The following is a 68926-nucleotide window of genomic DNA, read 5'->3' as shown; positions in this document are numbered from 1 at the left end:
AGGTCCTGGTCTCCATGACCCAGCTGCACAGACATTCCCTACCATTATTCATGCTGTGGATCAGGCCATGTTGTGGGCCATACTGTATTTTTTTGGTGGCAGTGGTGTGTGTGTGTGTGTGTGAGAGAGAGAGAGAGAGAGAGAGAGAGAGAGAGAGAGAGAGAGTGTGTGTGTGTGTGTGTGTGTGTGTGTGTGTGAGAGAGAGAGAGAGAGAGAATGAATTCCTATGCCCCACAAATAACCCAGAGATGTGTTTTAAATGAAAGGACACATTCTACTCATGTAAAAACACGCTGATTCCCGGATCGTCCATGGGCTGGATTGAGAAGCCAAATGGGCCATATCTGGCCCCAGGCCTTAGGTGGCCTATCCCTGCTCTATAGCAACATTCCACCATTATTATTATTATTATTATTATTATTATTATTATTATTATTATTATTATTTTATTACGTGTACTCCACCCATCTGATTGTGTTGCCCCAGACACTCTGGGCAGCTTCCAACAGAATATATACGTGTGTGTCTGTGTGTGTGTGTATTATGATTCTTCATACATTAAAAGCCTCCCAATACAGGGCTGCCTTCAGATATTTATAGTCAATCACATAATTGCTTATATCTTTGAAATCTGATGAAAGGGTGTTCCACAGGGTGTGCACCACTACTGAGAAGGCCCTCTGCTTGACTTCATTTTTTGCAATGAAGGAACTGCAAAAATGCTCTCAGAACTGGACCTCACTGTGAAGGCTATATGACAGAGGTGGAGATGCTCCTTCAGGTGTAAAAGGCATATTATATTAATCATCTTATAATATACCGGTATAATATATTGTAAACAGGGTTCCTGTAACATAAAACACTAAAGTGCATCATTATTTTGTACATTTAAATTTCAATCATAGGACCCTGCTGTGTCAACAATTAGCTAAATATGTCAGTAGGTAATAAGGGTTGATGGGTAAATGGAGGAGCAAAAGAAAATTGATGGGGAGACATGTAGATAAACAATGATCTATAATTGGTTTTGTTGTATAACACAGTGTTTTTCAACCTTTTTTTGGGCAAAGGCACACTTCATGAAAAAAATCACGAGGCACACCACCATTAGAAAATGTTAAAAAAATTAACTCTGTGCCTATATTGACTATATATAAAGTGATTTTTCAATTTTTCCCATGGCACACCAGGCAACATATCGCGGCACACTAGTGTGCCGCGGAACAGTGGTTGAAAAACACTGGTATAACAACCTTACCCCTACTAGCTAAATTAATTGGAGACAGTTTATTTAATTCTTTGTCCTAATTAGTTGGTCTCTGCTGTTCAACTCTGGCCTGAACACAATGATGTAGTATTTAGGGGAAAATATGCAACCCAGTAACCCAGCACTGGAGGCCAAGATGGAGAAGATCTCCACAGCAACCATCTGTTTACCTCTTGAGCTCAGGTATGTTGGAACAAAGGACAACCAAACACTGCAAAATGCAAGTATGCTGAAGGTAATGAATTTGGCCTCATTAAAACTATCAGGTAACTTCCGGGCTAAAAAAGCCACAATGAAACTGATGATGGCTAAGAAGCCCATATAGCCCAGGACACAATAAAACATGGCAACTGACCCTTCATTACATTGTACAATGATTTCTCCAGCTACCGAGTGCATGTCTAAATCAGGGAATGGGGGAGAGGTTCCCAGCCACCCAATACAAATACTTGCTTGAATCAGGGAACATGAAAGGACGATGACTTGACCCAATCCTTTGCCCACCCACTTCATCAACCTGGAGCCTGGCTTTGTGGCTAAGAAAACAAGAACCACGGTGATGGTTTTGGCCAACACACAAGAAACAGCCACTGAGAAGATGATGCCAAAAGTGGGTTGACGGAGAAGGCAGGTCACTTTTCCAGGTTGTCCAAGGAACAGCAAAGAAGAGAGGAAGCAGAGCAGGAGGGAGACGAGGAGAGTGTAGGTGAGGCCTCGGTTGTTGGCTTTGACAATGGGAGTATCTTTGTGCTTAATAAAAGTTCCTAGTACCAAAGCTGTGATTAGGGAAAAGGCTAGGGCAACTGAGGCTAAACTGATCCCTAAAGGTTCCTCATAAGAAAGGAAGTTTCTAGATTTGAGGATACAGCCATCTCTGTAATTGTTTGGATATTGATCTTCTGGGCATTTGAAGCAGTCAACCATATCTGAAAAATACAAAAAGGTTCAATTTCAGCGTGAATCCATGTTTAATTTGGAGAAGTATTATGTTGCCTGAAACACATTTGTTTCTGTAGGTGGTCATATAAAAATGAATTTAATAGTCTCTTTATCCAACTGACTGGCTGAGGGTGAAGTGTTTGAGATGTGTGTGACAGTTATAGAGAAATGAGTTCTCAAGGGCGAGTTAAAGTGTAGCTTGTTTGAGAGCTAAGGAGTTGTTAGGCAGGATACGATTAGGAGGTATGAACACATGGCAAGACATGAAAAATATGCAAGCATGATTACTGAAACAAATATTTCAAACATATAGTTATTAACAGATATTTGTTTAATCAAACCACTTCTCATAGTTGGCGAAGCTACCCAGGCTGTGAGAAAGTCAGCTAGAAATATTTTGTCTAGTTGGCAGCATAGGAAAAACTATGGAAAGATGGCTTAAAATTTACAACATGTTATATGCTGAAAGAAAATTACCTGAAGAAGATGTACTGTTGGCACTTAACATTCAGTAACTAAGTAAGCAAAAATGTATAGGACTAACTCAAATGTATGTTGGAAATGTAAGGAAAAAGAAGACACCTTTTATCATATGTGGTGGGATGGTGAAAAGATAAAGGAATTCTGGGAAATGATATATAATGATCTTTTAAAAATGTTTAAAATAACATTTGTTAAAAGACCAGAAGCCTTCCTCCTAGGAATTATAGGTGCAGATATACCGAAAGATTTGAGAAGACTTTTCATGTATGCAACTACAGCTGCAAGACTGCTGCTTGCCCAGCGTTGGAAAATCAGAAATCAGGAGGATCAAACCTTCAATAGGGAATGGGACAAATATAAATTGTATTTAAAAAAAAAACCAACAAAAAAGCATTGTCATCATTTGAGTTCTTTAGCAGGCTTTCAGTAACTCTTTCAACGTTTCAGAGACTTTGGATATCTTGGAGGACCATAATGTGGAAGAACCATAATATACCGTTGATTTAGACATATAAAGGAACCACGGAGGGGAGGAGAGGAGTGCTAAGATTCGGAAAAATCTTGTTTGATGTTAAAACTTAAATGTGGCAAAAGTGAAATTTATTTTGTAAAATCAATAAAAAAATAAAAAGGAAAACAAGCAATATTAGTGTTTATATGGTGGAAGGCAAATAACTAGTTAGAAGTCTGAGGCACTGGCTTCCCAGACCGGGGAATCCTATAAGGCAAATGGGAACCAAAGCAAGCAGAGAGAACATTTACCAAGCAAAAGAGATTTTAAATACACTACCCTCTTATTCCTAAGTGGTGGGTTTGGGGAGGGATATATATGACATAAGGGGATCCCACAGTGTTTGGTCAATGATAGAAAATACCCATTTTCCTGTTCCAGCCATGTGATATTCTATAGGCTTGGTGTGCTGTCGTGAGTTACATTTCATAACAGTATGACCACTTGGCCAGTGGTTACATACATGTTGCGGGCAATTTATCACTGGTTAGAGGGCATAAAATCCAAATTACACTTGGGGGATGGGAAAAGTAGATTTCTACATCACCTACCATTCTGTTTTGAAATCTTCCCTTCTGGGCATGGCACACAATCATAACAGCAAAATTTCCCTCCTTCCTTCTTTTTCTTCTGTTGACCAGGGTGGCAATGTTCATTACACACAGAGACAGGCTGCATCTATCCAGAAAAAGGGGGTTGGATAATTATAAATACACATTCTGTCTGTAAAGCCATCCATACATCCATTGATGGTTTACACCAGTGTGAGAGCCAGTGTGGTGTAGTGGTTAAGAGTGGTAGACTCATAATCTGGTGAACCGTGTTCGGGTCTCCGCTCCTCCACATGCAGCTGCTGGGTGACCTTGGGCTAGTCACACTTCTTTGAAGTCTCTCAGCCCCACTCACCTCACAGAGTGTTTGTTGTGGGGGAGGAAGGGAAAGGAGAATGTTAGCCACTTTGAGACTCCTTCGGGTAGTGATAAAGCAGGATATCAAATCCAAACTCTTCTTCTCTTCTTCTACACTCACCTGAATGATTCATCTAGAGCAGTAGTTTTCAACTTTTTTAGATTCAGGACCCACCTTTGTCGCACACGTGTAATCTGGCTCCCATTTTTTAATATCTACCATACTTTTGTAGCATCATAGTGCTGCTGTTGTGACTCACCTTTGTTTAGAGAATGACTAATCAGCTGACCTGCCAATAGAAGACTAATGATCTAGAGCAAGGACAGCCAACTCCTAAGAGACTCACAGAATAATAAAAAAAACTGGGGGGAGGGGTCAGGTCATCTTCTTTTCTGGAGATCAACCGCGAACTACCAAAACTTCCCAGAGATCTACCAGTAAAGAGATCTAGAGAAGAGAGCAGCTCCCAATAATACCCTAAATAATCCCCACCTGTTTGAAACCTCTGTGCCACACAATTATATCTTCATTAAGGATGAATCCATTTCCTTTAAGAGCATTGAGATCCTCCATTCTTCCAACTTTCACTCTCTGGAAGGATGTGTTTGGGAATATGATCATGTTCATTATTTCAAATCCACCACCCATTTCCTTCTTCCCGTTAAAGGACATCGTTTCTGCAGCCGAGTTGTTGAATGAAATGCTCTTAAGAATCAAATGGAGCTAATTGAAAGAGCAAAAGAAATAAAGGGTTTTGAAACAAATGAGAAAGGGGTGGATACATTGTTTTGAACTTAAAAGTGTGCTCTTGGGTAGTGGAAAATATGGCATTGGAAATTTTAGAAGCCAAGTCAGGCAAAGAGCAGTTATATCCATTTTCTGTTCTTATCTTATCCTTAAGAATATAGTTTCTGGTTGTCTTTCCCACAGTCTGTGGTTGGGTCAACTTGATCAGTCCAAATTAAATTTTTCCTTAGCCATTGTGGAAGAAAAAGTTCACCTGTCCTGTATTACAGAAACCTAAGTGGAGGGAGCTCATCTCTCCTACATCAGCCCTCATTAAAGTTCAGTGAACAGGGATCAATGTGGTCTATAGAAGTTCCATTCCCCCCTTCCAGGCTAACTGTCCATTGGAGTGCCAGCCTTGAGTGCTATGAGCACACAGGAAAGATTTTGAAATTTATGGTGAGCCCTCTATCCTGCTGATATCTCTGATTCAGGTGAAGGAGCTGCTCTTTAAATGTTATTTACATGTGTGGGTGTGGCCCGAGAAAATGTATTTATGCAGTGACAGAATCTAATTATAGGACAAATCAAACTTTGCAAATGAATAGCCTCACAATTTCATCCCACCAGTTATAAATAAATTGTTGTTGTTGTTTATTAGATTTTTTTCCCCCTGCGGAGAGCATTCCGCAAATGAGGAGCCACTGCAGAAAAGGCCTGTTCTCACGTTGCCACCCTCCAAACTTCACATAGAGGAGGCACATGAAGAAGGACCTCAGAGGATGAATGCAGAGTCCAAGTTGGTTTATATGGGAACAGGGAGTCCTTGAGGTACTGCTATCATTGATTATTGATTCATCTTGTAGCATTTTTGCTATGTAATAAGCATGTTTAAAAGAAGAGCCATTACCTGCCAAGGCTGGATATCTTGAAGGTCAAATCTTCTGCTACCCACCATTGCTCTGTGCTTGGATCTAGTTGAGTAAATTGCATGCAGAGCATGAGCAACGGCATAGACAGCATTATAGATACTGTAACTGTGGCCAGTCATGTCCATTTCAAACAATTGCCTAGGAAGGCTATCTATCCTCTCATCTCCACTACACGTCCCATTGTCTTGCACTGTCATGTTGTCATCTGGAAATGAACAGTCAAATGCTTGCGCCCAGAAATCCTTGAGGAAACCATCTTCCTTGTTCCAGCCAGGTTTTATGCTCTGAATAAATTCCTCAAATTCTGGAAGCTCTTTTGTGTGAATGGTGAAAGAAATGGCGCCTTGGAAGAGCTGAAAACCCCAGTTTCTTTGAATGCCTGTTGCTAAGAAATCAATCTGAGTAGTCATAATCCACACTTTTACAAATGATGGCATGTCTACATTTCCTGGGTTTTGCAGAATTATACATGCTCTCAGCCATGCTAAAGTCAAGGATTCTCCATTTATGATGCATACATTGGTTCCATAATCTTTGAAAAATATATGAATACTTGAGAATATATTTATAATTCCATCAAGGTCATCCCAGTGGGCTTGCGCTGGAAGCCTTAGTGTGAATGCTGAACAGATTCCATGCTGGGAAAACAATGCTTCCAGGGTCTGTAAGAATTGTTCTCCACTATCATCATCTGCAGCAAATAGGCCTACCCATGTCCATCCAAAATGTCGAAGCAAGTGGACAATCCCGCTGTACTGATGGGATTCATTTGGGACCATGAGGTAAAATGATTGAAACTGTGTCATCTGCTTGTCCTCCAGAGCAAATGAGCCATAAGTGAGCTATAAAGTAATATCCACATTTAATAGAGAAAACTTAGTTGCCATCCATGTGCATGACTAGAAAACAAATATTTGGTGAAAGACTTTGTAGCTTTGGAAAGATTTAAAGTCAAAAACTCTTCTGGATAGTTTTTCTCAATTTATTGGCATGCAGTACAATTTTGGGGGGATTTTCCTTCTTGGACGTATCCATTCAGGAACGTTGCATTCCACTATGTTTATTCATAGAATCATATAGATTTGGAAGGTACCCCAGGGATCATCTAGTTTAACCTCCTGCAATGCAGGAATCTCAATTAAAGCATCCATGAGCAGGACTGCTATTTGTTACAAATCAGTATTTAGAAATATAAACCTATTTCTGGAAAAACAAACAACAGAAGAAGAAGAATTTTATTAATTATACCCCACCAGCAATCTGGCTGAGTTGCTCCAGCCAATAAGTTATGAATTATGAATAGACTTATTGTTTATGCTCTTTGATTATGCAATTCTTTTAATGAAAGATTTGAAAATGGTAATCCATTTATTAACAAGGTAAAGGTAAAGGTACCCCTAACCATTAGGTTCAGTCGCGGACGACTCTGGGGTTGCAGTGCTCATCTCAGTCTATAGGCTGAGGGAGCAGGCGTTTGTCCACAGACAGCTTCTGGGTCATGTGGCCAGCATGACGAAGAAGAAGAAGAAGAAGAAGAAGAAGAAGAAGAAGAAGAAGAAGAAGAAGAGGAGGAGGAGGAGGAGGAGTAGTTTGGATTTGATATCCCGCTTTTCACTACCCGAAGGAGTCTCAAAGCGGCTAACATTCTCCTTTCCCTTCCTCCCCCACAACAAACACTCTGTGAGGTGAGTGGGGCTGAGAGACTTAAAAGAAGTGTGACTAGCCCATGGTCCACCCAGCAGCTGCATGTGGAGGAGTGGAGACACGGACCCAGTTCCCCAGATTACGAGTATACCACTCTTAACCACTACACCACACTGGCTGTTTCTGGCGAACCAGAGCAGTGCACGGAAATGCTGTTTACCTTCCTGCCAGAGCGGTATCTATTTATCTACTTGCACTTCATGCTTTCGAACTGCTGGGTTGGCAGGAGCAGGGACCGAGCAACAGGAGCTCACCCCGTCATGGGGATTCAAACTGCCGACCTTCTGATCAGCAAGCCCTAGGCTCTGTGGTTTAGACCACAGCGCCACTCGCATCCCTATTTATTAACAAATGTTTGCATAATTATATGCTACAATGCGGAGTGTGACAAAGTCACACGCTACAAGACTGAAATATTAATGTCTGTAGGCAAATACAGTTTAATTAAGCAACAACAGATTAAAACCCAGTAATTTATTTATTGAAAAATTGCCTTAATTTGATATGAATTGGTGTAGTCATTATTAACATCATTTCAACACCAGGTAAAGTTAGACTCGGTATCTAGCAAGCAACTAGCAATTTGAAATGTTACTGTGACTATTTGTTGTGTCCGACTCTTCGTGACGCCATGCACCAGAGCACGCCAGGCACGCCTATCTTTCACTGCCTCTCACGGTTTGGCCAATTGTGACTATTACTAATACTCTCGCAGTTTGGCCAACTGTGACTATTATTAATGCACAATAAAGACCCAGCTTTATACATTATTAGGGAGTGTATTAGGGCCTGTCCATACCTCAGCTCAGTGTGGATTGTGAACTCCATGTGCCTTCTTTAATTTCCTGCCACCTATGCAGTATTTTCTTCCAACTGCTGCTGACTCACACATTCTCCCCCTAAATTTGACATTCCCAATGCAATTAATGTAACTCTCCTGTTCAGATATTCAAAACACGGGTAATCTCATATGCCTCCTAATTACGTACATACAGGCACACACACTAAAGAGCAACAACTTACTTTCATAATTACAAGAGAATAGTGTAGTTGGTGGATGTCTCCACACTCTCATCTGCATATCCTACCTGAGGAATCTTGTAGAGACCAAGACTTTCTGTCATGAGAAAAGAGGTATCGAAACCAAGTCCCCCAATGACAGCCATGAGGTTTTTCTGGGTGTCACATTTGTAGTTGGCGACAAATCTGGGTGATTTGAAGAGCAGGTCCAGAGTGGCACGATAGGTCATCCTTGGATTGGAGTAGCTGTCAAGGATGTGGAATCCAAGTGTGACATTCTTCAGGATGTTGGGGTTCTTGTTGATCTCATTGATGGTGTATGCCAAGGCCAGGGCATGCTGGTAGAACTTGATCACCCAACTGCCAATAAAGTGAAATGACTATTTCAGAGGACAGCTCTTCAAAGGAATGAATTTCTTTATCATTTGTTTAACACAACAGTTTATACAACATTTAATGCCATAGTTTCTAAGCTCTGTACAAGCCTTGCTCTGTGCACAGTAAGCACGGGATGCCTTTGGCCGGCATCGCTGTTGCCCATAGATTACAGCAAAGTACTGGGCAAGGTTTTGCCCAATATCTTGTCTGTGTGATGGGCTCGTGGGGAAAAGCTGTCCCATGAACCCTTGCAAAAGAGAGGGGAAGGCAGAGAAAAGCTGCCTCATCTTAAAGAAAATAAAAAATCCTTCCAGTAGCGCCTTAGAGACCAACTAAGTTTGTTATTGGTATGAGCTTTCATCTGCATGCACACTTCTTCAGTTACATGCATGCGCACACACGAAAGCTCGTACCAAGAACAAACTTAGTTGGTCTCTAAGGCGCTACCGGAAGGAATTTTTTTTTATTTTTTACTTTGTTTTGACTATGGCAGACCAACATGGCTACTTACCTATAAGTCATCTTAAAGAGATTTCTCAATGGTGGTTTTCCAATTTTGGAACACTGTTCATATGGAACACTCCAATTATGGAGTACTTCTCAGAAAGATTTATATGGTGTTATATTTTCAGTGCAATACAAAGTCCTTTTTAATTATTTACTCAAGCCCTTTAGAAGGAATTTGCTCGTTTTTAAATTCTTGTCAAAGTTTTTTCTCCATCTCTCATAACACTATAGCTAATAGAAATGCACCAAAGCTGAAAATGGGAACATTCAGGACAGACAAAAGGAAGTCCTTCCTTATATACTGTAATGCATAGTTAAACAATGGAATTAACTCCCACCAGAAGCAGCAATAGCTACCATCTTAGATGGCTTTAAAAAGGGTTAGAACTCATGAAGCATAAAGCTATACTAGACATGATGGCTGAATTCTGCCTCCACTCTTGGAGGCAATATGCTTTTGAATACCAGCTGCTGGAAACCACAAGAGGGGAGAGTGATTTTGCGCTCAGTTCCTGCTTCCAGGCTTCCCAAAGGCATTTTGTTGGCTACAGTGAGAACAAGAAGCTGATCCAGCAGGCTATTCTTAAATTCACAATGAACACAATTATCTCGGACTCATTAATCTCAGTGGGTGTACTCTGACCAACTCCATGTTATACCCACTGAAGTAAATTGATTTAATGCACTTAAGGCCGTTTCTGTCAATGAGTCAGCTCAAGCACAATCAACACTGAATATCACCCCAAATCCATATCCCTCCTAAAAGGAAATACAACTATGCAAAGAAGTAACAGTTACTGTTATGGAAGAATGAAATCTGAAACGATTGTTTTAGTAACATGCACAAGACTGAAAAAGCAATTGAAAGCACACCAAAGCTATGTCCTCACTCATTCAGACCCCTTAATTGGTTCAGAAGACCAGCCCTAAACATTGAAAGGATGCATCAATAGGTGTGTACACCACCTTCCAACTATTTCACTGTGCGTTTCAATAGTGTCATGAACAAGGGAGGGGGGGCTAACATGTGGAGCCCCAGAAAATCCCTGATTTATTATTTCATTGTGTGTGGTGGTGGTGGTGGGGTTTCACCTGAACCCCATATTAGTTGTCCGTCTAAGCTCAGATGAAGCAGAGGAACAAAATCCATACTCTGAAATTTCAAACAGCTTCTGAGATGGGTGTCCAGGAATAATAGTTCATCAGAAGTGTAAATGATCTGGGAAGTCATTCCACCGATGAGGAGGCCACCTGGCTGGTACCACTCATGTGGAATAGGGAAGGGATCAATGCAGGGCACTTCACTGTTTCTGTTTTGCCATGCGCTTTGGGGTAGTAGGAGCAGGAAACACCATTAGCCACAACATCCTAGCAGCAAAGTTTCTCCTTAACTGCTGGCTCTCCTGTGTCATGTCTAAAGCAACTTCCTGCCTTTTAGCAAGGTAATCAGAGTCTGCATATTCACTTCCTAAAAGGAAACTCTGTGATCTTACTTTCAACATCCAGAGAGCTACAAAGGCATGCCTTGAATACTAGCTGGGATGGCCAACACTCTGATCTGAAGTCTTAACGACACAGGCTCTCGTTGATAAAGTGACAGAACAATGCCAGCCTCTTTCCCTACTCCCATCTTCCAATAGTGGAAGGAATTATTTATGACAACTTGTTGCTGATTTCCGTGCCTTCTGGAAAGCCCTGGTGATTTGGCCAGATGAATAATTGGATAATTGCAGGGTGTGATAATAATGTCTGCAAGACTGAAGGTCTCTGTAGAACTCTTTGCAACAAGCATGTTGCTTCCCCCCCCCCCCCGAATTGTATGTATCACATGCCTGCTCTGCCACTTAGTGGGTCAATGATTGGTTTCCAGGCTAAGAAGAATCCAAAGGAAAGTGATATCCTGAGATGGGGCAGGGGGACCTGTGCACCACCAGTTTTTGCTGGACTACAACTCCCATCATCTTCACTGACCATTAGCTATGCTTGCTGAGGCTGATGGGAGATGGGAGTCCAATAACTTCAGGAAGTTGACCGCACCTGCAGAAGCCATGATCTCGTTGTGGAAACAAGTTAATGTTGACAAGAAGGTGAGGCCTACATAAGTGTTGAGCTAGCAAGGGAAGTCATATTTTCCCCAAACAGAGTACCTGTATACCTATTTCCACACATGAATTGTTGGGTGACTTGACCTCAGAGAAGAGTAACCATGGTTGCAAAACAAACAGCAAATGATTCTCTTGTTTTAATTATCTACATATCGATACATTTGTGCATTTGTATGCAGTGGTGTTCACCAGTCTCCCCATGCACTTCTTCATTGGTTCAACACTTTATGATAGAAACAAAGAGTCAAGTAGTGTCAGACAGGAGCTGCCGTTGCCTTCTGAGCCACCTTCTCCAAATATTGACTGGAGAGAGAAAGAAAGGTGGCTCTTCTTTGACACAGTAGCTCTTTCCAGAACTACCTCCAGCTCCTTTGATGACCCATGGAAGTGGAGGATGCATGCTACCGCTGCATGCATGAGGCTTCATAGGGTGAAAGGTGGGACTGAGTCACTCCCCAATGCCCATCTCCTCTAATGCCTCCTGAGCTATCTTCCCTGGGCCTCTGTCATTATGGTCAAACAAAATGAGCCAGGGTCTACCACTGCAGAAGATAATAATGTTTTGTTTTGTTGGTTTTATTATTTTAGGGGATATAGACCTATTATGGAAATCTGGAAGGACAGATCCTGAAGTTGAGGCTCCAGTACTTTGGCCACCTCATGAGAAGAGAGACTCCCTAGAAAAGACTCTGATGTTGGGAAAGATGGAGGGCACAAGGAGAAGAGGACGACAGAGGATGAGATGGTTGGACAGTGTTCTCGAAGCTACTAACATGAGCTTGGCCAAACAACGAGAGGCAGTGGAGGATAGGCGTGCCTGGCGTGCTCTGGTCCATGGGGTCACGAAGAGTCGGACATGACTGAACGACTGAACAACAACAGCCCAGAGTAACTGGGGCAACACAGTCAGATGGGCGGCTTATAAATAAATAGTAGTAGTAGTAGTAGTAGTAGTAGTAGTATCATTTAAATTCAAATAACATATCACAGGACTCAGACATGTTGCCAGTTAGGTAAGAATGGCTATTGGCAATGTGGACTGCTGGGAATTGAAAAGCAACAGAAAAAACCTGATGTAGAGACAGGGAGAAATATCTCTAAATATTGTGGTTGTCTTTGCTGATAAAACATTTACCTATATATTAAATAAATTGGGGGGGGGGGATAGATTCTTCAATTCTTTCTCCGTATTAGTTGTTCTCTGTTGTTCATTTGAGGCTTGAGTACAATGATGTAGCATTTAGGAGAAAAGATGCAACCCAGTAACCCAGCACTGGAGGCCAAGATGGAGAAGATCTCCACAGCAACCATATCTTTTCCTTTTGAGCTCAGGTAGGTTGGAATAAAGGACACCCACACACTGCAAAATGCCAACATGCTGAAAGTGATGAATTTGGCTTCATTAAAACTATCTGGTAACTTGCGGGCTATGAATGCCACAATGAAGCTGACAATGGCCAAGAAGCCCATATAGCCCAGGACACAATAAAACATGGCAACTGACCCTTCATTACATTGCACAATGATTTCTCCAGGTACTGACTGTATGTCTAAATCAGGGAATGGAGGAGAGGTTTCCAACCACACAAGGCAAATACTTGCTTGAATAAGCAAGCATGAAAGGACAACCCATTGGGCCAATTGTTTGCCCAAGCACTTCATCAATCTAGATCCAGGCTTTGTGGCTACAAAAGCAAGAACTACAGTGACGGTTTTGGCCAAAACACAAGAAATTGCCATGGAGAAGTTAATGCCAAATGTTGGTTGACGGAGAAGGCAGGTCACTTTTCCAGGTTGTCCGATAAACAGCAAAGAAGAGAGGAAGCAGAACAGGAGGGAGGTGAGGAGAGTGTAGGTGAGGTCTCGGTTGTTGGCTTTGACAATGGGGGTATCTTTGTGCTTAATAAAAGTTGCTAGCACCCATGTGGTGGTTAGGGAAAAAGCTATGGCAACTGAGACTAAACAGATCCCCAAGGGTTCTTCATAAGATAGGAAGTTTCTAGATTTGGGGATGCAGCCATCTCTGTTATTGTTTGGATACTGATCTTCTTGGCATTTGAAGCAGTCACCCATATCTGAAAATTAGAAAGAGGTTCAATTACAGTTTAAATTAATGTGTAATTTAAGGGAAAGTGTTTATCTTTTCTTGAAAACATAAGTTTCTGCAACTATTCTTATGAAAATGAATTTTAATAGTCTCTCAATCAAGTTTATTGTCATGATTTTTGGGTTCTGTGTAGATTACTATTGTTTTTGAATTAGATCATGCACAATAATAATCTTTCATGACTTCCTAATGACAACATCTGAAGGCTTAGTCTATGAGAAGAGGAGAAATTTAAATGTGAATTAAAGGAGAATGTAATGATACCTTCTGTTGGTACGGATTTACAAGATGCCTCAAGCAACTGGTGCTTCATATGCAGGAGATGAAAGGGCATTTTACAGCTCTGGAGCAATGGCAGAAAATGCCCATTCTCCGGTCACCACTCTGTGGTATTCTATAGGTTGGGTGTCCTGCTATGAGTAAACTTTCATGACAGTATTATTGTTTGGACAAGTGGTTGCATGCACACTGGGACAAATTATCACTTGTAGTAAGGATAAGGGTAAGGGTAATTTTATTTATACCCTGACCATCTGACTGGGTTTCCCCAGGCATTCTGGATGACTTACAGCATATATTAAAACATAATAAAACTTCCCAATACAGGGATGCCTTTAGATGTCTTCTAAAAGTTGTATAGTTCTGTATCTCCTTGACATCTGAAAGGAGAGTGTTCCACAGGGAGGGCACCACTACTGAGAAGAAGTGATAGGGCTGAGTGATAGGGTGGAGATACTGCTTCAGGTATACTGGGCCGAGTCCCAATGGTCATTGGATATGAAATATGCATTAAGGCTGCAGGTTGGGGAAATGGTTTCTACATCACCTACCATTCTGTTCTGAAATCTTCCCTTTGGGGCATGGAACACAATCATAGCAACAAAATTTCCCACCTTCCTTCTTTTTCTTCTGATGGCCGGGGTGGCAGTGCTCATTACACAAAGAAACAGGCCGCACCTATCCATAAACAGGAAGGGGATTTGGGGCAGAAGAGATATGTAGAAGCTCTCACTCACTCTGTCATTTACCTATCCTTTGATTCACACCAGAGTTGCTAAGAAAGATGGATGCTGAAATGTTTTCCCTTTTTTTTTTGCTTTTAAAAATTAATCTATGTTTTTGTCAGTCACTGTAATAGAGAGAGATAAATATGAAGATCCCTACAGAAACTGTACATATTATTCAGCTGCTAATGCATGGCTCAAGAAAGTGATATCTCAAGCAATTAACAGGAAGCTGTCTGCGGACAAACAATGGCTCCCTCAGCCAGTAAAACAAGATGAGTGCCGCAACCCCAGAGTCGTCCACGACTGGACCTAACGGTCAGGGGTCCCTTTAACTTTTTATACAAGCAGAAAGTATCAAAATATGTTCCTTGGGGAAATCTTACATGGATTCTTCCAGAGAACTACTATATTTAAGTAAAGTATTCTTGAAAGGGTACAAAAAACTTTGCTTTCAAAGTATGAGTGGAAATATTTAGCATTTGAACTAATATTATAGATCTGGATAAGCCACTACAACCTTAGATTAGGCATTCACCTGTATGATCCATGTAGAGAAGATTTTTCAGATTAGAGATGCACCTTTAATGGATAATAATAATAATAATAATAATAATAATAATAATATAACAATACCTTTATTGTCATTGTACAACCTGTGTACAATGAAATTACGAGCCTCCCCCCCCCAAACACTCAATCTATATCGAACAACACAGTACCTCGCAAGTCAATTGCGCTATGTTATTTTCCGTTCAACAGCCTAACAGCCCAGATAGAAGCTATTTTTTAGCCTGTTGGTATGGCTGATTATATTTCTATATCTCCTGCCCGAGGGTAAAAGTTTAAAGAGGTGATGGCTGGGGTGTGAGTCATCCCTGAGAATATTTCTTGATCTCCTAAGGCAACAATCTCTTTTGATGTCATGTAGCGGACAACCCATGATATCATGTTCTGTATTCACCACCCTCTGTAGAGACTTTCTGTCCGTGGATCTTGGTACCCATTTCTTAATATTCTTAATATTTACCATATTTTTGTATGGTGGTAGTGCTGCTGTTGTGATCCACCTTAGAATAAACAGTGACTCAATGGTGGACCTGACCCACCAGTAAAAGTCCAAAGATCTAGATAAGAGAGCAGCTCCCAAGAACATGCAGATACCCCCACCTGGTTAAAGCCTCTGTGCCACACAATTGTATCTTCATTAAGAAAGAATCCATTTTCTCCAACAGCATTGGAATCCTCCACTTTTCCAACTTTAACTCTCTGGAAGGATGTGTTTGGGAATGTGATCATATTCATTATGTCAAATCCACCTCTCACTCCTTTGTTCCCATTAAAGGAAACAGTTTCTCCAGCTGAATTGTTGAATGACATACTTTGAAGAAATAGATGGAGCTAATTGAAAGAGGGAAATACAGAAGTAGAGATGTGGGTCGTTATCATATTGCTGACAATGTACTCCAAAACTCTGGATGTTCCCACCCAGTGGTTTCATGTATATGTTAAACAGCATGGTGGATGAAACTGATCCCTGAAGAACCCTACATTGAATGATCCATGGGGCTAAACAGAACTCCCCCAAGTATCACCCTCTGGAATCAACCATCCAAGTAGGACCAGAAGCATTGCAAAGCAGTGTCGCCTTCCCCTAACTCAAACAACCACTCCAGAAGGATACCATGGTCAATGATACCAAACCACTGAGAGATCAAGGAAAATTAGCAGGCACACATTTGCCCTGCCTCTTTCCCGAAAGAGGTAATCATACAGGGTGGACAGTTTGTGTGCCAAAACTGGATTCAAATCTTGATTGAAATGGATCTAGAAATTCAGTTTCCTCCAAGTCAACACACTCAGCTTTCAAACATTAGAAAGGATAAGATACTTAGTTAAGTTACTTATTTCTGCAGGCCATCAAATTGCCATATAAACATTGTTTATATATAAATAAGAGATAGAGAGTGTGCTTTGAATTTTGGAAGTGATTGGTTTGGAGTTTTTAATGGTGATTTTGAATGCTGGCGAAGTTGCATTTGGAGTAGAAGAGTGTTGGAAAGGTTGGAAAGGTTGTGGCAGAGTTAGTGAGACATAGTGGGGTCAGCATTATTAATGGTAAATGACTTAGGATAAATGTTGAGGGAAGTTTTTGTTTAGGTATATTCAGAAGAGTAGAGGAGGTAGGAATGTTTCCATGAACAAAAGTAGCATCAAAAAGTACAAAATGGAAGCCATATAATTCTGTGCACTGAATAATTACTTTGGCTTTCAATAAAATTGTTTCCTCATACACATATACCTCTCGCTCTAGAGGAATTAATCATTCAGAGACTTTGCATTTGTGGGGTCAGAGAAGGCAGTTTAAAAATCCTCTTCCACTAGTGCCCTGCCTCCCACTGACAGGCATTAGTGTGTTGTGGAGGGGGGAGTGTTGTGACCATATGAAAGGAAGAACCTATGCAGTGAGAGAAGAATGATCCCCCCCCAAAAAAAGGATGAAATAAGATTCCACAATTTCATCACCATTCATAAAGAATTAGTCTCAACCTTTACAACATTGTATCTGTACAATGCTATACACAAGTTTAGATGTGGACATACTACCTGCCAAGGCTGGATATCTTGAAGGTCAAATCTTCTGCTACCCACCATTGCTCTGTGCTCAGATCTTGTTGAGTAAATGGCATGCAAAGCATATGCAACAGCATAGACGGCATTATAGATATTATAACTGTTGCCAGTCATGTCCATTTCAAACAGATGCCTAGGAAGACTACTTAGCCTTTCCTCTCTGCTACATGCCCCATCAGCCTTCACTGCCACTTTCAGATCTTGAAATGAACAGTCAAATGCTTGCTCCCAGAAGTCATTGAGGAAACCATCTCTTTTGTTCCAGCCAGGTTTTATGTTCTGAAGAAATCCCCCAAACTCTGGAAGCTCTTTTGTGTGTATGGTGAAGGAAATGGCACCTTGGAAGAGCTGAAAACCCAAGGCTCTCTGAAAGCTCGTTGTTATGAAATCAGTCTGGGTTGTCATTATCCACACTTTTCTAAATGTTGACGTCTCTGTATTTCCAGGATCTTGTACAGCAATAAAAGCTCTCAGCCATGCCATTGTCAAATACTGCCCATTGATGATGCATACATTCGTTCCATAACCTAAGAAAGATGCATGGATACTTGAGAATATAGCAACAACTTCATCCAAGTCATTCCAGTTGTTGTGTGCTGGGAGTCTTAGTGTGAATGCTGAACAGATTTCATGCTGGGAAAACAATGCTTCCAGGGTGTGTAAGAATTGTTCTCCACTATCATCATCTGCAGCAAATAGACCAACCCATGTCCATCCGAAATGTTGAAGCAAGTGGACAATCCCACTGTACTGATGGGATTCATTTGGGACCATGTGGTAAAATGATTGAAACTGTGTTGTCTGTCTGTCCTCTAGGGCAAATGAACCGTAAGTGAGCTACAAGGTAATACACATATTTCATAGAGGTAAGTTTAGAGTCCACCATTAAATTAAATTAGAGTCCATTAAATGAAATCTGATAAAAGACTTTAAAACTTTAGAACAATTTAAAGTTAATAACTCTTTTGGATGAATTTTTCCAAAGTTATTCACACGCGGTGGAACTTTAGTATTTTGTTACTTTCTCATATTCCGTTCAAAAACTTAACAATATTCCAGAATGATAATTAAAATTAAGGGTTGCATTGAAATAAGTTTACTTATTATAGAGCCATTAAAATCAACAGACCTATCCGTGTCAGAATGACCATTTATTTCCATGGCTCTACATTGAGAAAATGGGTCGCGGGTGCCACTGTGGGTTAAACCTCAGAGCCTAGGGCTTGCCGATCAGAAGGTCGGCGGTTTGAATCCCCGCGACGGGGTGAGCTCCCGTTGCTTGGCCCCAGCTCCTACTAACCTAGCAGTTCAAAAGCACGTCAAAGTGCAAGTAGATAAATAGGTACCGCTCTGGCAGGAAGGTAAACGGTGTTTCCGTGCGCTGCTCTCATTCGCCAGAAGCAGCTTAGTCATGCTGGCCACATGACCCGGAAGCTATACGTCGGCTCCTTCTGCCAGTAACGCGAGATGAGCACCGCAACCCCAGAGTCATCCGCGAATGGACCTAACGGTCAGGGGTCCCTTTACCTTTTACATTGAGAAAGCCAATATTTGACATAACCCAAAATGCAGAAATTAAACCTTCTCCAGAAGTAATAGGTGAAACTAGGCTTTTGCAGGTCAGCTGCATCTGCAGGAGTTCTAGACAGATGTAATTAAGTTTTATTTTCTATTAGTATTTTTGGCTCTACTACTATTTATTTTATTTTTGTTTTTCTGTATTTTGCATTAATTATGTCAAAATTAAAATAATAAAACAATTAAACCACAACACAAGAACAATAACAGTTTACGCTCAGAATTTTAAGAGAATGTGTAGCTTGGAAATGTCTCCACACCATCCATCGTCTATATATCCTACCTGTGGAATCTTATAGAGACCTAGAATTTCTGCCATCAGAGAAGAGGTATCTGGATTATATCCCCCAATGATAGCTATGACGTTTTTCTGGGTGTCACATTTGTAGTTGGTGAAAAATGTGTGCGATTTGAAGAGCAGGTCCAGAGTGGCACGATAGGTCATCCTTGGATTGGAGTAGCTGTCAAGGATGTGGAATCCAAGTGTGACATTGGTCAAGATGTTGAGGTTCTTGTTGATCTCACTGATGGTGTATGCCAAGGCCAGGACATGCTGGTAAAACTTGATCACCAAGCTGCCAATAAAGTTAAAAGACTATTTCAGAGGACAGTTCTTCAGTATCAGAGGGAAGTATCTTTGCCGAACCACAATTCTTCTGCAAAGAGGACACAAAGTATATTGTTCTGGGGAGGACATATGAAGGCAGCCCTGCATAAAGACATTTTTTAATGTTTAATGTATGTCTTACTGTGTTTTTATATTTTGTTGGAAGCTGCACAGAGTGGCTGGGGCAACCCAATCAGATGGGCAGGGTACAAATAAAAAAATTATGTTAGTGGTGGTGGTGAGACAACCTGGACCCACCTCAACTAAAAGCTTTCTCAGTGATAGTGTTTGAATTTACTTTTGTATAGGGAAGGTTTTAATGTCTTATTTTTTTAAAAGAATTCTAAGGTCTCAAATACAGAATAAATATTCACAAATGCTCACATATCTAAATATATAAACCATATGTCTGAAATATTACAGGAGAGCAATCCTGAAGCCCCCAATGACCTCAAATATTCCTCTGCAGTAAGGGAGGCAAATGGGAAAAGCTTTTTCATTGTTTTTTCACTTACAAATCCTTCAAATCTTGTCTTAAGATCATGTTTATGTAGGACTAGGGTGAGTCTGTGAGCTGGATTCAGGAGCTAAAGTATATTAACCATCACAAAAAATGGCATGACTGTCCGGGTAATGCAATCAGCAACCATTATCAGATATTCTGTCAGACAGGATTTCCGTTGTAGACCACCTTCTATGATGTATGTATGATGTTTTTGAGGTGGTTTTTGGCTAAGGGGCTTGAGCAATTTCAAAAGTCTTTAAAGGCTCCTGCACACTTTTGTTAAGGGTCTCTCCCTCCTTGGAAGGAAGGGAGGGAACTCTATTGCAACAGAAAAAAATAAATAAATATCTGCCTTGCTTTCCACTGGATCTGGCCTCCATCCTTTTTTTCTGACCAATCATGGACTTGGGGGACTCAGAGTCCCATGGAGAGTTGGGCAGCAAAAGCCAAACCCCAATTTTTACATCAGGGGTCAGCAAACCTTTTCAGCAGGGGGCCAGTCCACTGTCCATCAGACCTTGTCGGGGGCTGGACTATATCTTTTAGGGGGGGAGAAATGAATGAATTCCTATGCCCCACAAATAACCCAGAGGTGCATTTTAAATAAAAGGACACATTCTACTCAAGTAAAAGCACATCCACTGTCCATCAGACCTTGTTGGGGGCTGGACTATATTTTTTTTGGGAAGAAATGAATGAATTCCTATGCCCCACAAATAACCCAGAGGTGCATTTTAAATAAAAGGACACATTCTACTCAACTAAAAGCACGCTGATTCCCGGACCATCTGCTGGCCAGTTTTAGAAGGCGATTGGGCCAGAACCGGCCCCTGGACCTTAAGTTGCCTACCCATGTTTTACATCATGTGTCCTATTGTGTTTTTAATCATCTGTTGCAAGCTCTCCAGAGCGGCTGGGGCAACCCAGCCAGATGGGCAGCATATTATTATTATTATTATTATTATTATTATTATTATTATTATTGAATACCAGCAGCTGGAAACCACAGGAGTGGGGAGCTCTTACTTCTGGGCTTCCCTTAGACATTGGGTTGGTCACCGTGAGACAATGTCATTGTTCTGATCCAGCAGATGCTTCTTATATTTTTAATTGACATGGTTAACTTATGTTCATTAATCTACTCTGATACAACCCAAAGTTGTAGCCATTGAAATTTATTGATTTTACTTTGGGTATTCTAAGAATATGTCCAACACTGGATATAATCCTAAATCTCTCATCCTCCATAATAATAATAATAGTAATAATAATAGTAATAATAATAATAATAATAATAATAATAATAATAATAATAATCCAACTTCTAAATTAGAAGCACCAGTCATCAGGGAGAACGACATATTAGTTATCTCTTCAAGCAGACATGGTACGAAAAGAACAAAATTCATACTCTGAAACATCAAATAGCTTCTGAGAAGGGTGCTCCTGGAAGAAAAGTTCCTCGGACATGTAAATGATATGGGAAGCAATTTCACCTATGAGGATGCCACCTGGCTGATACCAGTCATGTGGAATAGGGAAGGGATCATTTGCAGGACACCTTTTGCATTCCCTTTTAGGCAACAGAAGCAGGAACACAATGAACCACAGCATCCTGGCAGCAAAGCTCCTCTTTGTGTCTTATCTCTCCTGTGCTTGCCCTCCTGTGTCTTATCTAAAGCAGCATCCTGGCTGGAACAAGATAAACAGACTTTGCATATTTACTTCCAAAAAGGAAACTCTGCAGTCTTACTTTCAGCCTCCAAAGAGTTTCAGGTGCATGCAGGGATGGCCAGCACTCTGATTTGAAGCCTTAACTAGTCACATGGACTACCAGTAAGAAAATTGCAGAGCCCTGTCAGCCTCTTGTTCCTACTCCCAGCTTCCAATAATGCTTATTTCAGTGCTTTCTGGAGAGCCCTTGAGGTTGGATGGATGGATAATTGCAGGGGGCGATAATGATACCTGCAGGACTGAATCTCTGAGTAGCACTCTGAACAGAAAACATGTTGGATCCTCCCCACCTGCTCTGCCCCTTAGTGAAACAAAGAGTGGCTACCAGGCTGAGAGAAAATCAACAGAAAAAGTAGGCCCTGACACAGGGGTGGTTAACCTGTGACCCTCCATATGTTGCTGGAATACATCCCACAATCCACGACTAACTATTTACTATTCTCACTGAGTATGAAGGAGAAATTTCACTATCAGGAAGTAACACATTTGAAGTTTTGTGGGAGGTTTTAGCTTAGAATGAAAGGTGGGCACAGGAAGACATGGTAGAGGTTTATAAAATTATGCAAGGTGTGGGGGAAATGGGTGGAGAGATATTTTTTTCTCTCTCAAACAGTAGTTCCATATTAAATATTACATATTAGATATTTTAAGATTAGATTTTTTCTCCTCAACTATTAGAACCCAATGAAAGGCCTACATTGGCTCCCAGTATGTTTCCAAGCACAATTCAAAGTGTTGGTGCTGACCTTTAAAGCCCTAAATGGCTTCGGTCCAGTATACCTGAAGGAGCGTCTCCACCCCCATCGTTCTGCCTGGACACTGAGGTCCAGTGCCGAGGGCTTTCTGGCGGTTCCCTCACTACAAGAAGCCAAGTTATAGGGAATCAGGCAGAGGGCGTTCTTTGTAGTGGCACCCGCCCTGTGGAATGCCCTCCCACCACATGTCAAAGAGAAAAACAACTACCAGACCTTTAGAAGACATCTGAAGGCAGCCCTGTTTAGGGAGGCTTTTAATGTTTAATAGATTATTGCATTTTAATGTTCTGTTGGAAGCAGCCCAGAGTGGCTGGGGAAACCCAGCCAGATTGGTGGGGTATAAATATATTATTATTATTATTATTATTATTATTATTATTATTATTATTATTTAGGGTGCCTACATTCTGCATGGACTGGTTGCATGGCAATATGTGCAAATGGCTTTAGACACCTATTAGGTCCATAAATTACCATATAGGATATATTCAACACAAAAAACAGCGACAATTTGTTGTTGACAAATGACATTTGGACATATAAAGGGCCCCATTACCTTCAGGAGCTTATGGCCTTATCAAACCTAAATCCAGCCCTGGCTAAGACCTCTAAATCATTTTCACATGGCAATCCAGGTGTCCCCCCCCCCATTCCTATATTTCAGAAGAAAAATATCTAATCTTAAAACATCTAATATGTAATAGGCCTACAGTGGTACCTCTGGTTAAGAACTTAATTCGTTCCGGAGGTCCGTTCTTAACCTCAAATTGTTCTTAACCTGAGGTACCACTTTAGCTAATGGGGCCTCCCGCTGCTGCCATGCGATTTCTGTTCTCATCCTGAGGTAAAGTTCTTAACCCGAGGTACTACTTCCGGGTTAGAGGAGTCTGTAACCTGAAGCGTTTGTAACCTGAAGCGTTTGTAACCCGAGGTACCACTGTAATTCAAATGGGAGGGGGAAAGACTGCCAGACATTGCTTGACATTACTGGATTTTAAAAAAGTTTGGATTTGATATCCCGCTTTATCACTACCCAAAGGAGTCTCAAAGCGGCTAACATTTCTCCTTTCCCTTCCTCCACTGCAACAAACACTCTGTGAAGTGAGTGAGGCTGAGAGACTTCAAAGTAGTGTGACTAGCCCAAGGTCACCCAGCAGCTGCATGAGGAGGAGCGGAGACGCGAACCTTGTTCACCAGATTACAAGACTACCACTCTTAACCACTACACCACACTGGCTCGTGCACTTTGTTTAGTGCACTGATGGTGTTACATCTCCTTTCTGAAGGCTTTGGCCTAGAATGAGAGAGAGGGGGAATTGCAAGACCTGCTGCACCAATAGCATAGTTAGGAAAAGCTAGGAATTGAAATAATAAGAATAAGAATAAGAATAAGAATAAGAATAAGAATAAGAATAAGAATAAATAAGCACTTGACTATATCTTCCAATATTTTATTTATTTATTACAAATATAGATAGCTCTTTCAAATAATATCTCTCACAATTTAGATGAAACACTCCCAAACATATAAGCCATAAACACTGTTAAAACCAAGCTAGAAACGAAGAGCTCAGCAGAGGAAGGAGTTTGGGATGGAATTAGGTTTTCCAGGCCTCTCTATGTTCCTAAGTCACACTCCTCACTGACCCAACTCAGAACCCCAAGCGTTTTTGCCTTTCTGCATTTTATCCTTGAAGCATAATATGTCCTCTTGCTTGTATGGATGGAGGATAGGCAGGAGCCTAAAAGTGTGTGTAGAAAATAGCCTGCTATACAGCCATTAAATGCAGCAATAAGAAGGGAGGCATTGGGGGGGGGTGTTGCTAGGTATGGTGTAGAGGTAAGGGTCTTGTAGAGGAGGGTCTTCTCATCTAGGCAGCCCAGGAGCTCCATATACACTGCCCAGGCTTCTGCCCCAGAGAGGTTACATTGGTGCTGCAAAGAAAGCAAAAACAATGAGGGAGGCAACAACCAATTCCATCCTAGCTGAAGGAAAACAAGGAGGGAACCAATCTAACTTCTCTATGTCGGAATTTCCAAAGTCTGTGAGCAGCCACCAAGAAGGCCCTCAATAAAAAAGTAACGTATTTGCGCCTACACTAAATATCCAGGTGGAAAAAGAGAACTATATTGTTATCTTTTCCTTAGTTGCTCCTTGCTGTTAAGCTCCGGCCTGAACAAAATTATGTAGCATTTCGGCGAAAATATGCAACCCAGTAAACCAGCACTGGAGGCCAAAATGGAGAAAATCTCCACAGCCACCATATATTTTCCCCTTGTACTCAGGTAAGTTGGAAGGAATGAAACCCACACACTGCAAAATGCCAACATACTGAAGGTAATAAACTTGGCTTCATTAAAACTATCAGGTAACTTGCGGGCTAGGAATGCCACAATGAAACTGGCAATGGCTAGGAGGCCCATGTAGCCAAGGACACAGTAAAACATTGCTGTGGACCCTTCATTACATTGCAGAATGATTTCTTCTGTTACCGAGAACATGTCTAAATCAGGGAAAGGGGGAGAAGTTGCCAACCACATAGTACAAATACTGGCTTGAATAAGGGAGCAGGAAAGGACAATAGAGTTGGACACATTTTTCCCCACCCATTTCTTCATTCTGGATCCTGGCTTTGTGGCCATGAAGGCTAAAGAAACAATGGTAGTCTTTGCCAGCAAACAAGAAACAGCCACTGAGAAGACGATGCCAAAAGATGGTTGGCGAAGAAGGCAGGTCACTTTCCCAGGTTTGCCCAGGAACAGCAAAGATGAGAGAAAGCAGAGCATAAGGGAGACCAGGAGAGTGTAGGTGAGGGCTCGGTTGTTGGCTTTGACAATGGGAGTATCTCTATACTTAATAAAGATTCCTAACACCCACAGTGTAATCAGGGATAAAGAAATAGCAAGGGAGGCTAAACTGATTCCTAAAGGTTCTTCATAAGACAGATAGCTTTTTATTTTGGGGATGCATCCGTCTCTCTTCATGTTGGAATATTGATCTTCTGGGCAGCTGAAACAGGAACTCATGTCTGAAATACAGAAACAGACCCTTTTTTGGTTCCTATTCATTTATAAGTTATGGGTATTTCTCAGTCTGCATTACTTTTGTTTCCTTTGCAGACTTGTACCTGCTGGTTTGCATTGCACTGAAATTACATTATTGGATCGGAACATATAGCCAGCAAGTCCCACAGCCAGTTGCCCAGGAACATACAATGACAAGTTATGTTCTTACCGTCCTCTTTTTATTCTGTATTTACAGAGATATACTATTAAACCCAGCCTCTTGGAAAATGGCATTGACCCGGGTGAATGTCCACCACACACCGCATCTCTTCCACTTCCTCCTTTATCAGGCTCAATGTCTATGAGAAGTTCCCTCTGTCTTTGAGCTCTTTGCTCTCCTACTTTCAAAGCTTCTGGGAGGGGGAAGGCTGGAATGCTTTCCAAAGACCCTGTATCCATCAGCTGTCACCCCCCCCCCCGGTGTTTTCTCTTCCTCCTCCTCTCTTATTATATCCCAATTTCCCCATCTGCCTCTAGGTTGTGAACTCCATCAAAACACTGTTGTAAATCTAAACTGTCTTCCTTTGCTCTGGAAGGGTCATTCCTCCTCTGCCCAGTTACTGATGATGACAGAGTATTATAGGGAAATATTGGGAACATCTGAGAAGAAGGGCGGATAGTCAACTTTTAATATTTGCACTAAATTTTAAATATGATATTGATTTGTTAAAAAATATGAAAATCAATAAAGATGAATTGTCAAAAAATGAATTGTACCCATAGCGATTAGGAAATGTGTTACACTTATCGAGTTACACTTGCAATTATCATTGTTGTTATCTCCAAATGATAATGGGTTGGTGTATTTAGGTTAGCCGTGTTACATAAGTTTTGTCTTTGGTTTCATGCTAACTTAAAAGGAGTCTTCCCCAATGTGGTGCTTTTGTGCTACAACTCCCATCATACACAGCATGCTTGGCCAACGGACATCTAGAGGTCACCTGACTGGGGAAGGCTTAACCAAAGCATAATTAACAGCAATCAAAAGTGTAACTTTACTCAGATGTCCCACTAAGTTAAATGGGTTTTCCTTTTGCCAAGTAGGTTTGCCTTAGTCTGAATGCTTCTTGTACTCTAATTTCTGAAAGATTTCTGCAACCAATCTGATTCCATCAATGACTGTCTAGCCAGGTCATTATATGGTAACAAAGATAATTTAAGCATTGGAATGAGCGTTCCCCACATCAAATGGGGTGCGCATGTTGCGAGGTCGTGGGGAGACCCATTGGATCACGGTGGCAGCTCCTGGCAGTTGGTTGGCTTCACCTACCCCAGGTTGGGATACCTGTGGACTCCACCTACTCTAGCAGCCGCCCAATCCCGGCTGGGGAGGTGTTGCCAGGGGATTGGCCAGGTAGAAGGAGGGATTATACAGTACACACAATAGAGCATGAGCCATACCTGGGAAGCGGCCTTGCAGGCCTTGGGCGGAATCCTTTAGTCATTTACAGGATTGGGGGGGCGTGGGGCGGTGACCCCCGCCCCCATTGTGGTGGCGATAACAGGGTTCCCGTTAAAGGCGTCTCAGGGGGAGGCATTGACCATACGCCCAGGGTCGTCACTGCCCTCCCCTTCCAGCGGCAGCGAACATAGGTGGGTGGGCTATCTGCTTGAACATCTGTTCTCCAGACTAGCCCACTTCGCAATCATGCTGGATAACCCTGAAGTTACCCAGAACCCCGGCTGGGGGGCTGGGAAGGATAAACGCCCAATGCCTGAGCCAAGGTCTTCCTACATCTGAATATTAATAAAGTTGTGGCCAATTTAATCCCATAGAACGTTGTCATGAGTCGTTATTTCCCTCAGGGGCTGCCCCGGGGTACGGGGGACTTCGCCTGACCGCGCAAATGGTTTTCCAGAAATATTCTGAATTATTCAATCCTGTACAATGGAAATAGTCACTTACCAATCTTGTTTGAAATCTTCCCATCAGGGCATGGCTCACAGTCATAGCAGCAAAATTTACCCCCTTCCTTCTTTTTCTTCTGATAACCAGGGGGGCAGTAGTTATTACACACAGAAACAGGAAGCATCTATCCATAAACAGGAAATGTGTTTAGAATTGAACTTTAAAAACAAACAAACCAAACATCAAAATTCAAGTAGTCTGAGGTTGTCTCCTAATTGAGAAAAGTGACTGGCGGGGCATAAAATATTTGCATCTGGATCCCACTGAACCCTAATATATATTTCTTCAAAGTGTACCCCAACTTCCCACCTGCTTAAATGTTCTGTGCCACATTATTATATCCTCATTAATGATGAATTCTTTTCCTCCGAGGTCCTTGGGATGCACACTTCCAGCTTTCACTCTCTGGAATGACCTGTTTGAGGTCGTGACCATGTTCACAATGTCAAATCCTCCTTCCACTTCTCTTTCGTCATTGAAGAACACTGCTTCTCCAACTGAGTTGTTAAATGAAATGCCTTGAAGAAATGGGTAGAGCTAACCGAAAAAAGAAAAAATAATAATAAATTTCAAAGAGATAGCAATATTTTGGAGACTTCATGATAATCTTTTATGGCAGGGATTTTGCACTTGAGCTGTTGATGACACCTAGCTCAATTTCTCAGTTGAGACCAGGAGAGTTTGGAACATGGAACAGGCCTCTGTGATCTACTTGACAAGGGTGAATAAATTGAATCTGAATCCTGATAAGGCATTTCCAGGTTTATAAGTAGGATGGGACCCTAATAAATTCACTCTGAGAGACCTGTGCAAGCTGCCAATTTGTTTCCAGCTTGAACTTGAGGTTTTATAAATAAGATGGAAAGCTCTAAACATCTTTAGACCTTGGTCCTTGAGGGACGCCCTCTGCCCATTCAAGTTGTTTGTGTGTGCCTTTGCAATAAGCTCCTGGTTTAATATGTAATCACATATTGCAATAATACATTCAGTAAAATGATAATTATTAAAACAGACAAACGTGGAGACACTACCTGCCAAGGTTTGAGGTGTTGAAGTTCTAATCTTTTGCTAGCCCACATTGCTTTGTGATTGGATCTAGATGTGTCAATAGCATGCAGTGCTTGTGCTACACTATACACAGCATTGTAGATGCTGTAGCTTTGGCCTGTCATGTGCATTTCAAAGAGAGCGTCAGGAAGACTCTCAAGACTTTCCTCTTCTGTACAACTTTTTTCTGTTGGTATGCCAGGATTGGGAAGTGAACAGTCAAATGCTTGCTCCCAAAAATCTTTTAGAAAACCATCTGCTTTGTTCTTGTACGGTTGAATGTTTTGGAGAAATTCTATGAAGCCTGGGGGGTCTTTTGAATGAATGGTGAAGGAAATGGCACCATCAAACTGCTGTAAATCCATGTGTCTTTGAAGCCCTGACAACATAAAATCAACCTGGGTTGTCATAATCCATACCTTCCCCAGCAACGTCGTTGTACCCTTGTGAGGGTCTCCCAAAAAATAGAAAACAGTCATCAGCCATGTAAATGTTAAATTTTCCCCATACAAAATGAACACATTAGCTATATCTTTCATGAAGCGTGAATATATTTCTGAGGCAATTTTATAAAATTCATTTGAGAACTTCAGATTTGCTCCTTCTGGGATTCTCTGTGTGAAGGCTGAACATATTTCATTATGGGAAAAGTAATATTCCAGAGTCTGCAAGAAATCTTCTCCCATGGCACCATCTACAACAAAGAGTCCAACCCATGTCCATCCAAAATGCTGAAGTAGCCAGACAATCCCCATATATTGTGGGTCTTCAGTTGGGACCATGCGGTAAAAGGAGGGGACCCGACCTGGATTACTCTCTTCTGGGTGATATGTGCCGTACATGAACTGAAAGAGAATTTACAAACGGAGATAGTTTAGGACCAGTGTATAAATGCTAGAAGTTTCGTATGCAACAAATAATTGTTGAAGGAATTTACAGGCTTAGCAGACATATCCTCCACTAAATAATATAAATCTGATCAAGGAAGGAGTGCACATACATTAGTACATGCATTATGCTCTTGGTCATTCTCTATGATAGGTGGCAACTTTTTACCACTAGACCTTAACATTTGGACGATGCGACCCTTTTGTCCAAGCCATGCTGATGTGCTTGACAGTCAACATCATAAATGGTGCCAATTGTGTGGCCAATGTAACCTGGACCAGGATGTAAATCACAATGCAATGTACTGGGCAAGAAAGTCCGGATCCATCACATACATTTAAAATAAATCCAAAACACATGTAAAGCACATTACTTTCCCCAAAGACTCATGGGACATCTAACTTCTTAAGAGTAGTGGGAACTGTAGGTCTGTGCTGGGGGGGGGGGACTAAAGGTCTGAAGATCCTTTGGCAAGTCATGGGTTTAAAATGTATAATGTGGAGTTGGCCCACATTGAAAGGTGTGTCTTAAGAACCAACAATCAGCAGATTGGTGCATTTCACAATGAACTCTGCTATGTCTTCTGCAAGGCATAAACTCAGCAAGAAAGTCACCCGATGTAACTGGTCAAACAGGGGCCATGTGGAGCAGGGAGGATAGCGATCCAGTCCGCACACCCACTCCCTGACTTAGAAGGAGAACATGTGTCACTGGGAACCGCCTCTACATGGGGAGGATTCTTTCTCAATTTTGGAAGAATGATTTCCCCAGATCTAGAATACATGGTAGGCTCTCTGCAACAGGCAGTTGCTATGCAACACATGAAGGATAACCAGGAGTGGGACTAAGATGACATGTTTAACACACACATCCCTGCTTCCTCCACCACCTTATTAACATCACATTGGCATACAAATACCTAAATAGGGTTAAGGTAAGATGCTCTTCCACAAATATTTTCTCTCAATTATGTAGTCCCTCCACCCCTCACCAGACAATCTGAAGCACCAGAACGCTCACAGAACATCAGTTACAGCCCCATTCAAATACTTGCCTGTGGTATCTTGTAGAGACTTAAGATGTTGTCCATGCGGAAGGTAGTATCAGAGCCAAGTCCCCCAATAGCAACAATGGGGTTTTTATGGGCATCACATTTGTAGTTAGGGGAAAAGCTGTGTGATTTGCAGAACACGTCCAGAGTGGTACGGTAGGTCATCATTGCATCAAAGAAGTTGTCGTATATGTGGAACCCAAGAGTGACATTGGGCAAGATCTTGGGGTCCTCATTGATCTCATTTACAGCAAATACCAAGGCCAGGGCATGCTGGTAGAATTTTGGGAAAACCCTGCAAATAGAGCTAAATTAATCTTTCACATAATTTCCAAATTGCTGTGGAGTTTAAGGACATTCATTTATTTGTTACATATGTTTCGCAGCTGATCATATACTTTATTCTTCAGTTTAGGCAATATTAGGTTTAGTGAATATATCTTTGTGTTCTAGAAGTCCTGAAATGCTTTACAATAAGAATAAATGTAGTAATAAAAATACATAAGCATATTAAAACATAGTCAGATTAAAAGCATTCAATCATTAGTGCTGCCAGAATGTGTGGAGAAATGAAAATGCCATGGCTCAATGCAGAAATGAAGATAAAGTTGGTGCCAAGCAGTCCTCCCAGCAGAGAACGTTCTATAGAAGCAGAGAAGCAATAGAAAGCTTATGGTACAGTAATTTCTTTCAGAATTGTATAGAAAGAGATGTTATCATAACAGAGGAATCATTTATTTATTTTTAAAACTTTCAAGAGAGAAACAATTAGAAAAATTCATAAAGGTTCATTCATGTCTCCTAATCATGATGGCCACATGGAATCTACTGAATCAGGGACAACATACTTCTGAATGCAATTTCTTGGGAACAATATGGGAGAGCAGTTATTGTGCTCATATAGTGAATTGGGCTTTCTGTAGGAATCTGGTTGCCTATTGAAGAAGAAGAAGAAGAAGAAGAAGAAGAAGAGGAGGAGGAGGAGGAGGAGGAGGAGGAGGAGGAGGAGGAGGAGGAGTTTGGATTTGATACCCTGTTTTATCACTACCAGAAGCAGTCTCAAAGTGGCTAACATTCTCCTTTCCCTTCCTCCCCCACAACAAACACTCTGTGAGGTGAGTGGGGCTGGCTGAGAGACTTCAAAGAAGTGTGTCTAGCCCAAGTTCACCCAGCAGCTGCATGTGGAGGAGCGGAGACGCTAACCCGGTTCCCCAGATTACAAGTCTACTGCTCTTAACCACTACACCACACTGGTTCTCAGTAGGAATGCTGAATTAGATAGACATCCATGTGCTTACACTCCTACCCCGATTAGGCATTTAACACTTAATTAAACACTGTGTTAGTTTCCCCAAATTATTCAGGGCCAAGATCTGGGTCAGTTCTGGATGATCAGCCACTCTGAAGTTCTTGATCGTGCCCCAGCTTGTGTTTGGTGTAGATGCACAACATTGATTATTTATATAACATGCTTTCAAGAATTGTGCTTTAAATCTTGTTGAGTATTCATGTTTATTGTGGAGCTTTCACAATTTCTCTCTCCCTCTCTCCTGCAATCTTGTTGTGGTTTGCAGTTTTTTCACCGTTTCCCTCATTTCTGAACCTACTTTAGCTAAGTTTGATAGTTTTGAATTTTCAATATATTGTCTTCATCTTCATTTACCTTGATATTCACTTCTGTACCCTCATACCATCCCTATAGAAATAGGAATTCTGTTGCATGCAAATCTGATGCAACCTAAAATCCTCTACACTCTTAGTTCAGAGGAAGCCCCATTGGACTCAGTGAGGGGTTTGTTTGTTTTTTTGGCTCAGTAGAAATATGAGCAATTGCATATGTGTGGTACAAAGGAGAAGAGAACGAAAAAGAATATTCTTAAACTGAATTAAGCATACATGCACTTTAATTGAATATCTTTTCACAGGCATAAACAAACCTATCTGATTGTACTTAGGTCAGGCAACACAAAGAGGAAAAGAATAATAAATTCTTACACCGGTAATTCAAACAGGTTCTCAGAAGGCGGCTCCTCAAATGAAACTTCGGTGATCAAACTAACGATCTGAGAAATACTCCCACCAATGACCAACCCTCCTGGCTGATACCACTCATTTACAACAGGAAAGGGATCACTGAGAGGGCAGGGTACATTGCAAATTATGTTATGCAGCAGAAGCAGCAATTCTAGAAGCCAAAGCATTCTGGTGCCAAATTTTTCATATAGATCCATCATTTGTTCATGGAAAGCAACTGCTTGTGTTAAGGAGCTTACAGTGGGCGATGCCAATGTTGCAGAAATTTATTGGCCCTATTCTTTGCATCAACATAGTTACAAACACATGCTTTGGAAACAAATGGAGCTTGCCAATGCCCTGATTGAAAATTCATCTCATAACATGAAAGAAGGGGAAAGCAGGGAGAAATTACATTGATAAATACATTGCCTCCATCTTCCAATACTCCCGTCTATCAGTGATCTATAAGCACTTTCAGACTTGCTTATTGGGTGGTTTTTTTTAGTGTTTCCTTGGGAGACTCTGGTGATCAAGTCATGGTGGAGTAGATAATTGCAGAGGGAGATAATTGTTTCTTCCTGAGTAACATTTTAATAGCAAATATCTTAGGTCCCGTCCCCCCGAATACACACACCATGTTGACCTCAAAGAGGAGTGGGATGGGAAGTCTGTTCCAAGTTTTTGTGATGAGCAAACACCAAAGGGGAAAAGTTAAGTTCCCACCTTGACTAGGTACACATAGAGAGCTAAACCGTACATTGAAGGCTTGTCCAACTTGACCTTGATCAATGACATAAAAACAAACATTTTCCCCCCAACAATGCATTTGCTGCGTAGAATTAGCTAGAGCTTAGTAGCAAGAATTTTCAGTTTGAAATGTTAAGAACAGGATGAAAGTGAAATTCTCATACTAAAGTTTGAACTGGGAATGGGGGATCTTTATAATATTGAGGAGCTAGGGCATATCAGGTAGTTTGTCATTGTCACCATCTCTATCTATCATCTATCTACAGTATCTATCTATCATCCATCTATCCATCCATCCATCCATCCATGCATGCATGCATCTATCCATCATCACCCTGACCATAAATTCCAGTGTATAACCAGTCAATGCCCCCCCTTGAATAATGTTACACCCTGGTGTATTATCATCAAAGGAGCAATAAAAATAATAATCTTGTGGTTGGGGGGGGGGGTTTGAGGACAGCACAAAAAACATGCTAAAATTTAAAAATGCTGTCATTGCACACCACCTTAATGTCTAAACAGTGCAAGATTCCAGGGCTTTCAGGCCCTTACTCAGGATCTGTTGCCTTTCGGAAATCAGGTATCTTCATGATATATGGTGTTTTTACACATATAGAGCCTGAGCTTACAACGGACGGCTTCACAACACTTACACCCCAAGAGGAACTTGTTTATTGTACAGCCACAGCCTTAGATTCAAGCAGAAATTGAATATTGTGTTCTACCTCTCACTTTCCAGCCTACTTTTCTTCTACATTGCCCTCAACTCTGGTTTTCTCCTTCTAAATACTTAAGAGTTGGAGAAGAGGTATTTGTTACGACTGTGTAGACATGCATAGGATGTCACTATCTAAGCTCTTGTTTTAGTAAAACTGGGCTCCTAGTACATAAGGCTCAGAAAGCAAATGAGAAGAGGTGCTCCTGCAATGAATCAAATCTGGATATGCTTTCTTTGAGTATTCTGCCACTGATATAAACTAGCTGAAACATATAAAGGAGAAAAACGTTCGTTTCTTTTTTACTCTGGAAGCTCAAACAGTTTCTGAGAAGGGTGTTCTTTGAAAAAAAAATTGGTTGAATTTTATATATATATATATATAATTTCCATTCATATACATTACAAAAAAATGTGCGTAATCCTTCTTGGCTTGCCTTTCCCAATAGTGAGAGCCCCCCCCCAATAGTGAGAGCCCCCTGTTTTGGTGTTTCTACCTTCATCAGCTAGGTTTAAGGAGGTCAGTGTGTACCCAATTGTTCTCTGCATGTCTTCAATTGGGTACATGCTGACCTCCTTAAACCTACCTGATGAAGGTAGAAACAATGAAGCAGGGCCCTGTCCTGGCTTCTGGCTTCTGGCTTTGTATTACCATGGATGCTACCTTATACTAAAAGACTTCTACATCAAACACGATACCGATACATCCTGATTCTGGACTATCATGAACTCTATCTAATCTTTAAAGACTCTTACACCAAACGCTGCATCAATATATTGTGTTAAAAGACTTATTTTGTGAATGTCTTTGTAGCTTTAAGTTTATTATTACAGCAACATTATGGTTTCTGTTTTTGCTATTTCTGTTTCTGCTATTCATATTTGACTTGTTAGTAGGGATTATTCTCACTATTGAATGCTATATTGGCCAGAGTTCTTGTTTCTTATTGGTATACATAACGAGAACTCCAATAACAAGAATTCCAATTTATTTAGCCTTGAGGAGTTGACATTGGATGATGTCTGTCTCTACCAATACACTTGTGAAACAGAATCTTATCGGTCGTACTTTTAGCATGAACATGGTGACAAATGCATGCCTCGAAAATTAACTGAGGTTGCCAAACTGATTTTGAAATCTGGTTTATAACATAAATGCAGAAATGAAACTGGCAGAGCCATGCCCGCTGCTGTCCTCTAATCACATCCCTCAGTGGCACAAAGGTTGATTCAAAAGAACTACTACATTTGCTTATTGATTGTTTCCTTTTCTATCTTTATAATTTTTATTAAATTTTCTGTTTTACAATTTAGAAGACTCATTTAAATATCCTTCAAATATCAATGACTCCCCTTCTTCTCTTTCCATGTTTCCTTTTACATATCATGAAACTTTCCATATTTTAAATAAACTAAACCATTCAGTATTACATTATTCCATCCATCAAAACTTTTTTTACACTGTGGAATTTATCTTAATGCTGCCAACATTTTCAAGTGTACACAATTTCCCCCATATATTCAATGAACATTTTTCAATTTTCTCTAAACATATGTTCTTCTTGTTCTCTTACTTAATATCGTAAGTCCATCCTGTTGTGTACTGAATTGCAGGAACAGCACAGTAACAGAGCAGCCAGGAAATAGTTAAAGGAGGTAATGATTGCTTTTAATTAGCTTCACCTGGGTTGGCTATGCTAGCCCAAGTGCCCATATATAGCAGCAGGGTTTGGGTTTGTGTGTGTGTGTTGTTGTTGTTTTTACTTGCTTGCTGCCATGAATAAATATGTTAATATTCTATCACTGGCTGGACTCACTATATAACACATCCATTTAAGTTGACATTCTTCTTTAGTTGTGACCTCGCTCATTTTACATTTTTGGGCTAACAAAACTCGGGCCTTAGTAGTGGCCTACATAAATAACCTTGTTTTTTTGACACCTTGAAATCTTCATCCGAATTATCCCTAACAAAAAGGATTGTTTCCTAATTCTTTCTGGAATTATAGTGGACTACATAATTGCAAGTGGAGATAATTGTTTTCTCAGAACCAAGGGCTTATGCACGCTTCGTCTTGTCCTGCTGCTCTCTCCTGGGGAAAACTACTCTTTAGCATTCAATAGGAGAAAACAGCAATTCAGTTTTCCCCTACATATTTTGGTTTGAAAAGTGAAAAAGTGAAAAAAAATAGGTTGCTTCTCATTAAAATGCAAAAAAATAATAATGTCATATCCCATAAACATGAACACATTTCTGGCTGTGACTCATGGTCCTGGTTGAAGAGAATTTTCCCTATTCAGCCTTTTGCTTATTAAGTAAGATGACAAATTTCAGAAATGTTCTATCTGCATTTTTGAAGTTGGAAATAAACACACCACCCCAGGGATAATTATTTTTATGAACACTATTTGGAAGCATCAAGAATTGAACATGTCCCCATTTTTTTGCATGTCAAACATGTTCCCCACCAGTGAGCTATCTCCCTCTGTGCTACTGTCCAAGTGAGGAAGAGACACGTGGTGTATCTTGGTGACTGCCTGCTGAGAAAGCCAATCCTACTATGTTCAGACCAAATTAAAAAATAAAAATAAAAATCTGTGCCATAATAACATGATTTTTGGAGGTGTGTTGTCTTGCATGTATGGATATCCAGATGTATTGGACAGCTTCTCATCAATCCTATTGACCATTATCTCTTGTTGCTAATTCACATGGGACGGATATTGCTTCACATTGCTAGACTTTAGTTAGTGAACTGATGGTGTTACTCCTACTTTTTGTTTTGTTTTTTTAAAGGTTTTTTATTATTTTCCAATAAAACAAAATAAAAAAACAACATTGCACAAACATAAACACAATAAAACATAATACATAATAGACAATAGACAAAATACAAAATACAATAAAAAAAATCACATACAAACCTTACTCAACACCTATCTTTGTTTTTTTCCTCTTGTCTTTAACTTCAGGGGACTTCCCCTGTTCCCTCCACTGCCTTTAAAATCATATTTACTCTTTAGGTAACTTTATTTCTTTTTCAATTAACCTTTACCAAATCTCTTAATATTCTTTAAATTTACTTATCCAATATAAATCTTCCCTTATATTCTATATCTTAAAATATTCTTATACCATTAAATCATTCACATCTCAAATTTCTTCTGAACAATTATATCTCACATTAACCTACTAAAGCCATTTCTCCTAATTAATTCTGCTCAAATACTCAAACATTCAATTTTACACATTTAAGTAAGTAGTCCTTAAATTTCTTCCAATCTTGCGACACCGTCTCCTCCCTCTGGTCTCGGATTCTAGCGGTCAGTTCAGCGAGTTCCATGTAGTCCATTAACTTCATCTGCCATTCTTCCACTGTTGGAATCTCTTCACCCTTCCAGGTTCTTGCCAATAGGATTCTAGCCGCTGTTGTGGCATACATAAAAAATACTCTATCCTGACTGGGTATCTCTTCGTTGGTCATGCTCAAAAGGAATGCCTCTGGTTTCTTACTAAAGGTAACTTTCATTACCTTTTTAAGCTCATTATAAATCTTATCCCAGAAAGCATTTACTCCTGGACATGACCACCACATATGAAAAAAGGTACCTTTCGTAGACTTACATTTCCAACACACATCAGACATTTTAGAGTTCATCTTGGCTATCTTAACTGGTGTTAGATACCATCTGTATAACATTTTCATTATATTTTCTCTTAAACTATTACATGCAGTAAATTTGATACCTTTCTGCCACAGTCTCTCCCAGTCATCCATCATAATATTATGTCCCACATCTTTCGCCCAATCTATCATTGTCGATTTAACCAGTTCATCTTTCGTATGCCACTCCAGCAACAAGTTATACATCTTGGAAAGGTTTTTAGAGTTCGATTCTATCAGTTCTGTTTCCAGTTTCGATTTTTCCATTTGGAAACCAATTTTCTTGTCTAATTTAAATGTTTCATGAACCTGATGATATTGCAGCCAGTCGGGGACTTGGCTTTTAATTTGATCATAGCTTTTCAGCTTAAATGAGTCCCCTTCTCGCTGCAATATATCCACATATCTTATCCAGCTTGCAGACATGTTCGGTCTCTTATAAGCCTTGGCTTCCACTGGTGAAATCCATCTAGGAGTCTTTCTCTCTAACAAGTCCTTATATCTTGTCCAAACCTGATACAAAGCTTTCCTAACTATATGATTCTTGAACATTTTGTGGATTTTTACCTTGTCATACCAAAGGTATGCATGCCAACCAAACATATTATCAAATCCCTCCAAGTCCAACACATCCACATTCTCCAGTCTAAACCAGTCCTTCAACCAGCAAAAGGCCGCTGCTTCAAAGTAAATCTTTAGGTCCGGCAGGGCAAAGCCTCCTCTTTCTTTAGAGTCTGTCAGAATCTTAAATTTGATTCTAGGCTTTTTTCCCTGCCATATAAACTTCGATAGGTCCCTTTGCCATATCTTAAAACAATCCAATTTGTCCAAAATTGGTATGGCTTGGAATAAAAACAGCATCCTTGGTAAGACATTCATTTTAACAACTGCTATTCTTCCCATTAACGACAGTTTCAATCTCGTCCATATTTCCATGTCTTTCTTTATCTCCATCCACAATTTTTCATAATTGTCCTTGTACAGGTTCAGATTTTTTGCTGTAAGATTGACACCTAGACATTTTACAGTCTTAACAAAGTTGAGGCCCGTATCATCTTGTAGTCTTTGTATCTGCTCTACAGTCATATTTTTACTCAATACTTTGGTTTTCTGTTTGTTTAATTTGAAACCAGCTACACGTCCAAACAGTTCAATTAATTCCAGGGCTTTGGGGACACTGCTTTCCGGTTCCTGTAGGGATAACATTAGGTCGTCTGCAAAGGCGCGTAATTTATATTCTTTCTCTCCCACCCTAATTCCTTTTATCTGTTTCTCTTTTCGTATCATGTTTAGAAGAACCTCCAGGACCGTGATAAATAATAAAGGGGAGATAGGGCACCCTTGTCTTGTTCCTTTCTCAACTTCAATTTCCTCCGATATCACACTGTTTATTATTACTTTCGCTCTTTGTTCTGTATATATGGCATTGATGCCATTTAGAAATCTTTCTCCAACTCCCATCTTTTCCAAATTCTTTTTCATAAATGTCCAAGATACGTTGTCAAAGGCTTTCTCTGCATCTATAAACAATAGTGCGGCATCTGTATTTATGTTTCTTTCCAGTTTTTCTAAAATATCCACAATGATTCTTGTATTATTGTTTATTTGTCGTCCTGGTAAAAAACCAGCTTGGTCTTTATGAATATAGTCTTTCAACACTCTTTTTAATCTTGTAGCCATAACATTTGCAAAAATTTTATAATCCACATTTAGGAGGGAAATTGGACGATAATTTTTCATTAGAGTTTTGTCTGTCTCTGGTTTTGGAATCAGTGTGATAAAGGCTTCTTTCCATGTCTCTGGTGCCCTATCTCCTTCTAAAATTTTGTTGCAAATTTCTTTCAAAGGCTGTAATAGCCAATCTTTCAGGGTCTTATAATACTTTGCTGTCAGTCCGTCTGGTCCTGGGGCCTTCCCTAGTTGCATGTTGTTAATTGCATCCTCAATCTCTTGAGTCGATATCGGGTGGTTGAGAGTTGCTAGTTTTTTCTTCTGGGACTTTTTGCAATCCATTTTTTTCCAGAAATTGGTCCATCTCCGATTCTTCTATCTTCTCCTCCTTGTACAGTTGCTTATAAAATTTTTGAAAGCACCATCTGATTTCCTCCGGATTCTCCACAATTTTTCCATTTACTACTAAATTACTGATGACATTTGCCTTCTGTCTCTTCTTTAACTGCCAAGCTAGTAGTTTTCCACATTTATTTGCAGATTCAAATGTTCTTTGTTTCATCATTTTCACTTTCCATTCGATGTCTTGGTTCACAATTTTTGCATATTGGGATTGCAAGTATTTGATCTCCTTTTGAATTTTTAAGCATTTAGGATGTCCTCTTAATTCTTTTTCCTTGACTTTAATCAATTTCAAAAGTCTTTCCATTTCCACATTTTGTAGTTTTTTCTTTTTTGCTTTTTCACTTATAAGGAATCCTCTCATTACCGCTTTGCTTGCATCCCAAACAGTCCTCTTTTCAACTTCTGAATTCCAATTAATTTGAAAATACTCTTTCATCTTTTTTACAGCTCTTTCTACCAGCTTAGTGTCTCTCATCAAAGCGTCGTCCATTCTCCACCTGAAAGAATCTTTGGAAACCATTTTTAGTGTTACCTGTACCGGATTATGGTCTGAATATGTTTTTTGGGCCAATTTCTGCTTTTTGTATTTTCGGTGCCAATTCATTCGAAATCCAAATATAATCTATCCTCGACCATGACTGCTGCGGTTCACTGTAGTAAGTTGCCTCTGTTTCGGTGGGATTTTTCATCCTCCAAGCGTCCACCAAATTCAAATTGTCCACCATTTCAAAAAGAGTCCTTGGCAGTTTCCCATCGTTTGTTAATTTAGTTCTTTGAGATCTATCCATTAATGTGGAAACTGCACCATTAAAATCTCCAAGACAAACTATTTTATAATCCAAATAATCCAACAGCAGATCATGTATATTCTTATAAAAAATTGACTTTCCATCATTTGGTGCATAAAGTCCCAGAATCAAGAATTTTTCGCCTTGTACTTTTATTTCTATTGCAATGTATCTCCCTTCTTCATCTTTGAATAACTGTCTTGGACTGTATTTTTCTTTTGCATAAATTACCACTCCTCTCTTCTTGACTTTATCCGATGATATGAATTCTTGGCCTAGTTTTTTGTTCTGTAGTAATCTTCTGTGTCGTCGAACTATGTGAGTCTCCTGTAGACATATTATATCTAAGTTCTTCTTTTCCAAACTATAAAATACTCTGCGCCTCTTCGGTCTCTGATTCAATCCCCGAACATTCCATGTCATCAATCTTAGCGCCATTTTCCTTTACTTTTCTAATCTCCTCCTCCAGATGCCTCTGCTTTTTTACCTTCTTCTGGGTCTTTTTCACTTGGTCCTGGTAACCCCGGCAGTGGAAATGTTCCTGGAAGTCTGTAAAAGAGTGCTGGATCGAGTGGTGTGCCTTTAAATGCTTCCAGATGTTTGTCCAAAAACTTCTGCTTTTCTGCCGGGGATTTTATCCTTATCTTTTCCCCTTCAAACGTAAACGCCAGACCTTCCGGAAATTCCCAACTGAAGGGGATGTTCCTTCTCCTTAGCTCAGCTACTAGGTCGTTGTAGGAAACTCTTTTGTCCAGGAAAAATTTGGGGATATCCTTATAAAAAAATAACTTTGTTTTGCTGTACCACCAGGTTATTCTTGTAATGTAAGTCCAGAAAGTAGTCTCTGTCGTGTCTATCGTGTAGCACAATCAAACTGTCACTGACTGTTTTAGTGTTCTTCTTTCCTCTGGTTCCTCTAGGTCCAAATCTGAAGGCCTTCACTATGCGCGCTGAGACTTCCTCTTCTTCCAAATGCCAATATGTTGAAAACTGCTCCACAATAAATGCTTTTAGGCTGTCACCTTCCAATTCAGGGAGACCTCTCAAACGAATGTTCCCTTCTCTTTGGTGTAGTTGAAGAAAAGCAAGAGATTCTTCTACAGTTCTCTGTCGTGTTCCAATTCTTTCTATGTTCTCCAAATCAATGTTGTCCAATTTCTCCTCCACCTTTTTTATTTTTTCCTTGACCACTTTAAATTCCTCTAAGTCCTTCTTCAAAACCGTCACCTCCTTTCCAATTTTATTAATTTCTTCTCTGTTTTTCCTTACGTTTTCCTCTATTTGTCCAATTGACTTTTCCAATGTTTGGGTGGAATCCTTAATTTCAGCTTGAAGTTTTTCTGTTGCAGAGTTAACTGTTGTATTTATTGTATTCACTGAGGCCTGCGTTTGCTTCAACCCGTCAGTTACATCTTTCAGTCCTTCTGCTATTTCAGCAATACTGGCAGCTAGTTTCTCCATTTGCTCCTGTAGAGATAGGGAAAAAGAGCCTTTTCTTTGTGAAGAGCCTGTTGTTTTAGATTTAGTGCTCTCATGCATTTCCTGTGTGCTCTGCAATTGTAATCTCAAGGTCACCCCTGTTGTGGTTACTGTCTCAGACATTCACAGCAGAAGACCAACAGTCCCAAAGGTAAACACCAGGTGGCCAGCAACTCAGCTCAGAGAACAAAGAGGCTGCTGAGCCAGGAGTCTCAAACAGTTCCAACAAATCCAACTTTTAGGCAAAGAACTCACAAACTTCCAAAATTTCAAACTTTCACAGTCAAGAAGCATTGATTTTAAACAGTCCAAGTCAGTACCTATTTTTCACTTGCAGTGTTACCACCAAGTCCATAAAATAGTTGTAGCCGGCAACAAAATAACTAAAATGTCTCCACTGGTAAACAGTTACTGAAACAGTAGCAAAATGGCAACAATTTAACGCAGCCCGCTTCTGACCCTGAATCCTAATCCAGAGGGCGAGCGGTGTCTTCTTTTGCCATAACTCTTGTTATTAAGTCCTTAAAATAACTTTAAACAACTTTTAATCCACTTTTAAAAAGTTTGGCAGAGTTCTCAAAACTTTTCCGTTAGTTGCGGCTTTGATCTTTTAGCGCTACCAGACTCATTCAAGCAGTTCAAAGGGAACAGGCTTCCTTTTACAGTCTCTCTGTAAGTTAGTTTTCTTAAAAATTTTAATCCTTTTGACAGTTCTACTTACAGAGCTTCTCTTTCAATTCTTGGCTAGAAGTGCTGGGTGCTCGAGTCTGGCGGGATCGCTGCTTTGTCCTCCGGAGGCAGCCGTCACTTCAGTCCCGTACCGGAGCCTCGCTCGCTCGGTTTTCCCCCTTACGAGGGTCAATCGAGAGCGGGGACGGCACGTCTGGGACCCACAAGACCACGGTCCACGGGACGCTCTTCCCATGGCTTTAAGGGACCCGCGGCGCAGGCACGGTAGTCCCTAAAACCTCTCGGAGGACGGAGCTCTTCAGCTCCCGTCCGCCATTGACCGGCACCAAACCGGAAGTGTTACTCCTACTTTTTGAAGGCTTTGGCCTACGATGAGAGAGAGAGGGAATTGCATGACCTGCTGCACCAATAGCATAGTTAGGAAAAGCTAGGAATTGAAATAATAATAATAATAATAATAATGATAATAATAATAATAATACATAAGCACTTGACTATATCTTCCAATATTTTATTTATTTATTACAAATATAGATAGCTCTTTCAAATAATACCTCTCAAAATTTAGATGAAACACTCCCAAACATATAAGCCATAAACAATGTTAAAACCAAGTTAGAAACGAAGAGCTCAGCAGAGGAAGGAGTTTGGGATGGAATTAGGTTTCCCAGGCCTCTCTATGTTCCTAAATCACACTCCTCAATGACCCAACTCAGAAGCCCAAGCATTTTTGCCTTTCTGCATTTTATCCTTGAAGCCTAATAAGTCTTCTTGCTTGTATGGATGGAGGATAGGCAGGAGCCTAAAAGTGTGTGTAGAAAATAGCCTGCTATACAGTCATTAAATGCAGCAATAAGAAGGGAGGCATTTTTTTGGGGGGGTGTTGCTAGGTAAGGTGTAGAGGTAAGGGTCTTGTAGAGGAGGGTCTTCTCATCTGGGCAGCCCAGGAGCTCCATATACACTGCCCAGGCTTCTACCCCAGACAGGTTACATTGGTGCTGCAAAGAAAGCAAAAACAATGGGGGAGACAACAACCAATGCCATCCTAGCTGAAAGAAAACAAGAAGAGAAACAATCTAATTTCCCTATGTCGGAATTTCCAAAGTCTGTGAGCAGCCACCAAGAAGGCCCTGAATGGAAAAGTAACGTATTTGTGCCTACACTAAATATCCAGGTGGAAAAAGAGAACTATATTGTTATCTTTTTCGTATTTGCTCCTTGCTGTTAAGCTCTGGCCTGAACAAAATTATGTAGCATTTCGGCGAAAATATGCAACCCAGTAAACCAGCACTGGAGGCCAAAATGGAGAAAATCTCCACAGCCACCATATATTTTCCCCTTGTACTCAGGTAAGTTGGAAGGAATGAAACCCACACACTGCAAAATGCCAACATACTGAAGGTAATAAACTTGGCTTCATTAAAACTATCAGGTAACTTGCGGGCTAGGAATGCCACAACGAAACTGGCAATGGCTAGGAGGCCCATGTAGCCAAGGACACAGTAAAACATTGCAGTGGACCCTTCATTACATTGCAGAATGATTTCTTCTGTTACCGAGAACGTGTCTAAATCAGGGAAAGGAGGAGAAGTTGCCAACCACATAGTACAAATACTGGCTTGAATAAGGGAGCAGGAAAGGACAATAGAGTTGGACACATTTTTCCCCACCCATTTCTTCATTCTGGATCCGGGCTTTGTGGCCATGAAGGCTAAAGAAACAATGGTAGTCTTTGCCAGCAAACAAGAAACAGCCACTGAGAAGACGATGCCAAAAGATGGTTGACGAAGAAGGCAGGTCACTTTCCCAGGTTTGCCCAGGAACAGCAAAGATGAGAGGAAGCAGAGCATAAGGGAGACCAGGAGAGTGTAGGTGAGGGCTCGGTTGTTGGCTTTGACAATGGGGGTATCTCTGTACTTAAGAAAGATTCCTAACACCCACAGTTTAATCAGGGATAAAGAAATAGCAAGGGAGGCTAAACTGATTCCTAAAGGTTCTTCATAAGACAGATAGCTTTTTATTTTGGGGATGCATCCGTCTCTCTTCATGTTGGAATATTGATCTTCTGGGCAGCTGAAACAGGAACTCATGTCTGAAATACAGAAACAGATCCTTTTTTGGTTCCTATTCATTTATAAGTTATGGGTATTTCTCAGTCTGCATTACTTTTGTTTCCTATGCAGACTTGTACCTGCTGGTTTGCATTGCACTGAAATTACATTATTGGATCGGAACATATAGCCAGCAAGTCCCACAGCCAGTTGCCCAGGAACATACAATGACAAGTTATGTTCTTACCGTCCTCTTTTTATTCTGTATTTACAGAGATATACTATTAAACCCAGCCTCTTGGAAAATGGCATTGACCCGGGTGAATGTCCACCACACACCCCATCTCTTCCACTTCCTCCTTTGTCAGGCTCAATGTCTCCGAGAAGTTCCCTCTGTCTTTGAGCTCTTTGCTCTCCTACTTTCAAAGCTTCTGGGAGGGGGAAGGCTGGAATGCTTTCCAAAGACTCTGTATCCATCAGCTGTAACACCCCCCCCCCCGGTGCTTACTCTTCCTCCTCCTCTCTCATTATATCCCAATTTCCCCCTCATCTGCCTCTAGGTTGTGAACTCCGTCAAAACACTGTTGTGAATCTAAACTGTCTTCCTTTGCTCTGGAAGGGTCATTCCTCCTCTGCCCAGTTACTGATGATGACACAGTATTATAGGGAAATATTGGGAACATCTGGGAAGAAGGGCAGGGAGTCAACTTTTAATATTTGCATTAAATTTGAAATAATTTCATATTGATTTGTTAAAAAATATGAAAATCAACAAAGATGAATTGTCAAAAAATGAATTGTACCCATAGCGATTAGGAAATGTGTTACACTTATTGAGTTACACTTGCAATTATCATTGTTGTTATCTCCAAATGTTAATGGGCTGGTGCATTTAGGTTAGCTGTGTTATATATGTTTTGTCTTTGGTTTCATACTAATTTAAAAGGAGTCTTCCCCAATGTGGTGCTTTTGTGCTACAACTCCCATCATACACAGCATGCTTGGCCAACGGACATCTAGAGGTCACCTGACTGGGGAAGGCTTAACCAAAGCATAATTAACAGCAATCAAAAGTGTAACTATACTCAGACGTCCCACTAAGTTAAGTGGGTTTTCCTTTTGCCAAGTTTTCCTTAGTCTGAATGCTTCTTGTGCTCTAATTTCTGAAAGATTTCTGGAACCGATCTGATTCCACCAATGACTGGCTAGCCAGGTCATTATATGGTAACAAAGATAATTTAAGCATTGGAAATGGTTTTCCAGAAATATTCTGAATTATTCAATCCTGTACAATGGAAATAGTCACTTACCAATCTTGTTTGAAATCTTCCCATCAGGGCATGGCTCACAATCATAGCAGCAAAATTTATACCCTTCCTTCTTTTTCTTCTGATAACCAGGGGGGCAGTAGTTATTACACACAGAAACAGGAAGCATCTGTCCATAAATAGGAAATGTGTTTAGAATTGAACTTTAAAAACAAACAAACCAAACATCAAAATTCAAGTAGTCTGAGGTTGTCTCCTAATTGAGAAAAGTGACTGGCGGGGCATAAAATATTTGCATCTGTATCCCACTGAACCCTACTATATATTTCTTCAAAGTGTACCCCAAGTTCCCACCTGCTTAAATGTTCTGTGCCACATTATTATATCCTCATTAATGATGAATTCTTTTCCTCCGAGGTCCTTGGGATGCACACTTCCAGCTTTCACTCTCTGGAATGTCCTATTTGAAGTTGTGACCATGTTCACAATGTCAAATCCTCCTTCTACTTCTCTTTCGTCATTGAAGAACACTGCTTCTCCAACTGAGTTGTTAAATGAAATGCCTTGAAGAAATGGGTAGAGCTAACAGAAAGATGAAAAAATATAAATTTCAAAGAGATAGCAATATTTTGGAGACGTCGTGATAATCTTTTATGCCAGGGATTTTGCACTTGAGCTGTTGATGACACCTAGCTCAATTTATAAATAATTAATATTTATAATTAAGATGGAAAGCTGTAAGGATCTATGGACGTTGGTCCTTGAGGGACGGCCTCTACCCATTCAAGTTGTTTGTGTGTGCCTTTGCAATAAGTTCATGTTACTATCTGAAGAAGTGTGCATGCACACGAAAGCTCATACCAATAACAAACTCAGTAGGTCTCTAAGGTGCTACTGGAAAGAATTTTCTATTTTGTTTCGAATAAGTTCCTGGTTTAATATGTAATCACATATTGCAATAATACATTCAGTAAAATGATAATAATTAAAACAAACAAACGTGGAGACACTACCTGCCAAGGCTTGAGGTGTTGAAGTTCAAATCTTTTGCTAGGCAATATTGCTTTGTGACTGGATCTAGATGTGTCAATAACATGCAGTGCATGTGCTACACTATACACAGCATTGTAGATGCTGTAGCCGTGGCATGTCATGTGCATTTCAAAGAGAGCGTCAGGAAGACTCTCAAGACTTTCCTCTTCCATACAACTATTTTCTGTTGGTATGCCAGGATTCGGAAACGAACAGTCAAATGCTTGCTCCCAAAAATCTTTGAGAAAACCATCTGCTTTGTTCTTGTACGGTTGAATGTTTTGGAGAAATTCTATGAAGCCTGGGGGGTCTTTTGAATGAATGGTGAAGGAAATGGCACCATCAAACTGCTGTAAATCCATGTGTCTTTGAAGCCCTGACAACATAAAATCAACCTGGGTTGTCATAATCCATACCTTCCCCAGCAATGTCGTTGTCCCCTTGTGAGGGTCTCCCAAAAAATAGAAAACAGTCATCAGCCATGTAAATGTTAAATTTTCCCCATACAAAATGAAAACATTAGCTATATCTTTCATGAAGCGTGAATATATTTCTGAGGCAATTTTATAAAATTCATTTGAAAACTTCAGATTTGCTCCTTCTGGGATTCTCTGTGTGAAGGCTGAACATATTTCATTATGGGAAAAGTAATATTCCAGGGTCTGCAAGAAATCTTCTCCCATGGCACCATCTACAACAAAGAGTCCAACCCATGTCCATCCAAAATGCTGAAGTAGCCAGACAATCCCCATATATTGTGGGGCTTCAGTTGGGACCATGCGGTAAAAGGAGGGGACCCGACCTGGATTACTCTCTTCTGGATAATATGTGCCGTACATGAACTGAAAGAGAATTTACAAACAGAGATAGTTTAGGACCAGTGTATAAATGCTAGAAGTTTCGTATGCAACAAATAATTGTTGAAGAAATTTACAGGCTTAGCAGACATATCCTCCACTAAATAATATAAATCTGATCAAGGAAGGAGTGCACATACATTAGTACATGCATTATGCTCTTGGTCATTCTCTATGATAGGTGGCAACTTTTTATCACTAGACCTTAACATTTGGACGATGCGACCCTTTTGTCCAAGCCATGCTGACCTGCTTGACAGTCAACATCATAAATGGTGCCAATTGTGTGGCCAATATAACCTGGACCAGGATGTAAATCACAATGCAATGTACTGGGCAAGAAAGTCCGGATCCATCACATACATTTAAAATAAATCCAAAACACATGTAAAGCACATGACTTCCGCCAAAGAATCATGGGGCATCTAACTTCTTAAGAGTAGTGGGAACTGTAGGTCTGTGCAGGGGGGGGGGGTGGACGAAAGGTCTGAAGATCCTTTGGCAAGTCATGGGTTTAAAATGTATAATGTGGAGTTGGCCCACATTGAAAGGTGTGTCTTAAGAACCAACAATCAGCAGATTGGTGCATTTCACAATGAACTCTGCTATGTCTTCTGCAAGGCGTAAACTCAGCAAGAAAGTCACCCGATGTAACTGGTCAAACAGGGGCCATGTGGAGCAGGGAGGATAGCGATCCAGTCCGCACACCCACTCCCTGACTTAGAAGGAGAACATGTGTCACTGGGCACCGCCTCTACATGGGGAGGATTCTTTCTCAATTTTGGAAGAATGATTTCCCCAGATCTAGAATACATGGTAGGCTCTCTGCAACAGGCAGTTGCTCTCCAACACATGAAGGATAACCAGGAGTGGGACTAAGACGACATGTTTAACACAGGGGTCCCTGCATCCTCCACCACCATATTAACATCACATTGGCATACAAATACCTAAATAGGGTTAGGGTAAGATGCTCTTCCACAAATATTTTCTCTCAATTTTGTAGTCCCTCCACCCCTCACCAGACAATCTGAAGCACCAGAACACTCACAGAACATCAGTTACAGCCCCATTCAAATACTTGCCTGTGGTATCTTGTAGAGACTTAAGATGTTGTCCATGCGGAAGGTAGTATCAGAGCCAAGTCCCCCAATAGCAACGATGGGGTTTTTATGGGCATCACATTTGTAGTTAGGGGAAAAGCTGTGTGATTTGCAGAACACGTCCAGAGTGGTACGGTAGGTCATCATTGCATCAAAGAAGTTGTCATATATGTGGAACCCAAGAGTGACATTGGGCAAGATCTTGGGGTCCTCATTGATCTCATTTACAGCAAATACCAAGGCCAGGGCATGCTGGTAGAATTTTGGGAAAACCCTGCAAATAGAGCTAAATTAATCTTTCACCTAATTTCCAAATTGCTGTGGAGCTTAAGGACATTCTTTTATTTGTTACATATGTTTCGCAGCTGATCATATACTTTATTCTTCAGTTTAGGCAATATTAGGTTTAGTGAATATATCTTTGTGTTCTAGAAGTCCTGAAATGCTTTACAATAAGAATAAATGCAGTAATAAAAATACATAAGCATATTAAAACATAGTCAGAGTAAAAGCATTCAATCATTAGTGCTGCCAGAAAGTGTGGAGAAATGAAAATGCCATGGCTCAATGCAGAAATGAAGATAAAGTTGGTGCCAAGCAGTCCTCCCAGCGGAGAACGTTCTATAGAAGCAGAGATGCAATAGAAAGCTTATGGTACAGTAATTTCTTTCAGAATTGTATAGAAAGAGATGTTATCATAACAGAGGAATCATTTATTTATTTTTAAAGCTTTCAAGAGAGAAACAATTAGAAAAATTCATAAAGGTTCATTCATCTCTCCTAATCATGATGGCCACATGGAATCTACTGAATCAGGGACAACATACTTCTGAATGCAATTTCTTGGGAACAATATGGGAGAGCAGTTATTGTGCTCATATAGTGAATTGGGCTTTCTGTAGGAATCTGGTTGCCTATTGTAGAAGAAGAAGAAGAAGAAGAAGAAGAAGAAGAAGAAGAAGAAGAAGAAGAAGAAGAAGAGGAGGAGGAGGAGGAGGAGGAGGAGGAGTTTGGATTTGATACCCTGCTTTATCACTACCAGAAGCAGTCTCAAAGTGGCTAACATTCTCCTTTCCCTTCCTCCCCCACAACAAACACTCTGTGAGGTGAGTGGGGCTGAGAGACTTCAAAGAAGTGTGACTAGCCCAAGTTCACCCAGCAGCTGCATGTGGAGGAGCGGAGACGCTAACCCGGTTCCCCAGATTACAAGTCTACTGCTCTTAACCACTACACCACACTGGTTCTCAGTAGGAACGCTGAATTAGATAGACATCCATGTGCTTACACTCCTACCCCGATTAGGCATTTAACACTTAATTAAACACTGTGTTAGTTTCCCCAAATTATTCAGGGCCAAGATCTGGGTCAGTTCTGGATGATCAGCCACTCTGGAGTTCTTGATCATGCCCCAGCTTGTGTTTGGTGGAGATGCACAACATTGATTATTTATATAACATGCTTTCAAGAATTGTGCTTTAAATCTTGTTGAGTATTCATGTTTATTGTGGAGCTTTCACAATTTCTCTCTCCCTCTCTCCTGCAATCTTGTTGTGGTTTGCAGTTTTTTCACTGTTTCCCTCTTTTCTGAACCTACTTTAGCTAAGTTTGATAGTTTTGAATTTTCAATATATTGTCTTCATCTTCATTTACCTTGATATCCGCTTCTGTACCCTCATACCGTCCCTATAGAAATAGGAATTCTGTTGCATGCAAATCTGATGCAACCTAAAATCCTCTACACACTTAGTTCGGAGGAAGCCCCATTGGACTCAGTGAGGGGTTTGTTTGTTTTTTGGCTCAGTAGAAATATGAGCAATTGCATGTGTGTGGTACAAAGGAGAAGAGAACGAAAAAGAATATTCTTACACTGAATTAAGCATACATGCACTTTAATTGAATATCTTTTCAAAGGCATAAACAAACCTATCTGATTGTACTTAGGTCAGGCAACACAAAGAGGAAAAGAATAATAAATTCTTACACCGGTAATTCAAACAGGTTTTCAGAAGGCGGCTCCTCAAATGAAACTTCGGTGATCAAACTAACGATCTGAGAAATACTCCCACCAATGACCAACCCTCCTGGCTGATACCACTCATTTACAACAGGAAAGGGATCACTGAGAGGGCAGGGTACATTGCAAATTATGTTATGCAGCAGAAGCAGCAATTCTAGAAGCCAAAGCATTCTGGTGCCAAATTTTTCATATAGATCCATCATTTGTTCATGGAAAGCAACTGCTTGTGTTAAGGAGCTTACAGTGGGTGATGCCAATGTTGCAGAAATTTATTGGCCCTATTCTTTGCATCAACATAGTTACAAACACATGCCTTGGAAACAAATGGAGCTTGCCAATGCCCTGATTGAAAATTCATCTCATAACATGAAAGAAGGGGAAAGCAGGGAGAAATTACATTGATAAATACATTGCCTCCATCTTCCAATACTCCCGTCTATCAGTGATCTATAAGCACTTTCAGACTTGCTTATTGGGTGGTTTTTTAGTGTTTCCTTGGGAGACTCTGGTGATCAAGTCATGGTGGAGTAGATAATTGCAGAGGGAGATAATTGTTTCTTCCTGAGTAACATTTTAATAGCAAATATCTTAGGTCCCGTCCCCCCGAATACACACACCATGTTGACCTCAAAGAGGAGTGGGATGGGAAGTCTGTTCCAAGTTTTTGTGATGAGCAAACACCAAAGGGGAAAAGTTAAGTTCCCACCTTGACTAGGTACACATAGAGAACTAAACCGTACATTGAAGGCTTGTCCAACTTGACCTTGATCAATGACATAAAAACAAACATTTCCCCCCCCAACAATGCATTTGCTGCGTAGAATTAGCTAGAGCTTAGTAGCAAGAATTTTCAGCTTGAAATGTTAAGAACAGGATGAAAGTGAAATTCTCATACTAAAGTTTGAACTGGGAATGGGGGATCTTTATAATCTTGTGGAGCTGGGGCATATCAGGTAGCTTGTCATGGTCACCATCTCTATCTATCATCTATCTACAGTATCTATCTATCATCCATCTATCCATCCATCCATCCATCCATGCATGCATCTATCCGTCATCACCCTGACCATAAATTCCAGTGTATAACCAGTCAATGCCCCCCCCCCTGAATAATGTTACACCCTGGTGTATTATCATCAAAGGAGCAATAAAAATAATAATCTTGTGGTGGTGGTGGTGGTGGGGTTGAGGACAGCACAAAAAACATGCAAAAATTTAAAAATGCTGTCATTGCACACCACTTTAATGTCTAAACAGTGCAAGATTCCAGGGCTTTCAGGCCCTTACTCAGGATCTGTTGCCTTTCGGAAATCAGGTATCTTCATGATATATGGTGTTTTTACACATATAGAGCCTGAGCTTACAACGGACGGCTTCACAACACTTACACCCCAAGAGGAACTTGTTTATTGTACAGCCACAGCCTTAGATTCAAGCAGAAATTGAATATTGTGTTCTACCTCTCACTTTCCAGCCTACTTTTCTTCTACATTTCCCTCAACTCTGGTTTTCTCCTTCTAAATACTTAAGAGTTGGAGAAGAGGTATTTGTTACGACTGTGTAGACATGCATAGGATGTCACTATCTAAGCTCTTGTTTTAGTAAAACTGGGCTCCTAGTACATAAGGCTCAGAAAGCAAATGAGAAGAGGTGCTCCTGCAATGAATCAAATCTGGATGTGCTTTCTTTGAGTATTCTGCCACTGATATAAACTAGCTGAAACGTATAAAGGAGAAAAACGTTCGTTTCTTTTTTACTCTGGAAGCTCAAACAGTTTCTGAGAAGGGTGTTCTTTGAAAAAAAAAATTGGTTGAATTATATATATATATATATATATATATATATATATATATATATATATATAATTTCCATTCATATACATTACAAAAAAATGTGCGTAATCCTTCTTGGCTTGCCTTTCCCAATAGTGAGAGCCCCCCCCCAATAGTGAGAGCCCCCTGTTTTGGTGTTTCTACCTTCATCAGCTAGGTTTAAGGAGGTCAGTGTGTACCCAATTGTTCTCTGCATGTCTTCAATTGGGTACACGCTGGCCTCCTTAAACCTAGCTGATGAAGGTAGAAACACTGAAGCAGGGCCCTGTCCTGGCTTCTGGCTTCTGGCTTTGTATTACCATGGATGCTACCTTATACTAAAAGACTTCTACATCAAACACGATACCGATACATCCTGATTCTGGACTATCATGAACTCTATCTAATCTTTAAAGACTCTTACACCAAACGCTGCATCAATATATTGTGTTAAAAGACTTATTTTGTGAATGTCTTTGTAGCTTTAAGTTTATTATTACAGCAACATTATGGTTTCTGTTTTTGCTATTTCTGTTTCTGCTATTCATATTTGACTTGTTAGTAGGGATTATTCTCACTATTGAATGCTATATTGGCCAGAGTTCTTGTTTCTTATTGGTATACATAACGAGAACTCCAATAACAAGAATTCCAATTTATTTAGCCTTGAGGAGTTGACATTGGATGATGTCTGTCTCTACCAATACACTTGTGAAACAGAATCTTATCGGTTGTACTTTTAGCATGAACATGGTGACAAATGCATGCCTCGAAAATTAACTGAGGTTGCCAAACTGATTTTGAAATCTGGTTTATAACACGAAAAAGAGGAAACTAGGCAGAAATGAAATTGGCAGAGCCATGCCCACTGCTGTCCTCTAATCACATCCCTCAGTGGCACAAAGGTTGATTCAAAAGCACTTCTGCACTTGCTTATTGATTGTTTCCTTTTCTATATATATAATTTTTTTATTAAATTTTCTGTTTTACAATTTAGAAGACTCATTTAAATATCCTTCAAATATCAATGACTCCCCTTCTTCTCTTTCCATGTTTCCTTTTACATATCATGAAACTTTCCATATTTTAAATAAACTAAACCATTCAGTATTACATTATTCCATCCATCAAAACTTTTTTACACTGTTGAATTTATCTTAATGCTGCCAATGTTTTCAAGTGTACACTATCTCCCCCATATATTCAATGAACATTTTTCAATTTTCTCTAAACATATGTTCTTCTTTTTCTCTTATTAAATATGATAAGTCCATCCACTTAAGTTGTCATTTTTCTTTAGTTGGGACCTTGCTCATTTTAGATTTTTTGGCTAACAAAACTCGGGCCTTTTTTGACACCTTGAAATCTTCATCTGAATTGTCCCTAACAAAAATCATTGTTTTTTAATTCTTTCTGGAATTATAGTGGACTACATAATTGCAAGGGGAGATAATTGTTTTGTCAGAACCAAGGCCTTATCCATGCTTCGTCTTGTCCTGCTACTCTCCCCTGGGGGAAACTGCTCTTTAGCATACAATAGGAGAAAACAGCAATTCAGTTTCCCCCTACATATTTTGGTTTGAAAAGTGAAAAAAATAGGTTGTTTCTCATTAAAATGCAAACAAAATCATATCCCATAAACATGAACACATTTCTGGCTGTGACCCACGATCCTGGCTGAAGAGAATTTTCCCTGTTCAGCCTTTTGCTTATTAAGTAAGATGACAAATTTTGAGGCACCAACAATTAAACATGTGTCCTTTTTTGCATGTCAAGCATGTGCCTCACCAGTGAGCTATCTCCCTCTGTGCTACTGTCTGTGCTAATTCACATGGGACGGGGAAAGACTGCCAGACATTGCTAGACTTTGCTTAGTGCACTGATGGTGTTACTCCTACTTTTTGAAGGCTTTGGCCTACAATGTAAGAGAGAGGAAAGTTGCTGCGTCAATAGTGTAGTTAGGAAAAGCTAGGAATATAGTTGTTCTTGTAGTAGTAGTAGTAGTAGTAGTAGTAGTAAGCCACCCATCTAAATGGATTGCCCCATACTGGTTGTTCTAGATAAATTTTCCCCACAACAAGTATTCATGCACTGCATAGATGAGTCCATTATTCCTGATCCCTTCCCTTAGAAATTTATAGTCAGCCCTGAGATGTTAAACCAATTAGTCAATTCCCGTGTAAATGATTTTTTATAAAGTGAGAAAGAAATAAGCACTTGACATAATCCTACATCCCCCATTCCTTTATTTATATATTACAAATAATGATAGCTTTTCCAAATAATGTTGCTCACAGAGTAATTTAGACAAAGCACTCACAACCAAAAAAAGCCATAGGCAATGTTAAAGCCAAGTTAAGAGCAAAGAGCTCATCACAGAAGAGGAAGGAGTTCTGGAAGGAATTAGGTTACCCAGGCCTCTCTGTGTTCCTAGGTCATACTCCTCACTGACCCAACTCAGAACCCCAAGAGTTTTTGCCTGTCAGCATTGTGCCCTTGAAGTCTAATAATTCCTCTTGCTTGTGTGGACGGAGAATAGAAAGGAGCCTAAAAGTGTGCATAGAAACTAGCCTGCTATACAAATAGCATAATCATTAAATATGTGTTTAATGCACATAAAATGTTATGTTCATAGCATTTTGCAAACAGAAGTTTGCATTAAGTAAGGAGGTTTAATTATAGGGGTATGTGGCAATGAGAGGGTGGATGATTTCCATTTGAGTGTTTGAGCCTAACTGATAACTGATCCCAGAAATACAAGCAGCAGTTCTCTCTCATCATGGGATGGAGTCACCTAGCCAGCAGGAATTCTCAGCTGAAAGATGTTGCACAAGCAAGTTGCTTGTATAGGGTGGTTCTAGGACTATGTTAAGGATATAAAAATACTGGATTGCATTGCTAGTTTATCAGTTTTGCAGTAAAACTTATTGAAATTCATTCTTCTGGTGGAGCTTATTCATTTCTAGATCAACGAATTCATCAGAAATAATTAAAGTGGTCCACTTCTGTCTCTAGCATGTGGCTCTGAGATGATTGGGAATGTGGACCTTGAAATGTAAAGATTTCCCCACCCCTGAAAATTGCAATATTAGAAAAAAAACAACACAAATTGTTACGATTATGCCAGAAAAGAAAAGAAAAAAAGGCCACAAAGTAGCCATTAAATGCAGCAGTAAGAAGGGAGACATTTTTTGGGGGGTGTTGTTGCTAGTTATGGTGTAGAGGTAAGGGTTTTTAAAGCGGGGTCTTCTCACTTGGGAAGCATAGGAGCTCCATATACACTGCCCAGGCTTCTGCCCAGAGAGGTTACATTGGTGCTGCAAAGAAAGCAAAAACAATGAGGGAGGCAACAACCAATCCCATCCTAGCTGAAGGAAAACTAGGGGGGAACCAATCTAACTTTTCTATGCCAGAATTTCCAAAGTCTGTGAGCAGCCACCAAGAAGGCCCTGAATGGAAAAGTAATGTATTTGCGCCTATACTAAGTATCCAGCTGGGGAAAGAGAACTCTATTATTATCTTTTTCGTATGTGCTCCTTGCTGTTAAGCTCTGGCCTGAACAAAATTATGTAGCATTTCGGTGAAAATATGCAACCCAGTAAACTAGCACTGGAGGCCAAAATGGAGAAAATCTCCACAGCCACCATGTATTTCCCTCTTGTACTCAGGTAAGTTGGAAGGAATGAAACCCACACACTGCAAAATGCCAACATACTGAAGGTAATAAACTTGGCTTCATTAAAACTATCAGGTAACTTGCGGGCTAGGAATGCCACAACGAAACTGGCAATGGCTAGGAGGCCCATGTAGCCAAGGACACAGTAAAACATTGCAGTGCACCCTTCATTACATTGCAGAATGATTTCTTCTGTTACCGAGAGCATGTCTAAATCAGGGAAAGGGGGAGAAGTTGCCAACCACATAGTACAAATACTGGCTTGAATAAGGGAGCAGGAAAGGACAATCGAGTTGGACACATTTTTCCCCACCCATTTCTTCATTCTGGATCCGGGCTTTGTGGCCATGAATGCTAAAGAAACAATGGTAGTCTTTGCTAGCAAACAAGAAACAGCCACTGAGAAGACGATGCCAAAAGATGGTTGGCGAAGAAGGCAGGTCACTTTCCCAGGTTTGCCCAGGAACAGCAAAGATGAGAGGAAGCAGAGCAAAAGGGAGACCAGGAGAGTGTAGGTGAGGTCCCGGTTGTTGGCTTTGACAATGGGGGTATCTCTGTACTTAAGAAAGATTCCTAACACCCACAGTGTAATCAGGGATAAAGAAATAACAATGGAGGCTAAGCTGATTCCTAAAGGTTCTTCATAAGACAGAAAGCTTTTTATTTTTGGGTTGCATCCGTCTCTCTTCATGTTGGAATATTTATCTTCTGGGCAGCTGAAACAGGAACTCATGTCTGAAATATAGAAACAGATCCTATTTTAGTTCCAATACATTTATAAGTCATGGATATTCATAGCAATCAATAGTGTATCTTTACTCAGACATCCTATTAAGTTAAGTGGGTTTTCCTTGTGTCAATTAACTTTCCAAGTTTGAATGCTTCTTTTACTCTTAATTTGTAAAAGATTTCTGTAACCAGTCTGATTCCATGACAGACTGGCTTGCCAGGGATAATATAAACATTGGAAACGGTGTTCCAGAATTATTCTGAATTATTCAACCCTGTACAATGGAAAAAGTCACTCACCAATCTGATTTGAAATCTTCCCATCAGGGCATGGCTCACAATCATAGCAGCAAAATTTATCCCCTTCCTTCCTTTTCTTCTGATAACCAGGGGGGCAGTAGTCATTACACACAGAAATAGGAAGTATCTATCCATAAAGAGGAAATGTGTTTAGAATAGAATTTTAAAAACAAACAACAAAACATCAAAAGATAAGTAGTGTGAGATTGTCTCCTAATTGAGAAAAGTTACTGGCAGGGCACAAAATATTTGCATCTTCCCACCTGCTTAAATGTTCTGTGCCACATTATTATATCCTCATTAATGATGAATTCTTTTCCTCCGAGGTCTTTGGGATGCACACTTCCAGCTTTCACTCTCTGGAATGACCTGTTTGAGGTTGTGACCATGTTCACAATGTCAAATCCTCCTTCTACTTCCCTTTCATCATTGAAGAACACTGCTTCTCCAACTGAGTTGTTAAATGAAATGCCTTGAAGAAATGGGTAGAGCTAACAGAAAAAATAAAAATCAAAAAAAATCAAAAAGGTGGCAATATTTTGGAGACTTGATGCTAACATTTTATGCCAGGGATTTTGCACTTGAGCTGTAGATGACACCTAGCTCAATTTCTCAGTTGAGACCAGGAGAATTTGGAACATGAAACAGACCTGTGCTATCTAGTTGACAAGGGTCAATAAATTGAACCTGAATCCCGATAATATATTTCCAGTGTTTGTAAGTAGGATGGGACCCTAATACGTTCACTCTGAGAGACCTGCACAAGCTGCCAATTTGTTTCCAGCTTGAACGTGACCGAGGTTTTATAAATAAGATGGAAAGCTATAAAGATCTATAGACCTTGGTCCTTGAGGGACACCCTCTGCCCATTCAAGTTGTTTGTGTGTGCCTTTGCAATAAGTTCCTGGCTTAATATGTAATCACATATTGCAATAATACATTCAGTGAAATGATAATAATTAAAACAAACAAACAAACATGGAGACACTACCTGCCAAGGCTTGGGGTGTTGAAGTTCAAATCTTTTGCTAGCCAATATTGCTTTGTGATTGGATCTAGATGTTTCAATAACATGCAGTGCATGTGCTACACTATACACAGCATTGTAGATGCTGTAGCTTTGGCCTGTCATGTGCATTTCAAAGAGAGCGTCAGGAAGACTCTCAAGACTTTCCTCTTCCGTACAACTTTTATCTGTTGGTATGCCAGGATTGGGAAGTGAACAGTCAAATGCTTGCTCCCAAAAATCTTTTAGAAAGCCATCTTCTTTGTTCTTATAAGGTTTAATGTTTTGGAGAAATTCTTTGAAGCCTGGGGGGTCTTTTGAATGAATGGTGAAGGAAATGGCACCATCGAACTGCTGCAAATCCATGGCTCTTTGAAGCCCTGATAACATAAAATCAATCTGCGTTGTCATAATCCATACCTTCCCCAACAACCTGGTTGTCCCCTTGTCAGGGTCTCCCCAAAAAAAGAAAACAGTCATCAGCCATGTAAATGTTAAATTTTCTCCATACAAAATGAAAACACTAACTGTATTTTTAATGTAATGTACATATATTTTTGAGGAAATGGTATAAAAATCATTTAACTCCTTCAGATTTGCTTGTTCTGGGAGTCTCTGTGTGAAGGCTGAACACACTTTATGCAGGGAAAAGTAGTGTTCCAGGGTCTGCAGGAAATTTTCTCCAGTGGCACCATCTACAACAAAGAGTCCAACCCATGTCCATCCAAAATGCTGAAGTAGCCAGACAATTCCCATATATTGTGGGGCTTCAGTGGGGACCATGCGGTAAAAGGAGGGGACCCGACCTGGATTACTCTCTTCTGGGTGAAATGTGCCATACATGAACTGAAAGAGAATTTACCATCAGAGATAGTTTAGGACCAGTGTTGAAATGCTAGATGTTTTATTTGCAACAAATAATAGTTGAAGGTATATGCAGACTTAGCAGACATATCCTCCACTAAATAATGTTAAATCTGATCAAGGAAGGAGTGCACATACATTCGTACCTGCATTATGCTCTTGGTCATTCTCTGTGATAGGTGGCAACTTTATTCCACTAGACCTTAACATTTGGACGATGTTACCCTTTTGTCCAAGCCATGCTGACCTGTTATTCACAATCAGCTCTGCTAAGTGTACTGCAAGGCATACATAGGGCAAAATAGCCATCTGATGTCACCTGTCAAACACACCCCATGAAGAGGAGGGGTGATAGTGATCTAGTCTGCACCCAAACTCCATAACTTGGAAGGAGAACATGTGTCACCCGTAACTGCCTCTACATGGTTAGGATTCCTTCTCAATTTTGGAAGAATTGTCTCTTCCGTTCCAGAATACATGGTAGGCTCTCTGCAACAGGCAGTTGCTATTCAACACATGATGGATAACCAGGAGTGGGACTAAGAGGACATGTTTAACTCAGAGATCCCTGCATCCTCCACCACCTTATTAACATCACATTGGCATACAAATACTTAAATAGGGTTATGGTGAAACACTCTTCCACAAGGATTTTCTCTCAATTTTGTAGTCCCTCCTCCCTTCACCAGACAATCTGAATCACCAGAACGCTCACAGAACATTGGTTACAGCCCCATTCAAATACTTGCCTGTGGTATCTTGTAGAGACTTAAGATGTTGTCCATGCGGAAGGTAGTATCAGAGCCAAGTCCCCCAATAGCAACGATGGGGTTTTTATGGGCATCACATTTGTAGTTAGGGGAAAAGCTGTGTGATTTGCAGAACACGTCCAGAGTGGTACGGTAGGTCATCATTGCATCAAAGAAGTTGTCATATATGTGGAACCCAAGAGTAACATTGGGCAAGATCTTGGGGTCCTCATTGATCTCATTTACAGCAAATACCAAGGCCAGGGCATGCTGGTAGAATTTTGGCAGAACCCTGCAAATAGAGCTAAATTAATCTTTCATTTAATCTCCAAATTCATGTGGAATTTAAGGACATTCTTTTAGTTGTTACATATGTTTCACATCTGATTATATACTTTATTCTTCAGTTTAGGCAAGATTAGATTTACTGAATTTATCTTTGTGTCCAGAAGTAAATTAAATTGCAAGAAGAATAAATGCAGTAATAAAAACACATAAGCATATGAAAAACATTGTCAGAATAAAATCATTCAATCATTAGTGCTGCCAAAATGTCTGTGAAAATGAAAATGTTGTTGCCTCAAGCAGAAATGAAGATAAAGGTTCTCCCAGGGGAGAATGTTCTACAGATGGGGAGATAGAATAGAAAGCTTATGGTACAGTAATTTGTTTCCAAATTGTTATTTTTAAAACATTTAAGAAAGGAGAGATTAGAGAAATTGATAAAGGTTTATTCATCTCTCCTAATCATGGAGGCCACATGGAATCTACTGAATCAGGGACATAGTTCTGAATGCTACTTGCTCTGGAACAATATGGAAGAGCAATTATTTTGTTCAAATAGTGATTTGGGCTTTCTGTAGGAATCTGGTTGTCCATTGTAGGAATGCTGAATTAGATAGACTTTTATTTGCTTATTTCCCCCACCCCAATTAGGCATTTAACACTTAATTAAACCCTGTGCTGGTTCCCCAAATTATTCAGGGCCAGGATCTGTGTCAGCTCTGTAATATCAGCCACTCCAAAGCTCTGGGTCGGGGTCCGGATTGGATCGGATGGAGATGAACAGCACTGGTTATTTTTAAAACATGCTTTCACAAATTGTGTTAGAAATCTTCTTGAGAATTCATGTTTCTTCATGGAGCTCTCACGCTTTCTCTCTCCCTCTCTACTGTTGTTGTGATTTACAGTTTTTTCAATGTTTCCCTCATTTCTACATCTACTTTAGCTGAATTTGATAGTATTGGATTTTGAATATAATTTCTTCTTCTTCATTTACCTTGATATTTGTTTCTGTACTCTCATACCCTCCCTACTAGAAATAGGAATTCTGTTGCATACAAATCTGATGCAACCTAAAATCATCTACACACTTACTTGGGAGTAAGCCCCATTGGACTCAATGAGGTTTTTGGCTCAGTAGACTTTCATAGCATGCTGCTGAGAAATTGCATACCAACTCCTATGCCACTAAAATTAAAAGGGTCATTTTTTTACAGGAGAACCAACCCTGTATGTATGGTACAAAGGACAAGAGATCAAGAAAGAATGTTCTTACACTGAATTAAGCATGCATGCACTTTAACTGAGTACCTTCTCACAGGCATAAACAAATCTTTGTGATTGTACTAGGGTCAGGCAACAGAAAGTGGAAAATATTAATAATTTCTTACGCTGGTATTTCAAACAGCTTCTGAGAAGGCGGATGCTCAAATGAAATTTCGTTGAACATACTAACGATCTGAGAAGTACTCCCACCAATGACAAACCCACCAGGCTGATACCACTGATTTAGAACAGGAAAGTGATCACTGACAGGGCAGGGTAAATTGCAAATTATGTTACGCAGCAGAAGCAGCAATTCTAGAAGCCAAAGCATTCTGGTGCCAAAGTTTTCCTATAAATCTATCGTATGTCCAGATTATTGAGTTAAATAGCTGACATGGATTATTGGCCTTTTATTTTGCATCAACATGGTTATAAACACGTGCCTTGGCAACAGATGGAGGTTGCCAATGTTCTGATTTAAAATCCATCTCATAACATGAAAGACAGGGAAATATGGGAGAAATTGCATTGACAGAGTCCTGCCTGCATCTTGCTCCTACTCCCATCTCTCAATTGCACAGCAGCTGATGCATAAGCATTTTCAGACTTGTTTATTACATTTTTTTTAATGTTTCCTGGGGACGCTCTGGTGATCAAGTCATGATGGAGTAAATAATTGCAGAGGGAGATAATTGTTTCTTCCTGATTAGCATTTTTAGTTACAAATGTATTAGGTCCCACAACCACCACCGATACGCACACCATGTTGACCTTAAAGAGGAGTGGGAAGTCAGTTCCAAGTTTTTGTGATGAGCAAACACCAGAGAGGGAAAGTTAAGTCCCAACCTTGATTAGGGACACAAAGAGAGCTAAATTGTACATTCAAGGCTTGTCCAACTCCACCTTGATCAAGGACATAAAAATATATATTTTTCAACATGCTTTTTGCTGTGTAGAATTAGCTAGAGCTTAGTGGCAAGAATTTTCAGCTTGAAATGTTAAGGACAGGATGAAAGTGAAATTCTCATACCAAAGTTTGGGCAGGGAATGGGGGATCTTCATAAGCTTGAGGAGATAAGGGTTACCAGGCAGTTTGTCATTGTCATCATCACCATGTCTATGTATGCTCTATCTATCCATCTATCTATCTATCTATCTATCTATCTATCTATCTATCTATCTATCTATCTATCTATTTATTGTCTGTCTGTCTATCATCTATCTATCTATCTATCTATCTATCTATCTATCTATCATCTATCTATCTATCATCTATCTACCAATCTTCTATCTATCTATCATCACCCTGATCATAACTTCCAGTGGATAACCAGTCGATGCCCCCCTTTGAATAATGTAATACCCTGGTGTATTATCATCAAAGGGCAATTTTAAAAATGTAAAAATATATAAATGCTGTTGCACACCACCTTAACCTCTAAGCAGTCTGAGATTCCTGGGGTTCCAGGCACTTACCCAGGATCTGGGTTTCTTTTTGGAAATTTGGTGCAGTGGAGACTCTGGTATCTTTATGATATATGGTTTAATTACACATATACACAACCTGAGCCTACAATGGATAGTTTCACACAACTAGCACCCCAAAAAAGCCCTTGTTTACTTCATAGCCAAATCCTTAGATTCATGCAGAATCAAATATTGTGCTCTGCTGCTCTGGCTTTCCAGTCTGCTTTTCTTCTAGATCACACCACAGCCAACATTGCCCTCAACTCTGGCTTTGTCCTGACTATTTAGGAGCTAGAGAAGGGGCCATGCCCATTTGACATCTGGCACAGTGTCCCATTTCCTTTGCTTTCTCAATGGCTCATCACCTTTCCTTTGCTCTCCCTTAATAGCCCATCACCCTGGTGATCCCATGAACACAGAAAGCTAGGTAAAGGTAAAGGTAAAGGGACCCCTGACCATCAGGTCCAGTCGTGTCCGACTCTGGGGTTGCGGCGCTCATCTCGCTTTATAGGCCAAGGGAGCCGGCGTTTGTCTGCAGACAGCTTCCGGGTCATGTGGCCAGCATGACAAAGCCGCTTCTGGCGAACCAGAGCAGCGCACGGAAACGCCGTTTACCTTCCCGCTGGAGCGGTCCCTATTTATCTACTTGCACTTTTGATGTGCTTTCGAACTGCTAGGTGGGCAGGAGCTGGGACCGAGCAACGGGAGCTCACCCCGTGGCAGGGATTCGAACCGCCGACCTTCTGATCAGCAAGCCCTAGACTCTGTGGTTTAACCCACAGCGCCACCTGGGTCCCTTTCCTTTGCTCTCCCTTAATAGCCCATCACCCTGGTGATCCCATGAACACAGAAAGCTATCCTGACTTATATTTCAACACTTCCTGAGTGATGGGCCTGGCATTCAGTTTAACACCACAAGCATTGATTAAATTCTAACACTTACAATATCAAGAAACATAGAGGAGTCTAGCTACAGGTAGGTAGCTGTGTTGGTCTGCCGTATTCGAAACAAAATAAAAAATAAAAAAAATTCCTTCCAGTAGCACCTTAGAGGCCAACTAAGTTTGTTATTGGTATGAGCTTTCATGTGCATGCACACTTCTTCAGATACCAATAACAAACTTATTTGGTCACTATGGTGCTATTGGAATGAATTTTTTATTATTATTTAGAGGAGTCTGTCACCCACAAACTCATAACAATACAATAAAGCAATCTTAAATTTTACAAGACAAAGCACAACATGGATGGCATTAGGCATGATGGCTATGCCCTGACGCTACACATCATGTAAGAACTACTCATACAAAAATGCATAGGCTAGGAGACATGTACAAATTTTCACAAGGACTTAAATAATGGCAAGCGTATGTGGCAATGGGGTAAATTGGTTTTTTTTTTTTTTTTTTTGGTACGTTCCATAATTCCTGGCCTATTTCTCTGCTCCATTGATCTGGTAAGTAGTTCAACTTTTCCCTAGCATGTGAGCTGTGCATGCACAAAGATGTAGAGCAGCAGTGTGGAACTTTCATCCCAAGGGCCACATTGATGGATTAGATAGATAGATAGATACTTTATTGTCATAGTACATAGTACAATGAAATTGAATGCCATCCTACATTTACAGCCACATATACGCATTTATACATTTACAGCCATACATACACATACATACCATCCATCACGACTCCCCAAGATCATATCATTTGGTTACAGCATGATAAATAGTTATAACTCTTGGATAAAAACTGTTTTTTAGTCTATTCATTCTTGATTTAATTGTTCTATATCTCTTGCCCGAAGGAAACCGTGCAAACAGACTGTATCCAGGATGAGATGAATCCTGTAAAGTGTTGTATGCTTTTTTGAGACAACGGGAGCTATATAGTCCATCCAAAGATGGGAGAGGATGACCAATAATCTTTCGGGCTGTGGTTAATAATCCTATTGGTGACTGTGCAACTGGCAAACCAAGCAATCTTTTGATTAGCAATCTTTTGAGGGCCATATACTAGTGGTGGGGAGCAGAGGGAGAAGATTAAATCATAGTAAGGAAGTGGCATGGATACACAAAAAGATTCATTTAGCAAGCAGGAAAAATGAGAAGCAAACAATGGTGAGCAAACAAAGGGGAGCTTCTTTTTCTGGCTAAAGCCAATCCATACTCCTCATCTGAATTTCAACCAGAAAGAACAAAGAACAGCACGGGCACATGGAAAGTAATGTGGAAACAATCATGGCCAGGCAGCATGGCTCTGGAGGAAACACAATTATCATTCAGTTTTTGGCTTTGTGGTGTTTCCCAATCTTTCCACTGACCTTAGTAGGTCATTTTTAATCTCTGAATAATAATAATAATAATAATAATAATAATAATAATAATAATAATAATTTTTAAATATTCTTCCTTAACATCTGCTCTCTGCTGTTCAACTCAGGCTTCAAAATCATGATGTAGCATTTAGGAGAGAAGATACAGCCCAATAATCCAGCGCTGGAAGCCAGGATGGAAAAGATCTCCACAGTCACCATGTCTTTTCCTTTGGTGCTCAGGTAGGTTGGCAAAAAGGTGACCCACACACTGCAAAAGAGCAACATGCTAAATGTGATGAACTTGGCTTCATTAAAACTATCCGGTAGTTTCCGGGCAAGAAATGCGACAAAGAAGCTGGTGATTGCCAAGAGTCCCATGTAGCCAAGGACACAATAAAATATGGCAGTGGACCCTTCATTGCACTGTAGAATGATTTCTTTTGTTACTGAGTGCATGTCTAAATCAGGATAAGGGGGAGAAGATGCCAACCATGTAGTGCAAATAATGACTTGAATAAGGGAAGAGGAAAGGACAATAGAGTTGGACAGGTTTCGCCCCACCCATTTCTTCATTCTGGATCCAGGTTTTGTGGCCATGAATGCTAGAGAAACAATGGTGGTCTTTGCCAGCACGCAAGAAACAGCCACCGAGAAGACAATCCCAAAGGATGGTTGGCGAAGAAGACAGGTCACTTTCCCAGGTTTGCCCAGGAACAGCAAAGATGAGAGGAAGCAGAGCAAAAGAGAGATGAGGAGAGCATAGGTGAGGTCCCGGTTGTTGGCTTTGACAATGGGGGTATCTCTGTACTTAATAAAGGTTCCTAGCACCAAAGCTGTGATCAGGGAAAAAGAAACAACAGCTGAAGTCAAACTAATTCCTAAGGGTTCTTGGTAAGACAGGAAATTGATGGTTTTGGGGATGCATTGAGTCTTGTCATCTCCTGGATACTGATCTTCTGGGCATTTGAAACAAGCATCCATATCTAGAAAACAAAAATGAGTCTAATTTCAATGACTATACACATTGGTGTATAAACATTTCCCACTGTCTGCTGTATGGAAATTATAGATGTTTTAATGATGTCTTCATAAGCATCCTGAAATGTAATGGGTGTTAGGGGAGGGTTAGTACCTCTGATGCGGGAGACTTGGTGCTCCTACTGGGACAGTTGGTACACCTTTGGTCCCCATCCTGTGCTCAGCTATCACCTGTGGCTCTCAGAAGCAGTAACACTGCAGAAAACAGCTTCAACTGTGCCCCTAAACCAGGTGAGGGTAACCAATGGGTCTCAAACCCTCAGTGAGATAGGGACTTTCCCTGCACATGAAGACAGACTCCAATGCCTTTTGAACTTTCCATGAACATCTTATTTGCCCCTGTTTGAAGAGAATGCAGGACCAAAGAAGCCTCTAGTGTTCTCCAACTTTTGCTCTTCTTACAGTAGTTTGATTTAGCCTCTTTGACGGAAAGCTTGGAGTAGTACATTACCTACCTGTCTGGTTGGCAAACTTCCCTTCTGAGCATGAAGCACAATCATAGCAACAAAATCTCTCCTCTTCCTTCCTTTTCTTCTGATTGCCAGGCTGGCAGGGTTCATTACACAAAGACAAGGGGCATACCTATCCATAAACAGATATTAAGATGGGAGAAATCAGCCAAGACCCTTTTTCAGTTGTTGATCTTCAAACTAGGTCAGCATTGAAGTGAACAACTTCCAGATTTTGAATGTGCTTGGTAGCACTACATTTCTGCAGTCTTCCTCTACATTGTATTTCTCAGATGTTGATGGATTCCAGCTTCCATCAGTCTCCAATAGTGATAGGCAATAGGTCCATTGTGGTTTGTCTCATTTCCTCATTTTTCTAATCTTAAATTCAGTCTCCAAATTTCCAATCAGTTTTTGAAGAAAAACTCAAAATAGAAATTGATCAGGAGTGGAGAGCAAATTCCTCACAATATGCATATTTTATATGCATGTTGGGAGATACCTATGGTTTTGCTAAGCAATTGCCATAAGTATATGTACTTTGGTACACAATACTTTTCTGGATAACTCCCTTGCAAAATTCAGAGAAACCTGTGTTTTGAAGGTTGAGGGATTTTGAGATTCAAAGTTCAATAACATCTTTTACCCAATGGGTTTGGGAAGATTCTTTTACAGTCTCTCAAAGCACCGTGAAGGGCAGCAATAAAATAAAATAAAACTAACACTTGATGGCATCAAAATGACCTAAGACAATGCAGAAGCCACACCTGATTGAAACCTCTGTGCCACAAAATCATGTCCTCATCAATAATGAACTCCTTTCCTCCAAGATCATTAGGACCCACCCTTCCAACTTTCACTCTCTGGAAGGAATTGTTTGGGAATATGACCATGTTAGTGATATCAAGTCCACCTCCTATTTCCATTTTTCCATTGAAAGTGAACATTTCTCCAGCTGAGTTGTTAAATGAAATGCCATGGAGAGATGAGTGGAGCTAATTGAAAGAGAGAAAAGAAACAAAGGGAGATTAAGGGAAGGGAAAGAACTACATAGACATATTGGTTTATAATTATTTATTCTGGGTCCCTCCCCCACCCCACCCACCCCAAAAAAAGAAACCCAAGAAGAAAGTGAAGGAAACATAATCATCTCACAATTCATTCACCAACAATTCTTATTAATAATACTGTTTACAACGTTTCATCAAAAATGATAAAATATTGGCATTGAGCTACATTTATGTACAATGGAGATTTTACACTGCATTGTACATTACTTAAACAGGATTTTATATCCCCTGGTGTAAGAGAAAATCAAAAGTATATTGAACAATGTTGGTGGGCAACTCCATCTTGTCAGTTATTCATATATAAGAAAGCCGGATGGAGGCTCCCACAGAAGTAGAATGATACTATTTTTTTCTTATATTTTGATTTAGTGACATTACTTGCCAAGGCTGCAGATCTTGAAGTTCAAATCTTTCCCTTCCCAGCATGGCTCTGTGCTTGGTTCTTGTTGAGTAAATGGCATGCAAAGCATTAGCCACAGCATAGACTGCATTGTAAATACTGTAGCTGTGACCAGTCATGAGTAGCTCAAACTGATGCGCAGGAAGACTCTCCAACATCTCCTCCCCAGTACATATTTTAAAGTCATTTGCTGGCTCTTCAAGGTTTGGAAATGAACAGTCAAATGCTTGCTCCCAGAACTCATTAACAAATCCATTTCCTTTGGTCCAGTTAGGTTTTACTTTCAGAAGAAATTTTCTGAAAGCCAGAACACCTTGTGAATGAATGGTTAAGGCAATTGCACCTTGAAACATCTGAAGACCCAAACCTCTTTGACTGCTGGATAATGCAAAATCCATCTGAGTTGTAATGATCCAAACCTTTCTCAATGACTCATTTCCCTTACTTCCAGAATCCTGCATTAATATAATACCTCTTAACCACATAATAGTCAAAGCTTCTCCATAGATGATCAACGTATTACCTTTGCTATCTGTGGAATCTAAATAATTAATTGAGATCATGTCAAAGATTTTATCCATGTCATCAAAACGGGGTGATTGTAGGATTCTCCGTGTGAAGGCTGAACAGATT

At 40.3% G+C, this 68926-nt stretch overlaps 5 protein-coding genes across 5 annotated transcripts; all 5 read right to left on the bottom strand.

The window, feature by feature from the left end:
* Positions 1–1291: 1291 nt before the first annotated feature.
* On the bottom strand, positions 1292–6546 carry LOC117058960 (vomeronasal type-2 receptor 26-like). The gene is made up of 4 exons (XM_033170386.1): positions 5746–6546; positions 4602–4832; positions 3752–3878; positions 1292–2193 (listed from the first exon to the last, which is right to left on the bottom strand). Exons 1-4 carry the CDS (start codon positions 6544–6546, stop codon positions 1292–1294), a joined length of 2061 nt encoding a protein of 686 aa, XP_033026277.1.
* A 17992-nt stretch (positions 6547–24538) lies between these two features.
* Positions 24539–27495, bottom strand: LOC117059443 (vomeronasal type-2 receptor 26-like). The gene is made up of 2 exons (XM_033171185.1): positions 27378–27495; positions 24539–25434 (listed from the first exon to the last, which is right to left on the bottom strand). Exon 2 carries the CDS (start codon positions 25430–25432, stop codon positions 24539–24541), a length of 894 nt encoding a protein of 297 aa, XP_033027076.1. The 5' UTR covers positions 25433–25434; positions 27378–27495.
* A 16246-nt stretch (positions 27496–43741) lies between these two features.
* On the bottom strand, positions 43742–50532 carry LOC117058959 (vomeronasal type-2 receptor 26-like). Its single transcript, XM_033170385.1, has 6 exons — positions 50507–50532; positions 48839–49130; positions 46878–47738; positions 46219–46446; positions 45907–46033; positions 43742–44637 (listed from the first exon to the last, which is right to left on the bottom strand). Exons 1-6 carry the CDS (start codon positions 50530–50532, stop codon positions 43742–43744), a joined length of 2430 nt encoding a protein of 809 aa, XP_033026276.1.
* Positions 50533–56199: 5667 nt separating this feature from the next.
* On the bottom strand, positions 56200–61740 carry LOC117058958 (vomeronasal type-2 receptor 26-like). Its single transcript, XM_033170383.1, has 5 exons — positions 61682–61740; positions 60009–60300; positions 57653–57880; positions 57390–57516; positions 56200–57095 (listed from the first exon to the last, which is right to left on the bottom strand). The coding sequence occupies exons 1-5, from the start codon at positions 61738–61740 to the stop codon at positions 56200–56202; spliced, it is 1602 nt and encodes a 533-aa protein (XP_033026274.1).
* A 3677-nt stretch (positions 61741–65417) lies between these two features.
* Positions 65418–66317, bottom strand: LOC117058957 (vomeronasal type-2 receptor 26-like). Its single transcript, XM_033170382.1, has one exon. It carries the CDS (start codon positions 66315–66317, stop codon positions 65418–65420), a length of 900 nt encoding a protein of 299 aa, XP_033026273.1.
* Positions 66318–68926: the final 2609 nt, after the last annotated feature.

The sequence above is a fragment of the Lacerta agilis genome, chromosome 14 (genome assembly GCF_009819535.1).
Source record: "Lacerta agilis isolate rLacAgi1 chromosome 14, rLacAgi1.pri, whole genome shotgun sequence".
NCBI lineage: Eukaryota > Metazoa > Chordata > Lepidosauria > Squamata > Lacertidae > Lacerta > Lacerta agilis.
Note: the sequence above shows the minus strand (reverse complement) of the source record. Positions and strands in the feature narration are given on the sequence as shown.

What these genes read in the sequence shown, in the direction of transcription:
- LOC117058960 (XM_033170386.1), bottom strand. Translation starts at nt 6,546, where the DNA reads ATGGTCCCAAATGAATCCCATCAGTACAGCGGGATTGTCCACTTGCTT. An exon ending in AAGATATCCAGCCTTGGCAG is followed by an intron (nt 4,833 to 5,745) that starts GTAATGGCTCTT and finishes TCTTTCAATTAG; the next exon opens with CTCCATTTGATTCTTAAGAG. An exon ending in GGCACAGAGGTTTCAAACAG is followed by an intron (nt 3,879 to 4,601) that starts GTGGGGATTATT and finishes TTTTCTGGATAG; the next exon opens with ATGCAGCCTGTCTCTGTGTG.
- LOC117059443 (XM_033171185.1), bottom strand. Translation starts at nt 25,432, where the DNA reads ATGAGTTCCTGTTTCAGCTGCCCAGAAGATCAATATTCCAACATGAAG.
- LOC117058959 (XM_033170385.1), bottom strand. Translation starts at nt 50,532, where the DNA reads ATGAGGGTACAGAAGCGGATATCAAG. An exon ending in AACACCTCAAGCCTTGGCAG is followed by an intron (nt 46,447 to 46,877) that starts GTAGTGTCTCCA and finishes TCTTTCTGTTAG; the next exon opens with CTCTACCCATTTCTTCAAGG. An exon ending in GGCACAGAACATTTAAGCAG is followed by an intron (nt 46,034 to 46,218) that starts GTGGGAACTTGG and finishes ATTTATGGACAG; the next exon opens with ATGCTTCCTGTTTCTGTGTG.
- LOC117058958 (XM_033170383.1), bottom strand. Translation starts at nt 61,740, where the DNA reads ATGTTCAACGAAATTTCATTTGAGCATCCGCCTTCTCAGAAGCTGTTT. An exon ending in GTCTCTACAAGATACCACAG is followed by an intron (nt 57,881 to 60,008) that starts GCAAGTATTTGA and finishes TTTTTCTGTTAG; the next exon opens with CTCTACCCATTTCTTCAAGG. An exon ending in GAAGATTTCAAATCAGATTG is followed by an intron (nt 57,096 to 57,389) that starts GTGAGTGACTTT and finishes TCTATATTTCAG; the next exon opens with ACATGAGTTCCTGTTTCAGC.
- LOC117058957 (XM_033170382.1), bottom strand. Translation starts at nt 66,317, where the DNA reads ATGGATGCTTGTTTCAAATGCCCAGAAGATCAGTATCCAGGAGATGAC.